This window comes from Chenopodium album, chromosome 13, assembly GCF_948465745.1.
Source record: "Chenopodium album chromosome 13, dcCheAlbu1.1, whole genome shotgun sequence".
In the NCBI taxonomy this organism is placed as follows: Eukaryota; Viridiplantae; Streptophyta; class Magnoliopsida; order Caryophyllales; family Amaranthaceae; genus Chenopodium; species Chenopodium album.
In genome coordinates, this window is record NC_137846.1 from 52,225,546 (window position 1) to 52,276,861 (window position 51,316).

General features: G+C 34.8%; 4 protein-coding genes and 1 long non-coding RNA gene across 6 annotated transcripts; 4 read left to right on the plus strand and 1 right to left on the minus strand.

Annotated features, from left to right (window-relative positions):
* Window positions 1-787: 787 nt before the first annotated feature.
* LOC145576890 (OVARIAN TUMOR DOMAIN-containing deubiquitinating enzyme 2-like) lies at window positions 788-7,388 on the plus strand. Its single transcript, XM_081634588.1, has 9 exons — window positions 788-1,023; window positions 1,632-1,717; window positions 1,802-1,847; window positions 2,479-2,587; window positions 5,871-5,962; window positions 6,063-6,125; window positions 6,272-6,390; window positions 6,853-6,928; window positions 7,037-7,388. The coding sequence occupies exons 2-9, from the start codon at window positions 1,653-1,655 to the stop codon at window positions 7,091-7,093; spliced, it is 627 nt and encodes a 208-aa protein (XP_081490714.1). The 5' UTR covers window positions 788-1,023; window positions 1,632-1,652; the 3' UTR covers window positions 7,094-7,388.
* Window positions 7,389-11,888: 4,500 nt separating this feature from the next.
* Window positions 11,889-20,405, minus strand: LOC145574934 (uncharacterized). Of its 2 annotated transcripts, none has more exons than XR_014098222.1 (5): window positions 20,198-20,405; window positions 19,170-19,394; window positions 18,956-19,086; window positions 16,286-16,600; window positions 11,889-13,143 (listed from the first exon to the last, which is right to left on the minus strand). It is a non-coding gene; the product is annotated as an uncharacterized LOC145574934 (long non-coding RNA). The 2 variants fall into 2 exon arrangements; XR_014098223.1 differs by having other exon boundaries at window positions 18,956-19,089.
* A 1,874-nt stretch (window positions 20,406-22,279) lies between these two features.
* Window positions 22,280-23,765, plus strand: LOC145575723 (uncharacterized). Its single transcript, XM_081633537.1, has 2 exons — window positions 22,280-22,925; window positions 23,086-23,765. Exons 1-2 carry the CDS (start codon window positions 22,280-22,282, stop codon window positions 23,763-23,765), a joined length of 1,326 nt encoding a protein of 441 aa, XP_081489663.1.
* A 19,504-nt stretch (window positions 23,766-43,269) lies between these two features.
* On the plus strand, window positions 43,270-44,760 carry LOC145575724 (uncharacterized). Its single transcript, XM_081633539.1, has 2 exons — window positions 43,270-44,565; window positions 44,683-44,760. The coding sequence occupies exons 1-2, from the start codon at window positions 43,270-43,272 to the stop codon at window positions 44,758-44,760; spliced, it is 1,374 nt and encodes a 457-aa protein (XP_081489665.1).
* Window positions 44,761-44,804: 44 nt separating this feature from the next.
* Window positions 44,805-46,538, plus strand: LOC145575725 (uncharacterized). The gene has a single exon (XM_081633540.1). It carries the CDS (start codon window positions 44,805-44,807, stop codon window positions 46,536-46,538), a length of 1,734 nt encoding a protein of 577 aa, XP_081489666.1.
* Window positions 46,539-51,316: the final 4,778 nt, after the last annotated feature.

The window sequence follows — 51,316 nt, forward strand, 5'->3', positions numbered from 1 at the left end:
TTTTTTTTTTTTTTTTTTTTTTTTTAAACGAGAAGTAATAGTATCATTAAATAATAGCCATACGGCATCTACAATAATAAAGATCTGTAAATCACAGATTTAGAGAAAATATCATAACTTTTACAATCAAAATCATAACTAATTTGCATATTTGGCATAGCTCATACTCCACCGCTTCAAGCTTGACGCGAGCAATAATTTTCGATGTCTTTGCATCTTTTCAAATTGAGATCTCTGCAATCTGATGTTTTGATCGACCAATTGATGACAAATCAACTACCTATAGGAGTCCAAATCACCTTCCCAATTATTATAAGAACCCTAAAAATAAAATTTCCATCCATAGATGAGAATCAAAATCCCAAAAAATTGGGAAAAACCCAGAAAATTGGGACAGACTCTCACAGATGGAGAAAACAAAACAAAACGTAAAGCAAAACAAAAAAACTAAATTGAATTAAAAAAAATGGGTCGGAAATAGTCTAATTTCCGGTCTAAACGGCCAAAAAAATTAAAACCCTAGCAGGGAGAGGAGAGAGAAGAGCCTCGTACTATAGTAATTTAGTGGAGTATTGATATGAAATCATATGAATTATGAAATGATGTGGTATTTTTTTTTTTTCTTAAAATATTAGTTAAAAGACTAAAAGTTTTTTTTTTTTTTTTTTTTTTTTTACTCCGTAAATTATTATACACATGTTATTTTTGTTTTTTTTTTTTTTTTTCCCTGGATTAGGCACACCAACTTTCTTACAAAATAATTTGTGTACATTTGGATATGAAAATTTAAGTAAAAGAAAATATTCTTTTCTTCCTTCATCAACCTTTCTTCAAATGGTAGGATAGTGGGACCCAATCAGACAGCCTACAACTTAAAAATGGCAGATTTCTCAAATTAAATTTAGAAACCCAGATAACTTTCTTCTATACGAAACGTTTCCCAACAAATCGGTGCAAAATTTGTAGAGAGAATTTCGTTTTTCCAGCTCTAAGTTTTCAGAACAAGAACAGATTCCAAAAATTGTGAGTCTTTCAATAAATATTTTGTTGCAATTTTGATTTCTTTCATTTTTCTGCTGCAAATTTTTTCTGGTTGTTTTCGATGGTGGATTTACATTTTTGGTATGCATAGTTTATGATGCTTCAAGAAGATTTCTGGGTTATTTTGCTAATCTTGGATGGTTTTGGTGCTGCTGATAATGGGTATTTTATCAGTTTATTGTTCATGGTTTTCTTATAAATCCCATCTATAATTTTATTATTTTTAAGAAAAAATATTGAAATTCTTTGCTTCTTTGCTTCTTTGTTCAGAGGAATAGGAAGAATTACTCAATTTGATTTGTTATTCTTTGTTACTTTGTTGCTGGATTCTAGAAGCTAAACTTCCCTTTGTGTCATTATCATTGCTGAATAATTTTTGTTTAGTTCCCCAAATTTGAAATTGATACTGTGTTGGTTTCTTTAGTTTACATGCCTGACATTGAATTACAGTATGCTATGCAATGTTCATTTTTCTTGAAGCACAATTCGTTCCGAATTCTTCAATATCGCCTTTTAATCCTTTGTTCTTGTTTATCCTATGCCTTCAGTATGAATTCTGATGTGTGGATTGTAATTTTGTTTACTTACAGGTGTAATATTGGTTCTGTAATATGGAAGGTATTATTGTTAGACGTGTAATCCCGTCTGATAACAGCTGTCTGTTCAATGCTGTTGGGTAAGTTTCGATCCATGGATAGCTATATTGTCTTGGAATACTGCACGGAGTGTTTACAGATTTCACACTGCTATATTTTTGCAGATATGTCATGGATCATGATAGTAAAAAGGCTCCTGAATTAAGACAGGTGAGACTCTTGATCGGTTTAAATACCAGTAGAAATTTTCAAGGGCTAAGTGTCTAGCTAATTTCTATAAGTTGTTAGATTGATTAGAATGATGAAATATATAAAATGGTGTGTATCTGCATTTTATATGATTCTTCTTCGTTTCATCATCTAACCTTTCTGTTTCTATTGATGGTTGAAGGTGTATGTGCCTATGTGGTAGTATGTCACATCCATTATGAGGGAGGAAAATATGAGTTGAGGCTAAATTGTTTGTGGACTTCTAACAAATAAATTATATTATGCACAGTATAAAAGATTTGGCTGCCTTGTTAAAATGATAACAATCGAATTCTGGGAATATCTGGCTCTTTTCCTTTTGTACTCCTTTGTTATTTGCACAATGTAATAGCTGCATTTGGGACATTATGTTCTTGCTAAAGAATCTATGTTAGTTTCGATTTTGATTTCTGTCAAGTATAACTTCCCATCATTCAGAGGATGTTAAATAACTATTTATGATTGGACACTTGGATGTTTATAGGATTTTGTTCTGTTGAATTCTTGGCTTCTTGTATAGATAGTCTGTTTCTTTCTTTCATATCCTCTTTACTAAACAGGAAAAATAATTATCTGTTGTTATTTTTGGAAGGTTATAGCTGCTACAGTGTCTAGCGATCCTGTGAAATACTCTGAAGCTTTTCTGGGAAAAACTAATGAAGAATATTGCGCATGGATTCTTGATTCAGAGAAATGGGGAGGTTTGTTATAACTCCTTTTTTTCGTCTTAAAAATTTGATAGAGTGATATTTTTTAGTTCTGGTGGAACTTTTATATTTATAATTGTGATTTGTTGAAGTAAGCCTAGTGGTTCTCATCCTTTATCTGCTGAAGTTGCTGTATGTGGTCGCATGCATGTGATTCCAAAGTGTTTACCTAACACTCTAATAGAAATTAGTAAGTGAACTCTTTATAGCCTTCTTCTGATGTATTAGGCATGGTGGCTTGACCTGACCAAGAACAAGTAATGTAATTTAGTTTACTCAATACTGGAATAAAATAATGTTGATTTTATTAGGTCAATGAAGTTTAATGAGTCCTGTCAAAGCATGATGTGTAACAGACCCTGTATATGGGCCTTATTGAACTAATTCATCTAAAGCATATAGCCATGGAAAAACTGAATCATTTTTAATTCACTGTACTAAAATTGAAGTAGTCTCACATGTCCATATACCAATTCCTCTCTATCATATTCCGGTTTCTTAATCCAACCTTTTCACCGATGTTTGAAAAGATTTGAAAGTACAGCCCATCTGCTGATTGTTAAGTAGGCACTAGATCATCTAACTTAAGGAAATACCTTTTGGAGCTAGGAAATAGGAGTATAGGACTGGCTTGTGGACTCCCTGCTGTTGGAAGAAGAAATAAATTTTATCAGGCTATTACTAGCAATGACTCAATGAATATGAAGGAGCTCTAGTTGCGAATGTAGCTGTGGTTCCTTAGATTTTAATATTAATATATAATTCTACGTATAGGGTCTAAAATGGTGGAGCTATCTGACTTCGTGACTGCAATTTGGGCTCCATTAAACGCTTTCTAAGGGGGTTTTCCAAAAAAAATAAAAAAAGAGCAAAATAAGAGGGATTTGAGTTGAATACTTCTTGACTTCCTTTTATCTTTTGTGTCATGGTAGACACTTTTATCTATCATTGTAGTATGAATATATTTATTCTTTCAAAGTAATCTTTTGGTAGTGGTGTTTATTTTTTCAAAAAGTGGATTCCTTTTGAACGATTAGAAACTTCAACATCAATATTAAATCTTTGAATCATATGTAGTTCTCTCCACATGGCAGTCTCTTAAGTTGCTATGTTATTCTTTTTTTCAGCGTTTTCTCTTTCCTAATGCTTTGCAAAATTGATAAACCAAAACCATAAATGTCATTTAATTTGGTAATACATGTTATCTGTTGATTGTTTAAACCTTGTTTTATCAAGTAACAGAGTAACACCAATCATTGTAATGTCCAGACACCATTTGGCTCCATTTTTTGCACCAGAACAAATATTGCACCATGGCTCATGTTTTCCACTTTTGCAATTATTTTTAGCTGATACCTTTCAAAAGATCAGCTGACTTTTTCAACTGTGTGTTATTTGCTTGAACACTGCTAGATGCACAAAATCCTTTTGAAATAAATGCTTCCATTGCTCCGCTGTTGGTCAACCATCTGCGCATTAATTACTTGCCCATTTTAACTGTCGCTTATTCTGGCACCAATCTAATTCTGTTGCTCTAACCACTAGAAAAGAAAATTGATACTGCTACTACATTTTTTTTTTTTTGAAACAAGTTGATACTGCTACTACATACTATAATAACTATCAGTCAATTACTTAATAACCTACAAGTTGATCTGCTGATAATAACTTGGTTGAACTCTAGCCTTGATATATTATGGTACAACCTCATGCTATTCTTTTGGCTTGTAAATATCACTACTTATATGTGACATTTTGCAAGCCTAATGTCTCATTTGAAGCTTATAACTTTATTTTGCAAGCCTAATGTCTCATTTGAAGCTTATAACTTTATTTTGCAAGCCTAATGTCTCATTTGAAGCTTATGACTTTATATGTGACATTTTGCAAGCCTAATGCCTTAAATTTACTCTGCTGTAATTAAAATGTTAAACAGCTGTAGCTAGGTCAGATGTGAGTCTGGTTTTGGTCATTTGCTAAGCTTAGACCTTTGTTATTTCTATCTAATATTCCTTAAATAATTCATGCTTTCTAAACATTCATCTATGTTGCATTTTAGAACTTTAGGTCCTGATTAGATATGTCAGAACTCAGATTACATATCTCCTGTTCTACTTGTATAAGACTAGTGAATCTATGTGCTATAGTTGAGAAAATCTTGAAACCAGTTTATGAGGAAGTATATCTGTGTATGTCAAAAAAGTTAAGGTGTATAATTGATAAGAATGTTTGCTTTTACAATTTGTTTGCCAAGGGGAGTCTTGTAATGATCATGATTAAACTGTGATACATAAAAAATTAAAATGATTATGAAGAAAATATTTTTCATCACGAGGAGTGGCCTTTTTCTTCACACTAACTTATGATAAAATTTTATGAAAGGTTTCTCTGGTGAGCAGGGAGAGTACTCCAACATTAACTATAATTTCACCCGAGATTGAATCTTGAACTGTGCCTTTATAGACTTAAACGAGTGAGCTTACTCTGGCATTTCATGTAATTTGCCTTTCTAATTAAAAGTTTGACTGTTTATTTCTTTTGCATTGGAGTAGAAATGATGGAAAGTCACTCAGTAACTTTCTCAATTGATAAATTGTAGGTCTTGTTGCATAGAATGGTCTGTATATTTCAATACTTCATATATTAAACTTCTTCTATAAATGGAATGTGATCTACCATAATCTAATAGTGGACTACTTTCTGTGCTCGATATCTATTCTGGGGTTTTTCCATAAACTGGTTATCTTGTTTTTCCTAACCTATTTGTGATTGATTTGAAATTCCGTTATTTTATGTTGGCCAAAGAGAAGGATTAATTTTATGAAATTGTAAACCTCATTGTGTACAATAACATAGGTAGGTAGACCCTTTTTTGCCCTTCTCTACATTCAACCAAGGCTTTGGAGTTATAGTTTGAACATTTTTTTAAAAATTATGTATTTTCTTTTGTATGAGGTGGATATATGCTGTGTGAGGGGTCAAAACTTACTGTATGATTATGTTATAATTGGCTTCATAAATGCTTGTGAATCGCATGGGGTCATGGTTTTTTTTAAAAAAACATGGGTTCATTACATTCCACTGTATTAAAACAGTCTCCTGTAGTCCTCAACTCTCAGGAATTTTGAATATTTTTTTGTACTACATTATCTTTTATATTTTGTTAGTGCTGTTGTGGGTTTTTTTTCCCTTCTTCTCAAGCATTAGAATATTACCTTCCCCCAAAATTTAGAGTTGTTTGTGGTTCTTGACAGTTGTCTTGTATTTTACTTAATAGGGGCTATAGAACTTTCAATATTAGCTGATTACTATGGACGCGAAATAGCAGCTTATGACATTCAGACAACTCGATGTGATTTGTATGGTCAGGTCAGTATGCTTTCTTCTTCTGTATTCACTAAACAATATCCAATTCTTGATACTAAAGCCTTCTGTTTGTTTATTCCTGTTTCTTTGGGTATTAAACCAGGATCGTAACTTCAGTGAAAGGGCTATGCTTCTTTATGACGGGCTTCACTATGACGCTTTGGCTGTAAGCTCCTTAACCTTTTTAAAAGCTTTTGTTCATTGCTTGAGGCTTTTATTTTGTTGTTGTGTTGGTGTCCTGCGCCTTGATGAATCCATTGGATACTACAATGTTATGTAGAAATTTTACATTATTTGTGGTTGTGTTAACAGATGTCTCCCGCCGAAGGTGCTCCAGAGGAGTTCGATCAAACAATATTTGCTGTAAACAATGACAGAACCATAGGGCCTGTTGAGAGCCTTGCTCAGAATTTTGTGAAGGAGCAGCATAGGTATTTGAGCCCTTGCATAATTTTCTTGGGAGTTAGTTATTGCTTTAATTTTTTGCATGTCAAAATACTGCAGTTTAAGATGATAGACAATTGACAGTGACTTGCTGAGTCTCTGCTACACCAATTAAAACTTGAGCCAAACTTCCTGATCCTAGTAATTTATGACTTAGCTGGGTAATAGCTTGAGCTTGGATCACAAGCTCCATTTAATTTAATAAAATATTCTTTCAAGCTATGATATTCATATCTCCCCATACAAATGTATTATCATAAACTATAACTCATTTGTTCTCTTTGATTTATATTCGAACCTACTCTGAAGCTTTTGAGCTGAGCATGTGGGTGTATATTAGCCTATTAGGCTCATTATCAATTCTGTAGAGGATGATGCCAACTTTTGAGAATGTTATTCAGTGAGACTGATGGTGTCACTCTGTCTAATTTCACTTTGCTGCACTTCAGGCTGAGAAAGTTTACTGACACTGCCAACTTCACATTGCGTTGTGGAGTCTGCCAAATCGGAGTTAAAGGACAGAAGGTAGGATCTCTTACATTGTTTATTTTGCGGCATACTTCATATAATATTTGGTGTTGTCTCCGAATGCATATTATGATGATGCTCGAATTCTGTACTGTGTCACTGCAGGAGGCTGTGGAGCATGCACAAGCAACTGGTCATGCCAACTTCCAAGAATATAATTAGATAATACCTGGAAAAAACTACAGATCCATTTTAGAAAGATACATTCATTGCACTGTTAAATCATTGAACATTTTTTTCAATAAATCGACAAAGAGATGGAACTTAGGAAGCTCTTTGTTATAGAATATCCCTGGTGTAGCAAACTGAAGGGATTTATCATATATTGTTGTTTTACTGTTAGTTCAAATATGCGAGACATACAGTTGACATTGGTGCTCGAACTTTACCGATTACCTTCTTAAAACTTGTCATACATTGCAATATATTTTTTGAAATTATCATTCCTTTTAAATCATTGATAATTATCTATAATTAGGATTATGAATCATCATCTCCACAACGTTTTGAGTGTTGGACCTAATTAGTTGAGGTTTATCTCAGGCCGAGAAGGCAGTGGCAATGTAGCTTACACGGTGCTCTGGCACGAAGCAGAAGTAACACCTGCATACATAAAATAACACAGGTATTCATTTTTAAAATTTCAAGATAATATCAAGATAATAATTTATTTTGCCGTCCTAATATGATTTATACGAGTAAAAGATAATATCAAGATCTTTTTATTTCTTTTGGAAACGATCTAGATTTTTTTTCTTTTGGAAACGATCTAGATTTTTTTTGACAGATCTTTTGAAATTTTCTTTAAAAAAAATAAATCTTTTGATTATAAAATCAAGAAGATTATCTCTACGTGATTTTGTTTCCTAATTTAAGGATATGTTTATAATAGTTGGTGGTTTTTTTTTTTTTTAAACAAGTTGGTGGTTTTGGTTTAGGAAGCTAATTAATTAATATCCTAAAATAATGTTGCCCTCTTACGTTTGATTAAATTTGTTTCCTAGTTTAAGTATGATATGAACAACTAAAAAGTTCTGTAAATTTGCACTTTGTTTAATAAAGGAGCATCAACAGAATTACAAATTACAGATAGTAATCGTAAATTTCTAAGGTTCTGTGCTCTAATAAGTTGTTAATCATCAATGAACCAAAAAGAGGTTGACGAATCACAACCCCTCTCTCTTGAAGGAACACAAACACCTTGGCTTATGTATACCCATGACCATGATGATAATAGTGACTCTAGTGAGTGTGAACAACTCCAGGTTTTTTACTCGCCCGGTGACTCGAAATCGTACATGAAAAGTATCCCTGAATTGTGCCACAAGGACGCAATTGCTTTTTTTCATGGCTGGTTAATTCTACGCGATCAGGAGGACAGATGCATCTATTCTTTATTCAACATTACCACTTTACAGACCATAAGTCTTCCGCGGTTACCAACTAATGATGTGCCTGGAAGGTTGTCTGAGTGCTTTCTAACATCATCTCCTCACCCTGCTACTGTTGATGTTGATGCTGATGATGATAATTGTATGTTTTTATTGGTCTTTAATATTGCTGGCCTGTTGTTTTTCTGCTGGCCTTGGGCTGATACGTGTAGTTGGGTTGTACAAAGTGTTGAACTTGAAGATGGGACGAAAGCACATATATCAGAACTGGTTACTCTCAATGGGGTTATACATGGTTGTTCATATGTAGAAGATCCCGTGAGCCATGATATATTCTATATAGTCGATGAACTGAACACGCTGACCATACGACCCTTGCAGATTGGTGAGCCGAATACAAAATCAGAGACGTTAAGTGATTTTTCTATTGGCCATTTGCTTGAATCTTGTGGATGTATTTACTATGCAAAGATACTTGAGCGTTCTATCAATTACCATAGAGAATTAAACAACATTGTCGCTATCAAGGTATGGGAACTGAATTTAGAGGAAAAGAATTGGATGGAGTTGAAGAGTTTGAATGGCAGAGCCTTTTTATTGAATCGTCATGGTAGTACTTGGTGTTGGGGTAATGATACTAAAGTTGGTGGTATTCAAGAGAATTGCCTCTGCTTTTCTTTTTCAAGTGAAATAAACAACGAATCAGATTTTATAGTTTCAATAAACCTAGTTGATCAAACTTGGACCATTGTTTCTCCCTCCCCAAACTTGGTAAGCCCTGACATGTACGGCGACAATCCTGTTTGGATCGTCATGCCAAGGTTACAAGTCAAGAACATTCCAAACCAACAGCAAATTCAAGTTGAACACGAAGATGACAATATTAATGAAGAAACAGTGGAGGAGGACAGTAGTTGTTGGTTTGATAAGCTGCCATTAGATATAATACAATCGCTTCCAAACTATATGCATTTGTTTGAGTATTGGAAATTTCGCGCTAGTTGTAAGATGTTTCATACACACTCCCTGAACCTCTATGGCGAACCAACAATGAGTTTCCCTTATTCTTGTTCTTTAAGAATGAAGTTGGATTGTGTAAGTTGATGGACCCGTGTCGAAATGATGTTATATGCTCCAACACTTTATTTCCATTCTCTCAAGATCTTTTTACCTTAATATTCTCTAGAAATGGGTGGTTACTTTGTTTAGTTGCAGAGTACCATTTGAAATTCTACAGCCTCTTCACGGGGGTCACAGGAGTTTTTCCACCACTCTTCGATAAATGTGTAGTAGGTGCCATCAGAAGCATTGCTTTCTCATCAAATCCAACAAGCTCTGTTTGTTTGACGGTTGCATTGTTGAAGTATCCCGAGTTTTTGAGACTATGTTACCTTCAATCAAGGGACGAGACATGGGAAGAATTTGATATTGACATGGACGATCAAGATATAGAATTTCGGCCTACTGAATGTGCTCCCACCTATCTTGGGGGAGCATTCTGCTTCCCAGATTGCTCGGGAAATCTTGGTGTGTTTGAAATAGTAAATGATATAGGAAATTATATTTTCTTTATTAGCAAGATATCGTGTTATTCAATAGTATCAAGTGATCCTACGATGAGAAACAAGATCTACCTTCCGAAGATAGAAGGGAATAATATCGTGTTCTACTCTCTAGACACCAAGATGTATCACATTTTAGGGAGTGGGGATTCAAAGGAGAATTTGTATGGAACCAACCAACCGTTAATGTGTTGCTGGGTTTAGCTACATATGCTTATTAATTTTCTGCACTTTTATTGATATATTTATTATTATACTCCGTAATAATTTTTATATAATGAATTTATAATTTTTACACTAATAATTATTTTCAAAGTTATATTCCTTGTCAACTTGACAGATAAGATGGTAAAATCCTTGAGTTATTTTCCTTGTCAACTTGTTATAATCATCTTCCTATTACGAAAATACATCTGCTTCTATTCACAAATTTGAGTTTTACCTTTCAATCATTGTTTGTTCTTAAATTTATTTATTGTCTTTGATACAAAATGATGGTTGAAACATGTGATCGATGCACTAGGGTAAGAAAGGGTACTTGTTGACAAATTAAAACAAATAACTTTGTATAATTTACTGATTCAATTAGTTACTAAATAAAGAGCATGTATGATCAATAAATAAAGAGCATGTATGATCGTCATGGTCAATTTGGGTGTCGAGTCATTTTCATTTTCGAGTTGAGTATAGGTCGAGTCAATTTTGGGTTTTGGGTCGATGTTTACGAGTCGATTTTGAGTTAGGTCATTAGACCTCATTTAGGATTGGCAGGTCTAGGTTTGTAGATGTATTAATTATTTAAAAGTACTTTTTTGTATGCTTTCTATTATAAAATTTATCAATAAATAATATTATAAACACTTTATTCGTATCAACCGTTTTACAATTATAGTAGTGTGCATCGAATGTGGCTCTCGAAACAGTACATTAAAAAAAAAATTAAAAAAAAAATAATAGGATAATGTACTTGTAAGTTATTTTGGGTAATATTTAACCTGATGTGATTTTGAAGTTAATAAACAATGGGATAATGAGTTTTATAAGGGTAATGTAGTTACTTTTATTCACTTATATTATAATAATTTAAATCAAAATGACTCTGATTTATTTTGGGCAACTTTTGATCTATCATTTTAGGCCGACTATTCAACTAATATATTTAGTGTTGTACACCTGATTTTTTATTTTAAAAAGTCTATGTCTATGTTATGGGACAATAGAGTATGTTTTATTATATTGATTAAAACAAAAATGCACATGAAAAGTATGTATAAGATATGTGATTGTCCATGACTAGATATAAATAGGTAAAACATGACCAAGACATTTAAGGTTATAAATCTTTACGATAGATGATTAGATGGGTACATGTTATTCATTATTGTGACTAAAATTATTATACACTAAAAGCTTTCAATACAACAAGTAATAGGTTAAAATTTGTGAGATTTAATTTTTGAACTTTTTTGCACGGGTACGATACCAGTTGTTACTTAAAATGAGCTAATATTGTAACTCAAATTTTAACCAAAATTAAATTAACTTGAACCAAGGTCTTAATTGAATCCAAAATGACCGAAACTCTACCTCGGTACCAGGCTTAACACGTCTAATACGAAGTATTAAATATTAATAGAGCCTTTGCCTAGCTCTGATCAAGGAAAATAAATCAAAAATGGGAAAGGGTAAGGAGGAGAAGATTGGTGATATCAAGAAGAAATGCTGCCATACTTGCGGAATGAGTTTCTTTGACTGGGATAAATGGAATCAGCACGTTCTTAAATGTAAATTCACGCATTCCAAGGTATAATTATTTTCCTTCTTCTCATCCAATTATTTTTAAAAAGCAAAAAATGTGGCTGATTAATTGCTTATTCTAGATTAGAGAATAAAGTTTGATCATAGATTTGGGATCTTACCTGTTGTACATTTTTTTTGCTCTAATTTTTGTATTTGAACTCGTTATAAAGCTAGGATTGTGAATTGTGATGAGGGAACCAGGTCTAAAATGGGAATAATACTGAATAAATCAGAAGCATAAATGGGAACAATATTTTCTGAAATAATAATTTCTAGAACAAGCATTCTTCCCAGTGACCTAGGATCATTACAGGAAGACGTCTTAATGGAATAATAATGTGGTCGGTCCTTTTTGAGGTGAAGGCGGTAGATCTGACTTGGTAGGTTTTGGAGGCATTGAAAATCCTGCGGTATAAGTAGTTGTGCTGTTTCCAATACTCTGTAGTACCTTAATGGCTTTATAAACAAAGGGGCAGGGGTAGAGATTTTGCCTCCTGCTCCTTTGGCTATGCTGCTCTCCAACTTGTAATTTATCCCATACTTTATGCTCGCAGAAATTACAGAACATGAGATTCAAAACCAAATATATTCAGATAGTACATGCTCTACACTTGTTTAAGTCATACCGTTACAAACAAGTGGGTTATGTACAATGTGAGCAACAACCGTGTGCTGTTAAAAAGAGAAAAACACTTCCAACATAAGGTAGTGTGGTGGGTAGTGTGACTTGGGTGGGTGGGTGGGTGGGAAGGGTAAATTTGTGGTGGGTAAGGGATTTACTTTAGATGGGCAATGCTCGGGACTGTTGGATGTGGGTGCACTCAAAAAAGGGAGAGTTCTGTGTTCGTAGTGCTTACTATGTACAACCCCAGACTAACCATACTGATCGTGCTTCAAACTCTGATGCTTATTGAAACCAATTTCAGGGAAGGTGTGGGATGCTAAGATTCCCCCAAAAATTAAGCACTTTGGGTGTAGCCGTGTAGGGCTCTACATAATAGCATCCCTGTCAGAAGTACTCTGAAATCAAAAAAATATTTGTGATGATGATATTTGTCAGAGTTGTGGTGAGGCAAGCTATTGGCATGGGAGGGGTCATAAGGGATTATTTGGGGACTTCTTTAATGATAATGATGTTTTCATCAATAGAACGATTAGGAATAAAACTAGATTGGAAGGGGCTAATGAGCGAGATCATCAAGGGCTTCAACCTACCAGCATGATTGAAAGAAGAGATGCTATCCCAAAGAGGAGTTATTAATCTTTTTTAGGGATTAAACAAAGAAATGAGTTATTAATACCTTCTTTAATCTGTCCATTAGTAAAACAATCGTGAATGAAAGAAAAGATGCTACATAAAGAAATGTTTGCTGAGTTGTGTTTTCTACCATCATTTCTATATTTAGAGATGATACTGTCCTGTAGCAGTATACTTCATTTCTGGCATGTAGGTGTATCACTGCATGAACAAAATGTCCAATTGTTAATTGATCAATAACTTTCTTCCATGCCATGATAAAGCTAAACAAAATGAGTGAATGGTATAAATTAAGCTACCTGTTTTAGTAGACTGCTAATGCAATACCTAGCAGATAATCTTCTTTAAAATCAAAATAAAGCCTCGTTTTTATTTTCTTGACAGTTTCCAGATTATGATATGCATTATCAAACCATCCACCTCATACCCCCACCCTCTCTAAATATAAACAGAGAATTATGGGTTCAAGGAAATGCATGATCAAACCATCCACCTCAACATCTCTGGACAGCTTGTTTTTACCATTTTCTAGTATTTTCACAAGGAGTTCCACCATTTTCTAGTAATTTTTCTTTATCCCAAAGAGGAGTTAATAATCTGTTTTAGGGATTAAACAAAGAAAGGAGTTATTAATACCTTCTTTAATCTGTCCATTAGTAAAACAATCATGAATGAAAGAAGAGATGCTATCCCCTAATAAATCTCAATTTTTTTGGTAAAAAATGGCTTGAATACCATCTGGACCAGGAGAATTAGTGGAGTTCATGGCAAATAAATTATTTTTTATCTCGGAATTTAGGGAAGAATTACCAAGGTCAGTAGCTATTCAAGCATCAATAGACTTAGGGTAGGAATAGGCAGCAAGCTTACTAGTGTTAAATTCAGAAATGGAGGAAGAGAAAATATTTTGGAAGTAACTACTAGCCATGTTTTTTAAGATCGATTGGTGATTGGTCATTAACCCATTCATCCCTATCATTTTTAAGGCAAAGGATACGACCCCTAGACTACTTAATCTTGGCAGTGAGATGGAAAAAATTGGTGTTATAGTCAGCGTTTCTTCTCCAATCTAGCCCTGCCTTTTGAGCCCAACTAATTCTTTCAACATTATAAATCAAGTTTACTTCATGAATTAAATCTTCTTCATTTTTAGAAAGACTTCTCTGAATTCCATCAATACGCTTTATAAGGTGATTCTTCTTCCTAGTAATATTACCAAAAATATTATAGTTCCAATCTTTGATATTATGCAGGAAGGTATTCCGGTCTTTAATAAAATCATTATCATGGACATCCCAATTTTTAACAAAAAATTCTTTAAAGTCAGCATGTTCATTGAATTTTCACAGGCGAGCCGTCCCTCTGGTCCTGGTTCAGGTTCCCGACCGTCCGGTCATGGTAGCAAGTCTCAGAAGGTATGCGGTATGCTCTGAGCCTATGACGTTTCACTTCATTGAATTTTAATGATGAGTTTTATCTTTTTATACAAGTGTGTTTTGTGTATATGAAAGTAAAATATGATTTTAAACATAATTTTAATGTGTTATTAATTAATGTTGCAGTGATGGCATGGCACTGGCAGCTGCGAGAACATACTCAAACAGGACTTTTTCTGAAAACTATGAATAATTGTAATAAAAGTTTTGGAGATTTTATAGTTTGTCACAAACAAAAATGTTTGCTAGTCTTGTTTCAAAATCTATTTCTTTAGTAAAAACTTGTTTAAAGACTTGGTAACATTGGACACTGATTGGTCATTAACCCATTCATCCCTATCATTTTTAAGGCAAAGGATACGACCTAGACTACTTAATCTTGGCAGCGAGATGGAAAAAATTGGTGTTATAGTCAGCGTTTCTTCTCCAATCTAGCCCTGCCTTTTGAGCCCAACTAATTCTTTCAACATTATAAATCAAGTTTAATTCATGAATTAAGGGGCCGTTTAGTTGAGGGTATTCAACAAAGGGAATGGGAATCAACTACCATGAATCCCTTTGTTGATGTTTGATAGACAAAATCAATCATTCCCTTTACCCCTCCCATTACCCCATTTTCCTCTATCTTCATTCCCCACCCACCCATCCCCCCCCCCCCCCCAAGGGAATCACTCAAACCCCCAAATTCCTCTTCACCCAACTACCTTGACCAAATTTCTAACTACCTTGACCACTCTTGAAAACACCAACTGACTACCGACACCACCGTCTAGCAACCATCCAGCCAACCTGACACCACCAGAGCCACCGCCTAGCCACCATCCAACCACCCTAGCACCATCAGAACCACCGCATAGCCACCATCCACCTACCAGAACTACCAACTGACCACCTGAACCACCGCCTAACCACCATAACATCGCCAACGCCCCTGCCGCCACCATCCAGCCACCATCGAAACCACCTTAAACAACCTAAAACCACCATTCTCCACCGAAACCACCCAAATCCCAAATCCACCCGGAAAAAAAACCCATCTTCCCCAAATTACCCAACTTCATTGGAATTAACCCTCACCCACCACGTTCACCACTCATTACCCACGAAATCACCACACCCACCATGAAAACCACTACAAAAACCACCCAAAAACCCTAACCATCTCAACAAAAAAACCCATAAACAAGTAAACAACCCCTAAACACCCAAAAAAAACAACATATGACACTCTATTAACAAACCTACTAGATCTATCAGAAAATCACTTAAAAAGAGAGTGAAGAGAGACACCATCAACAATTAGAAGGAAAATGGGCGGCGGCGCGGTGGACGAGGGAGGGCGGCGGTGTTGCAGGAAAAGGGGAGTAGGTCGCGGGCAGGGAGGGGTGGGGACCGACGAAGGGGGTGAGGGGGGGCTCGGCGCCGCTGGGAGGAGGGGGGTTGGAGTTTGTTGTTGGCAGTGAGTGAAGTTCCATCTTCATTCCATTTCCCTTTTGTGAAGTGTGAACAAACAACCTATAATAAATAAGGGAGTTGCTTCCCATTCTCCCTCTTTCCCTTTCTCTTAGTCATTCCCTTTCCCCTTGGTGAACCAAACGGCCCCTAAATCTTTTTCATTTTTAGAAAGACTTCTTTAAATTCCATCAATACGCTTTATAAGGTGATTCTTCTTCCTAGTAATATTACCAAAAATATTATAGTTCCAATCTTTGATAATATGCAGGAAGGTATTCCGGTCTTTAATAAAATCATTATCATGGACATCCCAATTTTTAACAAAAAATTCTTTAAAGTCAGCATGTTCCAACCAAGCAATTTTGCATCTAAAAGGATAATAACCAGGCAAGCATTATACAAAGTAATAAGGAGAGGATTATGATTGAAAAAGTTCTAGGAAGATGGAGTACCCGAGTGTTTGAAAAGGTATTGAGCCAACTAGGATTAGCAAGCGCACGATCTATTCTCTCCCGGATTATAGCAGCCCCTTCCCTTGCATTGTGCCATGTGAAGGGATTACCATTGAAGCCCAAGTCCAAGAGACATGCCGCATCGACCAGCATATTGAGGTCTCTGAAATCACGTCCTCCCATTTTTCAGAGGAAGAAGTAACTTCTTTTAAATCCCCCAGCCATGGCGTGTGAGCGTGTCATCAGGAGGCAGATTAGCCTTCAATTCCTGCCATAAGTTGTGCCTTTCCAAGGGGGTAGAAGGAGCATGAACTCCTATTAGAAGAACTTCATTATTGTTAGGCATGAATTTGAATAAAGCATAACACAAACATAAATTCTGAAAATTCAGCATTATACTTGTTCATTCAGGGAATAATAATATATCATTACATTTTAGTCTTTTAGACCAGCAGTATTCTTTTATTTTTGTGACAAAAAAAAAAAAAAAAAAAAAAAGAGAACATCAAGTATTGTCATTTACTCAAATATCAAAAAAAAAAAGAAAAAAAGAAAAGAAAATCTGCATGTTGCAGTCATCAGGCATGCTTCGATGTGGAAATCTGCTGGATTTGATGATAAGGTTGTTGGCATGGGAGGGGTCATAATGGATTATTTGGGGATGTCATGGCTGCTGGATACTCTCTGTCTATTGCTCAATATTTCAGAACTTTACAAGTTATATTAAAATAGAGTAACCAAAAATTCCTGTATGCTGACTCTAATTAAACTTCATTGAATTTTCAATGGTGGGCCGTCCCTTGGTCCTGGTTCATGTTCCCGACCCTCTGGTCATGGTAGCAAGTCTCAGAAGGTATGCTCTGACGTTTCACTTCATTAAATTTTAACGATGAGTTTTATCTTTTAATACAAGTGTGTTTTGTGTATATGAAAGTAAAATATGATTTTAAACATAATTTTAACGTGTTATTAATTAATTTTGCAGTGATGGCATGGCAGCTAACATTGGACAGTGATGGCAGCTGCGAGAACTTACTCAAACAGGACTTTTTCTGAAGCAAAACTATGAATAATTGTAATACAATTTGGAGATTTTATGGTTTGTAGCAAAAATGTTTGCTAGTCTTGTATAAAAATCTATTTCTTTAGTAAAAACTTGTTTAAAGACTTCTAAATGCTTTAACCGATGGTTTTATATTATCAACAAACATGGAAACCATATTTTTCTAAAATACTGGAGAATAACATATTAATATCATAATATGTATTCAATTAAATGGTTAATTCTAAGGGAACAAGAAACTACAATCAATTTAGGGTAACAAACATGCAATTTTTAAATTTCCGCAAAATTAAAAAAGGAATCTTTGCCTTTGTAGATGATATCTAGTACTGTAAAGAAAAGGCAAAAACAAAAAACAGACTATCAATACAGGTCAAAATTATTGTCTTTTAAAGTGAAAGTGTGTGACTCATCATGCAAGAGAGAAAAACAATCAATCAAGAACTGATATGCCAAGATACTCTAGCTGAAATGCCAAGAATCACCCTTGAGAGAACATTTTGGCCATAAAATTCCCTTGAAAGAAGTACGAGGATGGAGGATGGAGGATGTGTGTAGATTACACGGCTTTGAACAAGGCACTATCAATAATAAGTTCCCCATCCCTTTTAAGAAACTTCCCTATTTTTCTCAAATTTTCAACCCAAAAAAAGCCACATGTCAAAGTTATCCAAACCAAGCTTCTTAATCTACTAGAAAATTTATCTTTATCTTCATCTTCATTTCCCCTCTTTAATTCAACCTTTAATCAAAATTAATCGTCCATTTTGCCATCAATATTAGTCCCTCAATCTTTCCCCTACATTAGTAGCCTCATAGCCCGCATTTCGAATTAAATACTCCATGAATTAATTCTTTAATCATCTTTTCGATTACACACTTACACCTATAATTATTTATTGGTATTTCCTCACTCATCTCTCAATGCAATTCTAACTCTATTTAACAAAGTGCCGCCATCAATTTCACATGTATATTCACATTGGTGAGTAATTGTCATCTTGTGATTTTTTTCTTTTTTTATATTTAAATATAGCTATTATCATAATTTATGGTCTTGTATGTCAATCCCAAATAGTTTGCGAGAAACACTTGTACAAGTAGACAAATTTAGCTGTGTTATTGTATTGTGCTGGTAGAAGATTGATTGGGTTGCAATTGAAGTTTTAGAACCTATTTTCAGATGGATTGTTACTTGAAACTTCCAATTTTTAATTTGTGTTGTACTAAATTTGAGAAATTTATGTATGCTGACGAGAGAGAGAGGTTGATGTGAAGGTGCTTGGCTTGCTAGAGAAGTGTTACACATCACGCGGCGAAGAAAAACAATCAATCAAAACCACAAATATAATAAAGAGAAAAGTACTAGAAATTACCATCATTCATTAGGGGTGACAAACACACGAATTTCATTTTATGCAGAATTAAATGACAAATAATTCTTACAAAACCCTCTAAATTATAATCAACAAACATCAAAGGCAGTGTTTTGTAACTTGGCTTTTGGGGTGTGAGGATAATTCAGCAAGTAGCAACTCACTAGGAAAGTGACAAGGTAATTAGTATAATATGTGGCTAAAGAGCTTCATAAAGCATCTATTACATACCTTAAGCTTGAATTTTTTGCAAATTTTCCTTTTTCCTCGACATTCGGATTCATCTTCCCCGTATTAGTCATTCTCTTCCTGATTATCCCTCTTAAGAACCACCTTCATGCTATCTTCTCATATTAGTGATCCTACTTAAAAACAATAAATCAAGGATGAAACACACAATAAAATTCAGAGATTAGAAAATAGCAGGGCAGGCATAAAACCTCACCCTAACACTTCAGAAAGTTGATCTCCACGCCATAGATTCCGTCCGTTTTCTTCTAAATCTCCTCCAATACCAAGACAAAGAGAGAAATATAATTAAATAAACGCACTCCAATTTGACATGAACAAGAAAGCTGAAGTATAATTAATTTATAAAAAAACAAATCAAATTGAATTGAATTGAACTATCCACGCCATAGTTTCCGTCCATTTTCTTCTGAATCTCCTCCTGTACCAGGACAAACAACTTTAAAATAATACACAAAAACATAAATTCAAGGAATAAAAATATAACAATACATTTTAGTCTTTTGTGATAGAAGGCTCTCAGCAGGACATCAAGAAGAAAAATCAATTTGTAACATAGTGAATAAACAGCTACTTGAATAATCTATTACCCTTTTTAATACAAATATATAACCTCCAAAAAATTAAACCTCATTTCATCTTGAAGAAAAATCGACTTTCAATTATACGCCTCCCTAATCCCCACTTCATACTTTGTCAGTTATCATCCCAAATCAAGTCAACTGTTATAATCCCATGCCAACCAAATAAACAAACAGATAAATATAATTAAACAAACACACTCCAATGAAATTTTTCTAATTTGACATGAACAAGAAAGCAGATGTTATTTTTCTAATTTTTCTAATCAAGTAAATTAGTGATACTAGCTTTCTATCAACAAAAAATAATTAACTTCGGGTTTTTTTAAACGATAAAGCTTTTTTAAAAGGTTTTTTTTTCGCAAAATGGTGTATTTAAAAGGTTTTTTTTGACAAATTTGCCAAAAATCAAATTGAATTGAAATGTATAACAAGAACAATCAAACAATTGCATCCAATTAACAGGAGGAGCAACGAAGAACAGATCTAATCAAAGGGATAAATAAATTCGATTTGAAATCAAATTTAAAAAGAAAAAACTCAGATTTAATCCCATCCAATTAACAAGAACAAGAAAGTAAAGGTACATAAATTTAAATTAAAATTAAATCCAAAAACAGAGAAAATTGAGATCGATGAATACCCGAGATCAGAGGACAGAGGCCGGCGAACGGTAACCGGCAGATGGCGGCCGGTGATAAGGAGAGAGAAAATTGTGAATTTTCGGCCACACAACAACCAACAAAGTCTTTAACAAAGTAACAACCAAGAAAAGAGGAGAGTCCGGGTTTTTTTTTACCAGTATTTATTTTTAATTTTATTTTTCTTTCAGTTTCAAGAGTTTTAGAGTCTTTGACTCTGTACTTTGTCTGACAAAGCTTAGATTTTTTTTTTTATATATATAATTTTTAATTATTTTTTAACCTAAGCCCCACTTTTAATGGCCTATTACAAGCCCTGACCCATACCGTTTATAAATGGGTTTTATAAATGGGTTTTACCAGTTCAATATATAAATGAGGCAAACTTTTAAATGGTCACCGCCGAAGTACCCAACCCACTACAAATCGCCCCATTTCGCCTATCCACAAAATCATCCACTCACCCCACCTTTTACAAAAAAAAAATTACTCGTATAATTCAAATATTTTGTAGATAATTTAAGTGTTTTAGTTTCAAATTAGATGACATGTTTTGACTTTTGACGTTTTTATAAGATTTATCTTAACTAACATAACATTTGTTATTATCTCATATAATAAGACTAGGTTAATAAACAAGTTAGTTGAGAAAAATACTGAAGGTTCCCTCTAGAGCAAGTCTCTTGGGAGGGTTTTTCTAGGGTTTCTAGGTTTTCCTTTGCTTGAAGGTTTCTTCTCGTTTTTTCGAGAAGTTTTATCGCTTTTTCATGGAGAATTCATCAAAACAAATAGTAGTGGCAAATAATACAGGGTTAGATCAACCAGAGGCAAGTAGTGACAATCAAAATTCAGAAAGCAACATAGAGAAGACAGAAAAGTCCGATAAACAAGTGGTTGAGGATGCTATTGAATGGGAGGAAGGAGAAGAGGAAGATGAGGATGCTAGAGTCGAACTGAGTCTTGTTGGTAAGATCTGGACTGAGCGTTCTGTTAATGTTAATGCCTTTATTAGCACTATCAAAGATGTCTGGAACCCTAAATATGGTGTAGACATTAGCAATATTGGAAAAAATTTGTATATGTTTCAATTCTATCATTGGAGGGATAAGGGAAGGGTTCTTGAGGATCAACCATGGCATTTTGACCGACATGCTCTTATTTTAGGAGAAGTGGGCTGTAATGAGAAACCTTCTGATATCGAGTTATTCAACTTACCAATGTGGGTGAGAATCTATAATTTGCCCTTCAAAGGTAGGTTAAACATAGCTAATGTTGAAAAACTTGGAAATAAACTTGGTATTTTTGTTAAAATGGATAACACAGCTTCAATGGGAATTGATAAATCAATCCGTGTGAGAGTACTAGTGGATGTTCGAAAACCTCTTCGTAAGAATGTGAAAATAAAGATGAGGGGTGGTGTGGAGGAGACTTTTGATGTGAAATATGAGAAGCCACCGATCTTTTGTTTCTTTTGTGGCATGATTGGTCATGGAGTGAAAGATTGTGATGATTGTAGAGACCCAGATTCTGCTATGTTTGGGTATGGTATGTGGCTAAAAGCATCTCCCTGGAAAGTGAACAAAGTATTTGGGTCAGGTAGCTAATTGTGCAAGAAAGTTGTTCATTACCAAGCCCAAATCAAGTGAGCATAAACTCTCAGAGACGGCTATCCAGGGAATGGCAAAGAAGTTAAGTGCAGTAGATGTATCGAGCTCTCCTATCCTTGAACAAATTCCTGCAAGTAGCACTCTCGAAGGGAAAAATTCTGAGTTCGTTGAATTGAAGGCAGGGGAAGACAGAGATGCGAAGGAGGATGGTAATGATGCAGATATGATGAATATGGATATCTATGAGGGGAACTCTGTAAGAAAAAAAAAAGGAACTTGGAAAAAAATAGACAAAAGGGGAAGCAGTAGGAGTGGGGATGGTGGAGTGAGTATTGGAGTTAAAAGGGGTATGAGGGAGGAGGGGATAATTGAAAGCACTCTTATTGAACAGGAAGCTGGTGTTCTTACGAAGAAGAGAGAAATTGATACAAGAGCTGAAAAGGTGGCGGGCCTCACTCAATGGGCTCTCGGTGACTTATGAATTACATCCTCTCTTGGAACTGCGGAGGCTTGGGGAGTGCCTATGCGGTGAATGCGTTTAAACGCATTGTTATAACTGAACATCCCCAACTGATTTTTCTTTCGGAAACTAAGCTGAAGTCTTTTGAGATGGACAGAGTAAAAACGAAGCTTGGTTTTGAGAATGTCTTTGCTGTGAGTTGTGAAGGGGAGGGTAGGAAAAGAAGAGGTGGAATTGCTATTCTTTGGAAGTCTGCTTTTGACATAACTATTCAATCTTACTCCTCAAATCATATTGATATTGGAGTCATTAGTGATGGCAAGGAGAAATGGAGATTTACGGGTGTTTATGGGCATCCGGAAGAGGAAAATAAATACAAAACAGGAGCTTTGCTTGAGAATCTCGCTGGCATGGATGACAAACCGTGGGTTTGTGGTGGAGACTTTAACTTGATGCTATTGGCATGTGAAAAGCAGGGAGGCAATGTTTTTAATGTTTCGGAGGCTGAAATTTTGAGAAATGCTGCAAATGTGTGTAAATTGGAAGACCTCGGGTACGTGGGATATGATTTCATATGGAATAATAACAGGGGTGGTGAGGCTAACCTTCAGGAACGCCTTGACCGCTTTTTTGCAACCGATGAATGGAAAGAAACTTTCCCGGGTTCCTTTGTCACACACCTTACAAAGAGACGTTCTGACCACCTTCCAATTTTACTGTGCCTAAGGAAGAAAATTGAAGTGCAGGAGAAAAAAAAAAAAGAAAAAAATGTATAGGTTTGAGGAAATGTGGACTCGTGATCCACTATGTGCTGACTTGATAGAAACGGCGTGGGCTAGAGGAGGAAGTGTGGCTGCAAAAATTGGTGCGACTACTTCACATTTGCAAACCTGGAGCAGAGAACATTTTGGTGAGTTTGCTAAAGAGATGAGAGATTGCAAGGGTAGGATGGAGTCCCTTATGAGGGAGGAGCAATCTGACAGTGTGCTTGCTGAGATGAGAGCCCTCGATGACCGTATGGATGAACTTGAGAAACGTGAAGAAGTGTATTGGCGACAACGTAGCAGGCAAGAATGGATTACAAGCGGCGATAAAAACACGGCCTTTTTTCATCATAAAGCGAAACAGCGAGTTGAAAGAAATCACATTGCCACAGTCAAGGATGAAGGGGGTATTACATACGAGACAGAAGAGCAGATCACTGAAGTTTTTGCTAGTTTCTATGAGCATTTGTTTACTTCTTGCAATCAGGTGGATTGTGAGCCTGTTACTGACAAGGTCTCGCTGACTGTTCTGGCTGACCAAGTTAATATGCTTGCGGGTATTTTTACTAGAAAGGAAGTAAAGGAGGCTTTAGACCAAATGCATCCAACAAAAGCTCCGGGGCCGAATGGAATGTCTGCAATTTTCTATCAAAAGTATTGGGGTATTGTTGGGGAAGATGTGTGTGATATGGTTCTTGGTGTGTTGAACAATGGTGATGACATTGGTCCTTTTAATTAGACTCACGTGGTGTTGATCCCAAAAAAGAAGATGTGTGAGTCTCCTGTTGATTTTAGACCGATAAGCCTTTGTAACGTGTTGTACAAATTGGTGTCGAAAGTTCTTGCAAATAGACTCAAAAAAGTCCTTCCCAACATTATCAATGAAACTCAAAGTGGCTTTGTTCCCGGGAGACTTATCACGGATAACATTTTAGTGGCTTATGAGTTCTTTCACTATTTGAGGAAGAAGAAGACTGGGAAGAAAGGTTTCATGGGCCTTAAACTCGATATGAGCAAGGCTTATGATAGGGTTGAATGGAGCTTTTTGGAGAAAATGATGGTTAAAATGGGTTTCCCGAGCCATTTTATCCATCTAATTATGAGGTGTGTGTCGACGACATCCTTTTCGATGTTAGTAAATGGGCAGCCTTCGAGATGGTTCTCTCCGAGTCGTGGTTTGAGACAAGGTGATCCCCTTTCACCTTTTCTTTTTATTATATGTGCGGAAGGTTTGTCGGCCCTCTTGAGAGATGCGGAGAGAAGGAATAGCATTCATGGCATTAAAATTGGGAGGAAGGTGGAGGCCATTAGCCATCTTTTTTTTGCGGATGATAGTTTGCTTTTTGTTAGAGCTTGTGAAGAGGAGGTGGAAGAGATTCTTGATATTTTGTCAATCTATGAAGCTGCTTCCGGACAAAAATTGAATATGGATAAATCTGAGGTGTCTTTTAGCCGAAATGTAGAGATTGCAAAGAGAAATTTGCTTCAGACGAAGTTAACCTTTAAGGCGGTAGACGACCATGAAAAATACCTTGGCCTTCCTACATACGTGGGAGCGTCAAAAAAGAAGATTTTCCAATCAATTCAAGACCGTGTCTGGAAAAAGCTTAAAGGATGGAAGGAGAGGTTTCTTTCACAAGCAGGAAGAGAAGTGCTCATTAAAGCTATTGCTCAGGCTATTCCTTCATATGCAATGCAGTGCTTTGCTCTCCCAAAGAGCATTTTGGAGGTTGTGGAAAGAATGTGTAGACAGTTTTTTTGGGGGCAAAAAGGGGAGGAGAGAAAGCTTATGTGGGTTGCGTGGGAAAAGATGTATTACCCAAAGAAAGAGGGGGGAATGGGGTTTAGGAACATGAAATTGTTTAACGATGCTCTATTAGCTAAGCAGGGATGGCGAATTCTCACCAACGAAAACTCACTGATGGCAAAAGTCTTAAAAGGGAAATATTTCCCAAATTCGACTTTCTTGGAGGCCAAAGTCAGTAATGCTGCTAGTTTTACCTGGAAATCAATCTGCAATGCTAGATGGGTGCTCAATAAGGGGGTGAGGAAAATGATTGGGTGCGGCACCTCAGTGGACATATGGAAGGATCCATGGGTTCCTTCCTTGCTAGATTTTCGGGTTAGTGGAATTAATAGAGTGAATGGGCAGGGGCCGTATATGGTGAATGATCTTTTGGTTGAGGGAAGTTGGGACATGGATACTCTGGAGAGTATGTTTTCGAGTTTGGAAGTGAATGCTATCAAGAAAATCCCAACCTCAATATATAATGCTGATGATTGTTGGACTTGGTCTTTTGCCAAGAATGGGAATTTTTCTGTTCGTAGTGCCTATAATCTGTTATTGTGTGAGCTGAATCAGAAACGTGCTTCTACCTCCAATTCTCCTACATGTTTCAAATGGAACAAGCTGTGGATTAATGATATTCCTCCAAAAATAAAAATTTTTGCTTGGAAGGCTTTAAAGAATGGCTTACCTGTTTGTGCAGCACTGATGAAAAAAGGTATGTCTATTGACCCTGTGTGTCCAATGTGTGGTGTTGACGAGGAGACGGTTTTCCATTTGTTTGTTAAGTGCTCGTGTGCAAGTATCGTATGGTTTCAATCCCCTCTTAGGATTATTGCGACTGATGTAGAAGGGGATAATTTCAAGCAATGGTGTTCTAAATTAACTATGGCTCGTACTGATAAGAGGTGGTGGAGTATTTTCTGGTGTATCTTATGGGAAATTTGGAGATGTAGAAATGCGTGGGTGTTTGATAAAAAGAGATGGGAGAGAGGTGGGATAATTCACAAAGCTATGCAAATTATGAGTGAATGTGATAAAGGATGGACAGAAGCAAGAAATGGTAGAGAGGGAACTGATAATTGCTCGATATGGCAAAAACCGAGTTCGGGCATTTATAAAGTTAACACTGATGCTGCATTTTTAGAGCTGGATATGGTTGGTCTAGGGGGAGTGGTGAGGGACATGGAAGGTGATGTGGTGCTGGCAACTTGCAACAAGGTTAGTGGGGATAAAGATGTGGAAATTGCTGAAGGCCTTGCTATTAGACATGCTCTTCGAACTACCTTGGATGCAGGATACAGGAACCTAGTTCTTGAAACTGATTGTCAGAGTGTGTTTCAGGCTTTGATGAAGGGGAAAGTGGACTCTTCTGCAAGGGGGCTGATCATAAAGGATATCTTATGCATGGTTGGTGAATGCTCGTCTTGCTCCTTCTCTTGGGTGCGAAGGTCTGGGAACCAAGTGGCTCACCATTTAGCACGTTTGAGTAGTACTTTTGATAGTTTTCGGGTTTGGCTTGAAGATTTTCCTGATTTAATTCAGGCTTTTGTAATCTCTGACATTAGTCATTAATATTATGTTCCGTTTTCTCGTCAAAAAAAAAAAGACTAGGTTAAATCTTGAATAATTATGATAAGAAAAAATATAATTATATACTTGTACAGTAATATAATTGAATCGATTAACTGGTTTTAAAACACATTAAGGGCCTGTTCATATTTACTAAACTGAGCTGAACTGAACTGAACTGAACTGATTGGAGCTGAACTGAACTGAACTGAACTGATTGGAACTGAACTGAACTGAACTGAATTGAGCTGAAATGAATATTTTATGTGAGAGGGAAATTAAGAGCTGAACTGAACTGAACTGATTGGAACTGAACTGAACTGAACTGAACTGATTGGAGCTGAACTGAACTGAACTGAAATTAAGTAAATATGAACAGGCCCTAAATGTATATTAAAACACATTAAGGGTCTATTTGGCCTAGCTTCTAGAAAACAGTTTCTGTTTCTTAGAAATAGTTTTCTAGAAAGTGTTTCTAGTGAAACACTTTTGAGAAATAAAATTGTTTGGCCACATTAATCAAGAAGTGATTCTGAGTAAGAGAAACCATGTTTGGCCCATTTTTGTTTATAAGAGTTTTTACTTTTTAGCCTATTGTTTATTCTTTTGTTAATGCTCATTCACCAATCCCCTCAAAAAAAAAAAAAAAAAAAAAAAAAAGTGCATTCACCATTGAAGGAACCCATAACAGTATAACACCATTACCCTTTCAGTCTCTCTCCTCTTTACCCTTTTCTCAACCAAAACTACCATAACCTCCAACAATTTTCTGCCACCGACAATCTTAATTTATTACAACACTTGATACATGCAAAAGGAATTTAATCAAATATCTGGCTTGTATTTCAATTGCTTGTGGCTATATCAAAGAGTGGTTTCTTAATTTCGGTGAACGACAAAGACCGTAGATCTCTTTTTCCTTCTCTTATGTTTAATTTAGTTTTGGGTTAGCAAGTCTGTGCCTTTGTGAATTTAGGTGAGTTTCTCTTATCACTAAAAGAAGTAATTGGGAATTTGGGAGTGTTTACAGTTAAGGAAGAAGATGAGAGAGGACATGGGTGATTGTTATATGGGCAATTGAGGATTTCATGAATTGTTTGAGGGTAATATTGACCCAATAAAAGTTTCATTAAATGAGCAAAACTGCTCCCCGAGAATTTGTTTTGAGAAGCTCCAATTTGGTGCTTCTACTTCTAAACCTCCTAGAAACTATTTTTAGTTTTTGAAGAAGTAGAAACTACCTTCCAAAAACATGGTGTTTGGCCTAGTTTTAGCTTTTGGATCCTAGAAACTCCTTTAGAAGCTTGGCCAAACACCCTCTAAATGTATATTAAAACAATAAAAACATGTTAGAAAAAATTCTTTAAATATGTAATAGTAATAATGTGCAAGTTGATATTATAGGAGGTTTACTTTACATTTAATAAATAAATAAAAAAAAAATCATAACCTATAACAATAATTTTTTTTTTTAAGAAAGTAATTTTGACGGAAATTTTTTTAATAATACACTGCCAAGTGTCCTTTTAGATTCGCTTTTAGTAGTATGTAATTGATGATGAAAAAATATAGTCAAATGAGATCTTTTTAGATCCGTTTCAATCATACTAAATTAAAATTCAATTTAAGGATTAAGGTTTAGGGCCATTCCCTCGAGGTCATTTTAGCTTGGTATATATTCTCTAACAACGGATGGTTTACTTTGCTTAGTTGCTCAGTGCTATTTGAAATTCTACAACCTCTCCACAGTGGTCACGGGGAGTTTTTCCATGATTTTTCGATTAATGTGGCATTAAACAATGCATAAATAATTATTACTTGAATAATTACTCGAATAACGAGCAAAATTCCTTTTTTACACGGAGTATGATTATTATACATTAAAGAACCCAATCAATCATATACAATTATTGTTTCATGAAAAAACCGATCATGTTATTTAGGTCATACGATTTGACTCCTACAATTTTTTATTTTATTTATTCAACGACACAAATTGAGAATACTTAAAGAATTGAAAATGCATACCTGTGTTCCGCAAGATAAATTAAGATTGTTCTTATTTTATTCAACGACACAAATTGAGAATACTTTAAGATATTGTTCAGTTGGTGCCAAAGCTAGTAATTAAGTTAAGTTAATCATAAGGCATATCCTTAATAAAGATATATTCATTACGCTGTTAATTTGTTAATTCTTATATTATTTTATGTAAATTATCTTTTGATTTGATTTTATATATCTCTGTCAAATAAATTAAAATAAGCTAATGACACTCTACTTTTGCCCAAGTGTAAAGTATATATGTTGAAAAAATAAATTATATTTAATTCAAACGATATATATAACACTATTGTATTATATATATCCATTTAATTGAAATGGTTTGATTAAAATTGTTTACTAAGAAAATAATTAAAGATAGATTCTATATCTTTTTTTTGAGTAGTTTGTGACTGCTCTAAAGAAGATCTCGTTAACTACTCTGCACACCCTTATCATTTACACATCGCTCAAACCAACATTTTTCCCCTTAATTGGTCCAATTGAGGTTAAACATTTCTGCCATTAGAGTTCAGTTGATTAAGCACTTAAGTTCAATAATGAAAAGGTTGAATAGTGGAAGCAATTAGCAATTAGATTTAATTGATAAAGCTATTAAATTTACAAACGTGGAACAAAATCGATTCAAAAGAGTCAAGAAAGCAAAACCCATGAGAATCAAGGAATGCAAAAACCCATGATGTCAACTAAGACAAGTTTACTAGAGAAATTGTCGACAAAACCAATGTATCTTTAATGGTTCTGGGTTAAATAAACAATTTGAGTTGGGCTAAACAAAATTCTTACAAGGTAACCACAGTATAAGGTTTAATTTAATGGAATTTTAACTGAAAATTATCATTAAGGTCATATTTGAGATATTTTATAAGTTCAAGTTTATCATTGGTAAGTGAAAAAAAAATTATATAAAAATCAAAATATGATTTGAAACATAATTTAATTGTATTTTTTGTTTATTCACAGTGATGACAGGTAGCTGAAGGTAGTTGACATTGGAGTGATGGCAGGTGATAGGATTTATTCTGAAATAACATTATAAATAATTTTGTAATACGTTTTGAACATTGTATGGTTTTACTTTAAAAAATCTTTAAACTTAACAATATGGTTATTCATCCTTAATCGTAACTTTTAAGATACACTTTTTCTTTATATTGTCTGTTTTTGTCATTCAATCAAAGGTAGTGAACTGTTTTTGTCATATTTTTCTTCAATTGTAACTTTAAAGATACACCTTTTTATTATCATCAACATATGCTCCACTTGCTACATGAAAATTTTGGACTCATCAAAATTCAATAAGCATGTAAATAAGTGCATATTTATCTCACATGTCAACAATGGAAAGGTATAAAATCTATCTTTAATTATTTTCTTAGTAAACAATTTTAATCAAACCATTTCAATTAAATGGATATATTATATATATATATAAAAAAAATCAATAATGTTATATATATATCGTCTAAATTAAATATAATTTATTTTTTCAACATATATACTTTACACTTGGGCAAAGGTAGAGGGTCATTAGCTCATTTTAATTTATTTGACAGAGATATATAAAATCAAATCAAAAGATAATTTACATAAAATAATATAAGAATTAACAAATTACGTAAAATAGATTATAGTTACTTGCATTATAAAATCAAATACATGATTTAAATTGATGATATCTCCAAAAAAAAAAAAAAAAAAAAGTACGAGCCTGTTGTTTCCCCTTTTACTTGAAATTATGGCGGTTTGATAATATTTGATGACAGTATTTAACAATTCACTATCATAAAGGTCATAAGAGGTAATTTTTTCTTACACAAGATTTAATATAGTAGCTAGTACGAAGTGGGGTATAAATAGGTTGGAACTAAGAAAAACCAAAAAAAACTGAGTGCAATGGGGAAGAACTATATTGATGCTAGATATGGGATCACCAACATTTGTTCAACTTGCTCGATTGAGATTCGGGACTCGGAGAAATTTTAGAAGCACGTTAGTAAGTGTCTATTCATTCCACCAGGCGACAAAGGAAAGGTATAAATCTTTTTTATATTTGATTTCGTAATTAAATGTTTACTTGTCTTGATTTATGTGTAAATTGATAATCTAGTTTAATTCAACAAAACTTGTCTTAATTTCTGTGTAAATTGATAACCTAGTTTGATTCAACAAGCATGGAAGGGGCTTTTAAAATGTGGGTCACCTCTAGCAGATCATTACTATAATGAACAAACGCAAATTTTTAATTTTTTTTAATTTAAAAGGAAGTAGAAATCCATTATTAAACAAAAGCAAATTTTTAATTTTTTAATTTAAAAATGTTGTAATCTTGGACTTCAAGAAGATTACAACATTTTTAATCATCGAATTAAAAATGTTGTAATCTTGGGTTTTAATTCGGGTCGGGACATGGGTACCCGGCTTGGGACTAATCCTTAGGCCATACACAAATACAGACAGTGAGACATACAAATTCAAGACCACGAATTTGAGAAAACGCAATACACTATCAACATATTTCATTAAATTCCATGAACAAACGCAATACCACGAATTTTATTTTTTTCTATTCATTTTAGAACTGAAAATTACATTATTGTATACTAATCACTTAATCTGTCAATGCCTAAATATCGAATTGATAATCTATATATTATCTTGAAACTAAAATTCAGGTCATACATGATAATTTAATCATCAAATAATGAAATAATTCAAAATAATGCAACATAATTCGAGCAAATCAGCAAAAAAATAAAAATAAAAATAAGGATAAAAAAGAATTCGAGCATTTATGAATTTGTCATCTAATTAATCACCATAATACACTATCAATTAGCACGAAATACACTATCAATTAGATTACCACAAATTACAACGAAATTAAACTCGCATGAGAATAGAAATTCCCTGAGACTGAAGGCTTAAAATCGCTAGCTTGAACTCGCTTGAACTAGTGAAGAGCATATCTGTGAAGGAAGAAGAAGGCAAGAAGACAGAGCAGGAAGAGAGAGAGAGAGAGAGGCAGAAAGAGAGAGAGAGGAAAGAGGGAGCAGCGGAGAGAGAGAGAGAAGATTGAGAACCCTAATTTTGTGAAAGGAGGTTGGGCTTTGAAGTCTGAGGAAGTGAGGAGTTTAAGGGGGAATTTTTTTTTTTAATTTTTAATTCGGGTAATCGGGTACCCGTTTCTGAAAAAATCCAGCCCATGTCCCGACCCGAATAGAAGGCAGTTTTCCCAGGTCGGGTACCCGACCCGAAAAAATAGGTTTTTTTCCTAAAATTACCGTCGGGTATTTGCCGGGACAGCGGGTCAGCGGGCCGGGACAGTCGGGTCGAGTTTTTTTGAACACCCCTAGAATCTGGGCACGATTATTGAACAGATTGCTTGAAGATTGAAGGCAATCTACTTTCAGAACATCAATTCTTTTTTTGGGGCAAAATACCCAGTAACTCCTTTCCTTGGGGCTGTTGCAGAGGAGTTTGGGCTGTGACGAAAAAGGTGAAGCATGTCTTCATTAGGGGCAGAACACCTATAGTACAAATAGGGTCGAAATTTGGGATTTTTCTAGCTAGGACATCCCTAACAGGAAGAATACCTCTAGTAATGCTCCAAAGTAACATTTTACATTTGAAAGGAGTATTTATTTTCCATAAAATAGACCAAGGAAAACTTAGGAGATAAGGAGATTGAAAAGTAGGAGGAGCAGGGCCATGATAAGCGAATTTAATTGTGAAGGAACGATGTTTGTGAAGAGTCCATCTAAGCTTGTCTTTGGGGGAGTGAAAAAGGGGAGAGGGGTAGCTTCTACATTAAGGATAATATTGTTAGGAATGAGGTGAGAAATAGGATGAAGAGACCATTTGTGATCTAATCCCTAATGATGTCGGATACCCTCCAATGGCCTTTGCTATCAGGAATTTTGACATTATCATTTAGATAGAGTGGGTTGTCCCCCGCCCACTTGTGAAGTCAAAGAGAAGTGTCTTCACCATTACCAATGTGGATAGTTAGTCCTTTTTTTTTTTAAATGTCTCTAGTCTCTACCTTGAAGGATGTCCTTACAAATTGGGGAATGGTTGGGGTTGGGGAAAGTTAGAAGTTCCTTCAATGGAGGATCGAAGAAAATCACTACCGCCCTTAGGTAAGTGAGAAAGCAGATGACAAAGAAAACGGAGAGATGGAGTGAGAAAGATTGGTTCAAAGGAGAGAGAAAGCAAATGAATGGTGGAGCAGGAAAAGGGGAAAAAGCAAGAGTGAAGGTTGGATTGAAGTCAATCAACAAGAGCAATAAGAAAAAGAAAAAAAAAAGTGAAAGGTATAAATGTCACAGAAAAGAAACAAGGGTAAAAACGGATCTACACTATAGATTTCAAACAGTAATATTACTTGTGGATTTTGAAAGGGTAGAGATATTATAGTGAAATTATAACTTTAAACATTCAAATAAAGTTGCTATATATGTTGTTTAGTGTTGTCTCTTACTTTTTCTTTCTTTTGAGTACTCCATTACTTCTTTGATTGCATTATTGCTTCAATTTAATTCACGTGCTTTTTATTAAATCTTTCTTTGTTACGTATGCTATTCGAGGTTAGAACATAGAACATATGAAGTAATAGGTAATAACCAAACAAGTCCAATGTAGGGTCTATTCACTTCAGCTTAATTTCAGTTTAGTTCAGTTCAGCTCCAATCAGTTCAGTTCAGTTCATCTCATAATTTCCTTCTCTCATAAAATATTCATTTCAGATCTTTTCAATTCAGTTCAGTTCAGTTCAGTTTAATTTAACTCAGTTCCGTAAATGTGAACAGACTCGTAGCCATGTACTCCGTAGGTAACATATTGTATAACGCTTATATCTAAGTATTATCAATGAGTTATATATCTTTCATGACTTACAAAATTGAAAGAACATTTATTATTTCATCAATGAGTTTTATGTAGGAAAAATCTTATGTCGTACACAACAACAATACAATACCCATGAAAAACAAGATTATGAATTACAAAAGTTAGAGATGTATAGTAACAAGTTTCGAGCCTATCAGTCTACGACGACTTAATGAAGAGGGGACAATTTTGTTACCAAAAGATTGGGATTGAAGGATAACAGAAGGATAGCTAGTAGTATTGGATTAATATTCAAAAAAAAAAAAATGGATGTGCATAGGAGGAAAAACCATTTTGAATATATGAGTATAAAAATAACATCAAAAGGGAATAACATTTCAATAATTCTATATATGGATGAAACTTATGAGAATGATCTACGTGCAGTTTGCAATTTAGCCATTTTCTTAGACAAACACTTTGATTGTTCCAAAAGTGGACGAAAGTACCTAGAAAGATGGTCCGAATCTTGTAAAGTTGTAATGATAGCTAAATGAGTAATTAATTACAAAATAGGTTGACCGTACAACATTAATTGGAAGAGAAAATAAATTAAAAAATTATTTAAAGGCCAAGTAAGCACACACGTAATGTTAGGTGTAGATTCCTTGTAATATTTGTGTTCATACCCACTCAAGTATCCCAAATTCTAAAGATCCTTTTCCCTTTATTTGCATTCACACCTTAAAAAGTTGTTGAAGCTTTACCTATTCCATATGGCTGGCCTCTAGCTCCATGGCTCTTCGGCTAAATGGCTCGGCTAAGTAAATAAAGTACTGATCTGAAGTTGGGAATTTACGATAAAATTGTACAACAATTAATGTTATCATACGTTCACTATATCTACTTTCAGCTAACTGGAATATTGATTAAACTATCGTTTAACTATATATTTTTTTGGAAAGAAATCGTTTAACTATATTACTTGTATATTTTATTACATAAATGAATGGAACTTGTAACATATTTTTTAGAATAATTAAATGGTCATCTTTATTTTACTATAAATTTCATATGGAATTTTAAAGACTATTTAATACTCCCCCCGTCCTTTAATACAATGCCTCTTTTGAGCATTTATTCCTCACATAATAAAGAGAAAGAGGCATTGTATTAAGGGACAGAGGGAGTATGAAGTTTAACTCTCTTTTCTAATGGCATTATTTTTGCTTTCATTCATGCGTCATAGCACAATTGTAAATATAATTTATCATTAAGACATTAACTACTAGATCAAGATGTATATATCATGTAAAAAAACCCAATCAGATTTTCCTATAGACAAATATTTACAATAGAAGATAAAACAACGACTTCCATTGTAAAGAAAAGCACATGCACAAGGCACAACAATAGAGTTCATTAGAAACATTTCAAATTTAGACATCACAAATTCACAATTCACAAGTAGGGTTTTCAATTTCGACTAGCTAATTTCACCGTAGACCGTGTCTATAATTAATTCGAAGTATATTGAAAGTTCATCACTTCCTATTATCAAAATAGTCAAGTGAAGACCTTCAAGGTGTGATAGAAGACCAAATTATTCATAAGTTACTCTGATAAGGATTTTTAAGAAAATATTGAACAATCAAATATGCAAAATGTATACGAGTATATATAATGAGTATATTAATCCTTGAGTAGACTTTATCAATTCCATCAAAAATCTTTATTCAAATTTTAGGTGATGTTGCTCTCAAAGACTCATTCTACATTTAATACTGCATATATATGCTAACTATTGAGCAATATTTAACTTTGCATTGATCATATATGAACTTATGAAGTATCACTGGTTTCTTTAACTCCAATTCATCTAATTTATTACTTTTGGGCCAGTATTTGCGGGCCAAGCACTTGAGAATCCCTAGTTTTTAATCTCTAAGTAGCCTTTACTACATGGTACAATTTAACCCTAGATTTCTAGGATCTAAACCGATTAACCAAGAGTCATCTTATCAAGTGATCCAACAACTTATTTGTAAGATGATAATTATAAATGATTACTAATAAAGTAATTAACTACAAAGAATTTTATTTATTTATTTTTATTTAATTACTAGGCAAACCACTAATTTTGGACATATTTAATCCTTAGAGTCTGTTCTCTTCAGATTATTTTCAGTTCAATTCACTTCAGTTCCTAATATCCTCCTCTCATAAAATATTTAGTTCAATTCAGCTAAGCTCAATTCAGTCAATCACAACAGTCCTTTAGTGTTCTTTTAACATCTTCAACTAAAAATAAAATAAAATAATTATAAAAAAACTCTATTATGATTAGTCTTCCATCTCATTTATACGTATGTCACTTCAACTTACATTATCTAATCGTGTTAACAAAACATATCTTTAAACCTCAGTCATCCCCATATTTATTATTTAACACTCTTGCGTACAGTAGCATCTAACAAAAAAATTAGGCAAATTAGCTATTACAATTTACAATGTATGCAATTCACCAAAATATGTCTAGCTACTTGTATTTGGTGCACTATGTGCGGTACAACAAAATAATTTCATTCACCAGAATAAGAAATAAGGGGTTGCGAGAGAGTTCCGCTAATCTGGATAGTTCATTCGCGCCTAGCCTGCTAGCCAACAACTCCAAGCCAGAATATATAACAAGCTTAGCCAAAGCTTACAACATATATAGGCACACAACTCAACAAACAGCAAGAAAAGTAAATGGTACTATCATACCAATAAATGAGCCAGCACATGCAAACTTAGCTACGTTGTTGCCTAAATGCTAAGTAAAGGGCCCCTTGTCCCATGAAAATAACCCATGACAATTACTTCACCCGTCCATTACAGTCGGGCTCAACTTCTTTCAAGGCTGAACCTAAAATATTTTCCCATTAATTATATACAATAATTATTTTACAAGACCAACTCACAAAATTATTTTCGATCCTATTAATTTTCTCTTTCACTAATACCACTTAATTAATACGGAGTATTAACAGAGTAAAAAGTGACTTGAAGATAAATACTTGGAACCGAAGGGAGTAATATATAGTGATTGAACATAGTCATAGTCATGTAATGAGGTCAACTTACTCCATTACTTTTTACTAATTTTTCAAAGACTAATAATAACATTAATACCTGCAGCCAGGTGGGACTCTTTCCTCCCAATCCTACATGTCCACTAATTTTATTTGGTTAATTTGACCCACCTTTTCTCTCCACAATATAAAAGGGGCTCACTCACCCTTTTTATTAAACATTATAAACCCTTAGCATACATAAGAGTTTATGTATCATCAAACTTTATTTCCTCCCAAAAAAAATCTTACCTTACTTCTCCTATAAAATCTAAGGAAATGGGGAATTGCCTAAGGCATGACTCTGGGGCTCAATGGGGAGGGGAAGATTGGACGCCGGCAATGATGAACGACATCGAAAAATCGGGCGAAACAATAATGGAAGATACCAAGAAGGATTGTTCTAAGATAAAAGAGGTAAAGGTAAAGATAACAAAGAAGCAATTGGAAGAATTGCTAGGGAAGATGAGCATGGATTTGGATGTACAAAATCATGGAGGGATATCTGCTGGACAAATATTGGGACAATTGGTGAGAGTTAGTGTTCATTGTGAGACCACCCACCTTAAGTCTTGGAAGCCTAGGTTGCAGAGTATTCCCGAAGTTTAGTTATTACCCCCTTATCATTTTACTTGTCTCATTTGATCTAGCTATTTCATCGAATATGTGAGCTTTTTTGATCAAACGAGACAAGTACATGGTACGGAGAGAGTAATTTACTCTCTTATCATTTTTCTTTTTTCCTTTTTGGTTTTTTTTTTTTTTTTTTTTGGGTAGTTAGGTGAATACAACAACGGTTGATTATTGTATAGTTGATCAAGTTGGTATTTTGGTAGGTTGTAAAGTTGTACATATAGTTAATTATGAACTTTTTTCCATTTGTATACATCAAATCATATACGAAGTACATGGTTGAAAGACACATCAAAGTTTGATTTTTATTTTTTTTTCCTGGAATTTATTATCGGTATCTATTTTATATTTTAATCTATAAACCTTTAATGGAATTTAATTGAGTTGGGAATAATAATAAAAAGTAGTACTCCCGTAATAGAGTACGTGAATAATTTTGAATCTCCTAAGTGGATATTTGGTTAGATATAAGAAAAACATAATTGTTTTTTGTCTTGCAAAGTTGCAAAATTAATTACTCGTACAAATCTCAACAAGCTAACTTTTTTAAGAGTGTTAAATGTCACTCCTTGTTTAACCATAACTAAGCTCTACATCTTTAGGATCGGACCAGTCGGGCACACTTACTGTTTGGGCGCCTAGTTCGTGTCCTAAGCCTTATTTTAATGACGAAAATACTCCTTAATGATCTAGCTTATCATAATTAACTATCCATTAATCATCACAAAGTACAAATTTACCCCTAATATGTCCAATAAAGTACAGAATTATCACCTAAAAGGCTAAAAGTACATCTATAAATATCCAACCAATGATTAATGATGGTAACTTTTTCTAATCTCTCCCATTCTCTCTCTACTAAGTACATTTTGCTGACTTGAGCGTCAGGGGGGAGTTCTCGGGTCAAACCCCCGAGGCAGCTTACTCTCTTTTTCTTGCAGGCCTAGCTCTTAGACATTCTGCAAGGCAAAACTCAATTCAAGTACGTTCGGACATTATACCTCAAGCTTATGACATCTTGATACGCGAAATATCCTTGCAAATCGAGGAAGATTCTGTTTCCTCAAACACTTACCTTGAGGGATAGTAAGGCCTTGTTTAGTTCACCTTATTTTTACTTATTTCAGAAAAAATAAGTTTAGATCAGATCAGATCAGATCAGAAAAAATAAGTTCAGATCAGATCATCGTTTTATGTGCAGTTTTTTATCGCTAAATATCTTTAATTTCGTGATGAAAAAAATTCTGAAAATCACATATTAATAAAGTACACATTATTACAAATCTAACAACACCCCACTTGATATATTTTTTCCGTATAGATTATCGTATATTTAAGGTCAAAGTTTTGTCAAATTTGACATTCAAATCAGATCAGATCACACCAGATCAGATAAGATCAGACCAGTCTAGATTAGACCAGACCAGACCAGATAAGTTCAAATAAGCAAATATAAGGCGAACTAAACAGGGCCTAAGTTTCCAGATTTCGAGTAAATAAAATTATTGTCAATTAAACAATTATAATTAATATTGATAGTATTACTCGTATTTTTATTAGCAAAATTTATATACCAACCAATAAATAGTTTCAATCGGACACTAATCATTTAATTTAAGTTACATATAAATTTGTCAACACAATTAATTGGAATTTGTATAAAAATTAAAATGAGGTCACTAGCTTTTAAATTCATCTTATAATAAAGAAATACAAAGTAGTATAATTGAATAATGTTTCAATTTTAATGTAAAGAGACGTATGACAAACATGTAGACGGATTTATTCCAACGTATGACTGTATGAGTACCATCCCTCAACTTATTAAGTTGATATCTAAAATTTTAAATTATAAGTCCATATATAATAAAATTTGCCCATAGACTTAGAAAAGAGGAGATAAGCAAAATTAGAGCTGTCAATTCGGGTAAATGGGTCGGGTCTGAGTCGGGTTAGTGTGGGTCGAGTCATATCGGGTCGGGTCAGTACGGGTTAATGTCGGGACCTATGCGGGTCGGGTTCGGGTTGAGTCATGCTTGAGTCGGGTCATGTCGGGTCATACATCTTATCGGGTTAGGGTCGGGTTTGGGTCGGGTCAATAACAAGTCGGGTTACATTCGGGTCGGGTGAAGAACAGGTCGGGTTACATTCGGGTTTTTACGGGTTTCAACGAGTTAGGGTCTTGTTCGGGTTCGAGTCGGGTTCGGTTCAAGTCAATTATTTTCGGGTTATAATCAGATCGGGTCATTATCAGGTTTGAGTCGGGTTCGGTTCAAGTCAATAATTTGCGGGTCATAATCAAGTCGAGTCATTCTCGGGTTCGGGTCGGGTTTGGTTCAAGTAAAAAACTTGCGGGTTATAATCGGGTCATTTCCAAGTCGAGTCATTCTTGGGTTCAACTCGGGTTTAGTTAATAATTTGCGGGTTACAATCAAGTTGGGTCATTTAAACTTGTCTGGTCATTCTCGAGTTCAAATTGGCAATTCAATAATTTGCGGGTTATAATCATGTCGAGTCATTTTCAAGTCGGTCTCGGGTGTGGTTCAAGTCAAAGATTTGAATTCCCTTATAAAAATTAATAATAATAATAATAATAAAAAAAAAAGATAAGTCAAGTAAGATTAGAAAGACTTGCTATTGTCTGGGTCCCGTGTATTTTTTATTTTTTTGTTTAATTTTTTTATTTTTTTTGCTGCTGTCCAGTTCAGTTTTTCTTTGACGAGGATTATGTAAGAGATAAGTCAAGTAAGATGAAAAAGGCCACTTTTGTTTTATAATTAGAATCTATGTTAATAAATTGAAAAAAAAAAAGCCTGAAACTCAATAATCAATACGGAGTACTCTTTTTATCCTAAAAATTCCTAAATCCTAAAATTCGGGTTAGTAATAGGTCGAGTTTAAATTCGGGTCGGGTCAATAACAAGTCGGGTTGAATTTGGGTCGGGTCAATTACAAGTCGGGTTTATTTCGGGTCGGGTTTAAAATCGAGTCGGGTTAGGCACGGGTCGGGTTGAACTCGGGTCGGGTTAGTAACAGGTCGGGTTGAATTCGGGTTTTGACGGGTTAAATCGGGTTTGGGTCATTCTCGGGTCTGAGTCGGGTTCGGTTCAGGTCAATAATTTACGGGTCACATTCGGGTCGGGTCCTCTCTAGGTCGGGTCATGGTCGGGTTCGGGTCTCAAATGCTCGGGTCAACTCAGGTCTAGGATTGGTTTCAGGTCGGGTTAGGTCGGGTTCGGGTCGCCATTTTTTTTGGGTTCAGACGGGTTAGGGTTAGGGTCGGGTTAGGGTCGGTATTTCGGGTCGGGTCAGCTTTTGACAGCTCTAAGCAAAATAAGGTTAGTGAATTTTGATTAGTATATATCGTATACACGTGGGGTGAATAAGCTCTTTGACCAAATTGATAAAATTATGCAAGAATCAAAAGTGAATGACTGCCTTTTGTCATCCTAATTGAATTAATTCTGATTAAGAAGCTTAAATTTGACAAGTTTGACTACATTTGGCCTTGAGCCAAGCCACTTGCAAGTAAGCTTCAACTTGGTTGAAAGTTAACTTCAATTCTACCACAAATAATAAGTAAGGACATAACCTCAATCTCTAAACTCTACCTTATCAAATAATGCTAACATATTCTGGCTAAAACGTAGTTTAGTTTTTTTTTTTTTTTTTTTTTTGGTATCATATACTATCATAACTGATATTTAATTACTTATTGGTTCTCTAATAAAAGATCAAAGGGAGTGATATGAGATATTGAAAGAGGGGGGAGTGAGTCAAAGCGGAAAATATAAGGACAATGTTAGAGATGATATCGAAAAATATCGGAAAATATAACAGACAAAGCAAAAAGCTACTGATTTCTACAATTTTGTTGTGTTATGAACTTATTAACGCGTATCAAATGTAAATTATAATGTTTTTAATTCTCTAACGAGATAAATGAGTTTATTCATATACATTAAAATAAACTTGTACCTCTATACCATCAAAATTATTTCCAAAGTTGTACCTATTCAGATCACTATCCATAACGGGGATGGTCCTTGGACTGCATGTAGCTACTATTGTAGAGCCCACCAAACCAGTGTTATTGTTTAAATAAAGGATATGATGTGAACATTGCAATCTAAATATTACATATTGAAATCATATCACTTGAAACTACAACCAATAAAAACAAAATATGAATCATTAAAATTACACATCAGAATATTACATACAAAATCACAATCATAAAACGGAGGCAATTATCAACGAACAAAACAAACAACAAAAAACCAAAAGAAAACTAAGATGGCATCGAAGTTCATGTGGAAATATTCTCCAATCTTAGTAAAATTAAACTTCAATAATCAAATTTAAATTCACCTCACTAACAACTTCTAGAGAAAACTGACTATTTAAATATTAGACTCGATCTCTATGAAATTTATAAGTTTCCCTTAAGATTGAAGTTGTAATACTAGGTAAAATTATACTTAGATACTTTATTGGTCAAACTTAAAGGTATAAGGATACATAGCTTGTACATTAATACGGATACATTTTATTCGTATTTTACATTTAATTATTTATACAAGTATCATTATCCCCTTCATCGGTCTCACTTTTGTATAACTAACTATATACCGTGAGATTAAAAATAATAAATAAAAAAAAAAACTATATATAGTGTTTGAAACTTGGGAAAAAGAAGATTATTGACATTATGATGAGATCAGATGCAGTTCGTGAGAGATCCCTCGAATTTTGAAGAATCTAATTAATTAATTTACTAAAAAGATTAAATAAAGCAAGTGTACTCACTTTAGTTATACACATAAGACAAAATTATTTAAAGATTGAAAATTAATTTGGAAAAAAAAAAAATGTGCTTGAATAGTTTCTGATGCAATTGGTATGTTAGAGAAAACATTCAAAGTTGATATGCTGTTCAACTCTTTATCTCTTTTTCTTTCTTTCTTTCCTCAGCTAGTTCCTCGATTCAACGTGTTACTTCATGCATGTATTATAATTTTCAATTGTCACGTTTCAGATCAGGTGAGAATTTAATGTAGACACTAGCAAATAAAAAGGCATTGATTTTGTTGAATTGAATTGTTCTGAAAATGCTCTCTTCGTTTTGTTGAGTTCTAGACCATGCATGTGAATACTTTTATATTATGCGGAGTATATAAAGAAGAGATATTAAAGTAAGAGATTATAATAAAATTGGGCACTACAAAGAGGGATAGTGAATGATAAAAAAAATTAACAAAAGTTGTTATAAAAGGGACAAAGCAGGTAGACTTAGAAAATGGATAAAAACGAAAAGTGATTAGAACTTAGATAAAAGAAAATAAAAGAAAAGGAAGAAAAAAAAAGGAAGGATTACTTGATTAGTGAATCATTCTATTGGATTAATTATCCACTGCTCTAGTAAAGATATAGATTAGTGGTACACTAGTACTATATGTTTCACACATGTAACATACATGTTAACATAATCTACAACTTTACAGGCCATAATATCTTTAATTTTCAAAAATAATAAGTATCACAGCTAAGTTCATAATTTTACAATACATATTGAAATTAAAATACAACAACCACCCTTGACATCTGATCTTCTTCTTTCTCGTCTTCTTCTTCAATGCCTCATAAGTGAAGAAGTCGGCTACATACATAAACTAAAATGAAGATTTTCCAAGAGCTCATCCATTCTAATACTACTCTCAAACATTATGGCTCATGACAAACGATGTGACAAAGTTTTAAACTGAATATCACAGACCTATCGTAACCCTCCTTCTTTATCAAATTATCAGTTTATCCAAGCTTGAGACTGACAGCTGAAAACCAACTTATTAGCAAAACAATATGCTGAACAAAGTTGATTTATATGAATTAAACATGCAAAAGATAAAACCTAACACGCACTATAATTGTTAATAAACAGAGACAATATACATTGATTGTAAGTGTAATAACTTTGTAAGGGAACAATATCTTATTTCTTTTTTTTTTCTTGGCTTATGTTGAGATAATAATTAGGAAAGATTGTATAATATATTTAGTTTCCTAGTTATGTTCATATTTATCTTATTCCTATTCTAGTTAGGGTTAGGAATATCTCTTGTACCTATATATACACCTTACATGTGAATGAGAAGGCTGAGCCGTTTTATTTGAGTTTGACATGGTATCTAGAGCTTAGGTTCCGAAATCAATTTTTTTTCCGCAAAATACAGTGAGGCAGAGAGATGGTGAAGGGTGATGATGAAACACCACCGCCACCACCATCGAATGATCTTGAGTATCATCTTGGCTCTAGTGATCATCCGGGTATCGTAATTACACCGATCAAATTGACAGGATCGAATTATGATGATTGGTCCAAGGCTGTGCGCCGATCGTTAATTGCGAAGTGGAAATTTGGCTTTGTAGACGGTTCCATTCAAAAACCGGCTGCTGATTCTCCTAAATATAAGCATTGGATAGCCGTGAATTCAATGCTAGTATCATGGATAAATAATACTTTGGATGATGGTTTACGATCGACGATTGATGACTATGATATTGTGCGTGACTTATGGAGGCATTTGCAACAAAGATATTGCGTCGTCAGTGGGACTCGTGTGTGCCAACTCAAGCAAGATTTGGGAGTTTGTAAACAAGCGGCTTCCGAGACAGTGACGGATTATTTTGGAAGATTATCTAAAATATGGAAGGAATTGGTCCAATTTTGCCGTGTTCCTAAATGTTCTTGTGGTGGTTGCACATGCAATATTGCGAAGCAAGTAGGAGATATTCGTGAAGAGGACTACTTGCATTATTTTTTGATTGGCTTAGATGATCCATATGAGTCAATTCGAGCACAATTACTCGCACAATCTCCTCTTCCCATGGTGGATAGTGCATATCAAACGGTAATTAATACCGAAAGATTACGAGGTCGTGACAATAAGGCGAAGGAGAATGTGATGGCATTCAAGGTTGATTCCCGTGCTAGGAGTGATTCGGGAGATGGAGACCGACCATTTTGTACCCATTGCAATCGTGTGGGTCATGACAAAAAGGGGTGTTATCAGATTATTGGCTTTCCGCCGGGTTGGGATGACAATCAGAAAGGTGGAAGAGGTCGTGGTCGTGGTGGCTCTAGCAATCGTGGAGGTAAAGGAGGTCGTGGTTATGTGGGGGAGCAAGGGAACTCATCTAATGCTGCCCCTACATCGGCACGGGCTAATGCGGTGCAAGGAGGGGGTGCAACCAACTCCGGTAGTAGCTCTTCATCGCAAACAAATCTTGTTCAAGGACTTGCGGGAGTTTCGGTAGAGCAAGCACAACAAATAATTGATATTTTGAGCAAAACCAAGTCACGATTGGAAGGTAATACAAGCGTATTATGGATTGTGGATACAGGAGCTTCTAATCATGTTACTAATGATTTGTCCATCATGAGAAATATCAAGACCATACAAAATTGTCCGGTGGGTTTGCCGGATGGTCAAACGGTGAATGCAAATCAATTGGGTTCGGTCACCCTAGAGGGTGGTTTGGTGCTTGATAATGTGTTATTTGTTCCCCACTTAAATTGCAATTTAATTTCTGTAACTCAACTTAGCGATGAAAATCGATGTATAATTCAATTTACTAACAAAATTTGTGTTATTCAGGACCATTTGACGAGGACGGTGATTGGCGTGGGTGAACGACAAGATGGACTTTACTTTTCCGAGGTGTGCCGCATGTGAAGGTTCTAGCAGTGGATTGTGTGGTGGATCTTTGGCATCAACGAATGGGTCATCCGTCGGAGAAAGTTCTAAAGTTACTTCCACCTGTGAGTAACTCTATTAGAAACAATAATGATGTGTGTGATGTATGCCCTCGGGCAAAACAATCTAGAGATAGTTTTCCTGATAGTGAGAATAAAGCTAGCGGTTTGTTTGATTTAGTTCACATTGATTTGTGGGGTCCGTACAAGGTAGTATCGTCATGTGGTGCTAAGTTGTTTTTGACAATAGTCGATGATTTTTCTAGAGGTGTTTGGGTTTATTTGATTCAAAATAAAACTGAAGTTGAATTTACCTTTCTCAATTTTATTGCCTTGATTAAACGACAATTTAATAGAGATATAAAGGTTGTTAGAAGTGATAATGGTACCGAATTCAATCACCTTCAAGATTATTTTGTTCAAAATGGTATTATTTTTGAATCATCCTGTGTTGGAACGCCTCAACAAAATGGGAGAGTAGAGAGGAAACACCAACATATTCTTAATGTGGCTCGGGCTTTGCGTTTTCAAGGAAAACTTCCTATAAAATTTTGGGGTGAATGTGTGTTGACAGCATGTTATTTGATTAATAGAACTCCTAGTTCTGTGATTCAAAATAAAACTCCTTATGAGATGTTATTTGGTAAACTTCCCCCATATGAGCTTATAAGAGTGTTTGGTTGTTTGTGTTATGCACATAATCAACGAAGTAAAGGAGATAAATTTGCGTCGCGGAGTAGAAAATGTGTTTTCTTGGGTTACTCCTTTGGGAAGAAAGGGTGGCAACTGTTTGATTTGGAATCTCGTGAGTATTTTGTTTCACGAGATGTGAAATTCCATGAGCGTGTGTTTCCATTTAAGGAGAGTTTGACAGAGAATATTGATCAATTGAAGACTTCGATGATGTTTGGTGACTTGGAGTTTAGTTATGATGATGAAGAATATGAATTTATGGTGTGGCACAATGGTGCATTGGTGGATAAGGGGGATGAGATGAGTGCGAGGGAGGTGACTGGCCAGCCGAGTGCAGCAAGGCAGCCACACGCAGCCACCCAGCAGCTGCCAGACCCAACGTCCGCAGCAAGCACGCAGGGTAGCAGTGCTGCTGCTTCTGCTCGGGGCGCTGGAAATCCAGCGAGCGCTGGCCAGGCAGCATCATCAACAGGCGCTGGCAGCTCGCTAGATCAGCAGCCCCAAGCTGCCACAGCACATGACACTGCAGCAGCAGCCCTTAGGGGTACGTATGAGGTGTCGGAGGGTGTACAACAGCAGCAATGCAGGGGGGACAAGGACGGTGCAGGGGTGGTTTCCAGTGAGGCGGTTTCCGGTGAAGAAGAGTTGGGTCGGGGAAAGAGAGTAAAAATTCCTTCGACAAAGCTGCGCGATTGCGTCACACACACCATTCGGAAAAGTAAAAGTCCACCTACACCCGCGACATCATCCTCGTCAGGTACTCCCTATCCTATAACATATTTTGTGAATTATGATCGTTTTTCCGAAAAACACAGAAAATATATTGCTGTAGTGACAGAGGCAAAAATTCCGAGATCTTTCAAAGAAGCAATGCAACATGAAGGCTGGAGAGAAGCTATGGCCTTAGAAATAAAGGCTCTCGAGGATCAGGGAACTTGGACACTAGAAGATCTTCCGGTGGGAAAGAAGGCACTTGGAAGCAAGTGGGTTTACACCGAGAAGAGAGATGAGGCAGGCAATTTGTTGCGTCTGAAAGCAAGATTGGTGATCCTTGGCAATCATTAGGAGGAAGGCATTGACTATAATGAAACGTTCGCACCTGTAGCAAAAATGTCAACGGTACGTATTTTTCTAACAGTTGCCGCGATTAAAAACTGGGATGTACATCAAATGGATGTGCATAATGCTTTCTTGCATGGTGATTTAGAAGAAGAGATATATATGAAAGTTCCACCGGGGTTTCAGAAAAATAATTCTGAAAAAGTGTGCAAAATGAAGAAATCTCTGTATGGTTTGAAACAGGCTCCGAGGTGTTGGTTTGAAAAATTGTCCAAGGCGTTGAAGCAATATGGGTTTAAACAGTCATATTCCGACTATTCTCTATTCACTTTTTCGAAGGGTGGATTGCAGTTGAGTGTCTTGATTTATGTGGATGACATGATAATTGCAGGAAATAATACATTTGCATTGGAGAATTTTAAAACATATCTGAGTGAATGCTTTAAAATGAAGGATTTGGGAGCCGTGAAATATTTTTTGGGGCTAGAAGTGGCTCGTAGCAAGCACGGTTTCTATGTATGTCAACGCAAGTATGCTATGGATATTATCTCTGAGATAGGGCTACTAGGTGCTAAACCGGCAGATTTCCCGATGCAACAAAATCATAAACTTGCTCTCGCAGAAGGGAAGGAGTTTGCAGATGTTGAACGATATAGGCAGTTGATTGGTCGTTTGATTTACTTGGCAGTCACGAGGCCGGATTTGGCTTATTCGGTGCATATTCTGTCTCAGTTTATGCAATGCCCCAAAGAGGAACATTGGGAGGCAGCTTTGAGAGTAGTCAGATATTTGAAGAAATGTCCGGGTCAAGGTATTCTCTTGAGGTCTGATAGCAATCTTCAGTTGGAAGGTTGGTGTGACTCGGATTAGGCGAGTTGTCCTTTGTCTCGTAGATCGTTGACTGGTTGGTTTGTACTTCTTGGACTATCTCCTGTGTCTTGGAAGACTAAAAAGCAACCAACAGTAGCGACAAGTTCCACTGATGCCGAGTATAGGTCCATGACAATGTTGACATGTGAGTTGAAACACTTGAAACAAATCCTTCGATCCTTGGGTGTAGAACATAAACAAGGTATGAACATGTACTGTGATAGTCAATCGGCACTTCATATTGCAAATAATCCGGTGTTTCATGAGAGGACAAAACACATTGAGGTAGATTGTCACTTTATTAGAGATGCCATTAAAGAAGGAGTTATTAAGCCATCGTATGTTTCTACGAAGGTTCAATTGGCGGACATTTTTACAAAAGCCTTAGGGAAGGCGCAATTTGAATTGTTAATTGACAAGATGGGCATTCGAGATCTACATGCTCCATCTTGAGGGGGGATGTTGAGATAATAATTAGGAAAGATTGTATAATATATTTAGTTTCCTAGTTATGTTCATATTTATCTTATTCCTATTCTAGTTAGGGTTAGGAATATCTCTTGTACCTATATATACACCTTACATGTGAATGAGAAGGCTGAGCCGTTTTATTTGAGTTTGACAGCTTATGCATGTTGAGATGATCCTATCCTCTTCCAAAGTTTTAGATCCAATTTTCTCTCATTGTCGTATGATCATGCATGGTTCGATTTATTTCAAGACGTGTTGTGTAAATATTTTTAAGGTTAATAAAATATATTTATTTTCCTGAATATTCAAAATTAAATATTGTCTCAAGATGAAATTAAAGGGCTATATTGTAAGTCGGAATAAAGAATTTAATTAATCTACCTAGCCAAATATATAGTACGATCCATCCCCTAATTGCTTTTTATGACGGGGTGTATTGTTTCAATTCATATAAGGAGTACCTTGTTTTCCTTATGGTATAGTTTATCTTTAATGTTCTTTTATTTAATTTTGAATTGGATTTCACACTCAGCCACCTATTTTTTTCAATCTACTTTTTTCGCGGTCCCTTAAATCTTATACACCCTCCGTCCCATAATATAGTTCCTGTTTTCCTGTTTTAGAGAATCAAAATGTTGTTTTTGTTTCTATTTTTGGATAGTATGTAAATACCATTATACCCTCACTTTTTTAACTTTATTCATTGTACTTCCTAATTTACCCTTGAATTTTGCACATGCCTTCTACTTTTTTTCACTTTCTCTCTTTAACTTTTGTCTATGATTGTACTTTTCACTTTTATTAATGTACTTTATCCACTTTCAATCTCCTCCTATTTCTTAAATACCGTGAAAAAACACAAACAAAAACTATATTATGGGACGGAGGGAGTACAAACAAGATAATATATAAAAGTATATAAAATGTACAAGTAATAATGAGTCAGCATGCACATGCAAACTACTTAGTTGCTTTTGGACAATAATTCTAAAGTTTACAATTCATAATTATCCATAATTCCATATAATGCTTTAACTTGTACATACAGTAGATATGCAAGAGTCAGTCAACACTAAATTTTTTTTACGCACACAACTTTTATCATTACCTGCCAGGCAAGACTATTTCGTCCTAATCTTGTATTAATATTCTTAATTACATGGCAATTTACACTAATTAACTTGTGCTATTGGTTTGACGACTTTTTTGACCTTCTCTTCTCAAAAACAGTGTATTATCCATGTATAAAAGGCTCCCAAATAACTGGATAATGGCATCCAAATTATAGCCTTCTTTATCAAACATATTTTTGAGAAATAAAAAATTAAACTTCTAAGATTATAAATACAACAACACTAGCACGTAAAAAATAACACAAAAATTAGTCGAATTTATAAAAATAATGGGGAATTGTATAAAGCCACAATCTCAAGCTATATGGGGAGGGGAGGATTGGACGCCGGCAATGATGACCGAAGACGAAAAATCGGCCATGAAAAAGGAAGAGGAAGAGGAAGAGTTAGCAACTACATATGATAGCAAAGAAACAAAGAGTTCAACGACGTCGAAAATAAAAGAGGTGAAGGTGAAGGTAACAAAGAAGCAATTAGAGAAATGGTTAGGGAAAATGAATGTAGAACAAAAGGGGTTGTGCGTTGAACAAGCTTTAGCTCAATTGATCAAAGTTAGTGTTCATTGTAAGACATATCATAGATCTTGGAGGCCTATGTTGCAGACCATATATGAAGTTTAGTGCTATATGTTTTTGTTAACTTGTACAAAATTTTTGAGTTTTACAACAAGCTAAGGTTGGTGTAAAATGGTTTAACTATTTTTTTTTTTTTTTTTTTTTAAAATGACTTGTACAAATTTTATGACTTACTTCATGTAGGAAAAAAGTGTTTATGTTATGTTATGGGATAATTGTATTGTACTTTGTAAGTCTAGGGGATTGATTGATTTCAATGTGAATTGTAAAGGGTTTTGTATAGGTATATATGTATTGTGAGTTTAACATGTCTTACACGTAATACAAAAGAAGAAAAAAAAAATGTTTGGATAACTACTATAATTGCTGTAAAATTTTAAAATAAAAATAAAATAAAAATAAATCTCACAATTGCACCAAACAAAATTATCAAACAAAGTTCAAGTGGTATTGCTCGATCTCACCTCAAAATCTCAAATCCCTATGATTTAGGGATCAAATTTCAAAGGACTCAAATGAGAAATTTCCCCCTTCCCATCTTTGATTTTTCTACATACGATCATCGTGGCTAACAACGTTAAGCTCAGGTTTGAAGATATAAAACAAAATACACAATTTCCCGGCCTCCCTTTAATTTGCTTCCACCACAATTGATATTTACCTCTTCAACACCAATGTGAATAACCAAAGACGAGGTTGATGACTCCATCAAATGTCATACCACTACCACCAGTCCACTACCACGTGGATGCAACCATTACTAATTGTTAAATTAGGAGCAACAATAATGAAAGCTTATGTACGTGAAAATTAATAAATAAAGAAAAACTTCGTAATTAATATATATAGACAACGTGAGAGCACTTGATAATCCTCTAAGAAGTGACGGCAACAACATGAGTACATGACAGTATGTGGCCGGCCGGGAGAGAGGGTGAGGTTACTATAATCTCGATCTTATATATCATGGAATAGCACAATGAAAGTACACATTAAAATATAAATCCGTGTCCTTCTAGGATCCATCCTATGTGCAACTAAGTGTAATTTTACATCCTCTTTGTACGTGATCGTGTAGAAAGCACAATATACAAAGGCGTAAAATAATTACATTTAAATGTAGACTATACATGTAATTTGTGAGACAGTACGTAAAAAATTGTACTCGTTCTTAAAAAATAATTCTAATAATACCATTAATACTAATTCATTCACACTTAATGACGAACAATAATTTTTTTAAAAATAAGTTTTTAATATCCCAAATTTAAACATGGCTTCAACAATATGTACAAATTATCAAAAATGGCAATTTAATCCATTATACACCCACATCTATCAAGCAACTAATTAAAACCCTTGCTTGTTAAACAAAACCTAACTATATATTATTACATTTAAGAAGAAATAATGACCAAATTAAACTAATGTAGCTTAGCTTCAGGAATGACTTTCAATCTAGGCTTCCAAGAAATTTCATGCACCTTACATTGAACACCAACTTTCATCAACTCTCCCAATGTTTGTTCAACACACAACCCTTCTTGTTCCACATCTATCTTCTTTAACCATTCTTCAAATTGCTTCTTTGTCATCTTCACCTTTACCTCTTTTGATACCGAGTATTTTGCTCTTATCTTCCTTAGTAGCTCCTCTTCCTCCATCTTCATTGCTCTATTTTCGCCGTTGCTCATCAACAACGACGTCCAATCTTCCCCTCCCCATATAACTTGAG

Excerpts from the sequence above, each read along its gene's own strand:
- LOC145576890 (XM_081634588.1), top strand. The coding sequence starts at position 1,653 with ATGGAAGGTATTATTGTTAGACGTGTAATCCCGTCTGATAACAGCTGT. Across the intron at positions 5,963-6,062 it reads GATGTGATTTGTATGGTCAG|GATCGTAACTTCAGTGAAAG; the intron begins GTCAGTATGCTT and ends GTATTAAACCAG. Across the intron at positions 6,391-6,852 it reads TTTGTGAAGGAGCAGCATAG|GCTGAGAAAGTTTACTGACA; the intron begins GTATTTGAGCCC and ends GCTGCACTTCAG.
- LOC145575723 (XM_081633537.1), top strand. The coding sequence starts at position 22,280 with ATGAATTACATCCTCTCTTGGAACTGCGGAGGCTTGGGGAGTGCCTAT. Across the intron at positions 22,926-23,085 it reads ATGGAAAGAAACTTTCCCGG|AAACGGCGTGGGCTAGAGGA; the intron begins GTTCCTTTGTCA and ends CTGACTTGATAG.
- LOC145575724 (XM_081633539.1), top strand. The coding sequence starts at position 43,270 with ATGGTGAAGGGTGATGATGAAACACCACCGCCACCACCATCGAATGAT. Across the intron at positions 44,566-44,682 it reads TCACCCTAGAGGGTGGTTTG|GACCATTTGACGAGGACGGT; the intron begins GTGCTTGATAAT and ends TGTGTTATTCAG.
- LOC145575725 (XM_081633540.1), top strand. The coding sequence starts at position 44,805 with ATGGGTCATCCGTCGGAGAAAGTTCTAAAGTTACTTCCACCTGTGAGT.